Raw genomic sequence first — 72,089 nt, 5'->3', positions numbered from 1 at the left:
CTTAAGCCCTTATAACTATAATCGGTGCGGATATTTTCCAAAAAAAATTGAAACAAACCTGAGAGTATTTAACCAAGAAACACATTACAGAAACAATTATGTAAATAGTTTAATTTGGCTAGGATGTGAATCAAAAATAAAACTAGTAAGGAAACAAGCGATTTTTGGCGGTTTTTAAGGAACTGCATTTAGGCCGGAAGTGATTTTCGATTTTTTTTTTGTTTGTTTGATAGAGCTATCCAATACTTACAATTTGAAACCTTTCCAGGCCCTTTAGGCCTTCATCTTCCGGCACAACTTATGAAAATGCTTAATTTTATATTTTCGTAGTACGGGATCCCCTCCTAAGAGATGTTTTCAAGATTCATATTAATGTATGTATAACTACAATGAACACAACCTATATTCAAATTTCAATGACAAGTGGATTTTCACAGAATGTAAATTGCAGGATAGAATTTATTCTAAGTAACGTAAAGTGAAGGAGAGTTTTATAACGGCTTAGATCATAGTGTATAACTAGGTTTTCTCTCCTCAGTTGGTTTGAGAAAAATTAGGACCGGTGGTTTTCAACGTAGACTGCTTCTCTCTTGGACGAGGCCACTGTTTTCCCAGAGGGAACTGACAGCCTTCATAGATTATTCAAGAGACGTGTACAGCTCAATGCACTCAGTGTCTAAGATATCCGGCTGCTGTCAATATCTACGTACAGTCCGTGAACTACTGTATAGACGTCATACAACTGAGTATAACATTCTTCTTTCAGGATGACCCTATGTCTGTGCAATGCTAAATATGGAAAATTAATGTACCTTTTCCTCAAAAATTCTTCCGACTGCAATGGCATTTTTATGATACTTTGAGGAGACCCTGCTGTGTTTACTGAAATTGTTTAGACGTAGAATAGGTCTATCATTTTGTTCCTGAAATAATTAAGAGAGAATCTCGCAGGGCAGGATTATTGCACCTTTGTTTTCTAAGCTATATGAGTAAAAAACTGGAATGGCAGATAGGATACAGTATTTGAGGATGATGTTATACTGTACAGAGTATTAAATGAGTTGCAGTATTGTGAGTGACTGCAAGGTAGCGAGATGGACAGCGGATAATGGTATGATGGTAAATGGGATTTTTAAAAAAGTCAAGTTGTAAGTTTCACCAAGAGGAAGAGTCCTCTCCGTTTAATTACTGTGGTGATGGGGTGATAGTACCTTATGGGAAACACTGCAAGTACCCAGGTGTTAATATAAGGGATGATGATCACTCGGGTAATCATATTAGCGAGATTGTTTAGGGGTTGTAGTATGGATGTAAAGGAGAGGGCGTATGTCTCTGGGAAGACCCTGCCTGATCAGAGTATGGTTCCAGGGTAAGGAACCCACACAAGGACTACTTGATACCAGAACTGGAAAATATCCAATAGAAAGCACCACGATTTATTCTGGATGATTTCCGACAAAGGAGTAGTGTTATGAAACTGTTTCAAACTTTGGAATGGGAAGACTTTGCTCGATTAAGTGGCACGTTTTGATCTGTCAGTGGAGAGATGGTGTGGAATGACGTTAGTAGACGAATGAGCTTGAGCGGAGCTTTCAGAAGTAGGACAGATCATAATTAATTGAAGATAAAGCTGAGATTCAAGAGGACTGATTGAGACAAATATTCATTTATAGGATGGAGGAGGAAGGGAATTGAGTGAGTGAGTGAGTGAGTGAGTGAGTGAGTGAGTGAGTGAGTGATTGATTGATCACCCTGTAACAATAATTCATGTCTCCCAAAACAAGTATAGACTATACCTGACTTCCTGGAATAATTTCATACCTATAATATGTAGCAGAAATATAATAATCGGCGTGAAATGAGGAAGTTCCAACGAGTCTCTCAATACAGCTTTCAGGGTCAGGTGGCACAATATTGTGTGACACGTGCATCTACCATTTTGTGACGAAATCGGAGCTCGTAGCGCGCTAAAGAGCTAGTTTAAATCGGAGGCGCGATGTAATAGCATGGACTGCGAGGAGTCATTTGTTCTGTAGGCTGTATGAGGGATTTATTTATATATGCAATAATATTTGTGAGGAAACTTCATTAGATACGTGAAAACTTTACAACATTTTGAGTTTCTTGAAGTTTCCGAATTGCCACAATACAGTAGCTTAATTTAAAGAAGGTTCCAGCCTATTAAGAACAGAAACAAGAAAGAAATAATGAGAAATACAAACTGCTTTACGTCACACCGGCACAGATAGGTCTTAAGGCGACGATAGGATAGGAAAGAGCTAGAAGCCGGAAGGAAGCAGCAGTGGCCTTAATTAAGGTACAGCCCGAGCCAGCGTTCGCCTGGCGTGAAAATGGGAAACCACGAAAAACAATCTTCAGGGCAGCCGACAATGGAAAACAGGAATCCAGCAAACCCAAAAATATCCGAGTTAAGCGTAGCAAGTCTGGATAAAAGGTAAGAAATTATGAAACGAAAATAAAATGTTGGCAATACACATTTGTTAATTAGTTGAAACTCCTGATATTCTTATTCTGTATTGGTCATTGGAGACATGAGCTAAATAGTCTACATAAATGTGTTCAATTGAAGAAATAATTGAGTATTTCCTATAAAACTGATCGAAAGTTCTTATTCATTCTTTTCTCAAATCCCTGAAATTTCATTTTACCGGTTTAGTAGTGTGTGAGATAAAAGGACACACACTGGTGGAAAATGGATCTCCAACACCAAGAGGGAGTTGTGCTACTTAATCGAAATTCAGCAGGCGAGTTTGCACATCTGAAGGATGAGACCTATTCACATTTACGCGCTAGTCGGTAAAGAGTGGTGCTAGTAGAGCCACTATGACTTTGAAAAGAAAGTTTGCTATACGCGCCGTTCACTTCGTGAGTGTTATTCATCGTCCGGTGTTGACGTTATCAAACTGTGGAATTCATTGGAAATATGTATATATTTAACTTGTGGTAGTTCATTCTAAAAAATCATGCTTATGTATAGGGTTATTAGTCATCTATTTCACATTATCATCTCATTTCTTTGTATAATAGCAATACCAATTTCTAAACGAGCTGAGTCCCGAGTAAGGTATTTAAACATCACCCGTATTAATAGCCTGCAGTAAATTTCCAGTTGCCCGAGGTCAGGCGACCGGACACGCCATGCTAATTTGAGTTCTTTAGCAGGAAAAGGACATCGAAGTGAAGGCACGATGGGATAGGAAAGGCCTAGAAGTTAGAAGGAAGCGGCCGTGGCCTTAACGTACAGCCCTAGCATTTGCCTGGTGTGAAAATGGGAAACAACGGAAAACCATCTTCAGGGCTGCCAACTGTGGGATTCGAACCCAAGCGCACGACCACGCGCCTCTAAACGCACGGCTAACTTGCCCGGTGATATGATACATAAAATAAAATAAAACAAAATAGTTGATGCAGTGATAATGTAGGACATGAAGAAATATACATTATATAAATACAAGGGCAAATAGAGGCTAAGGAAGAACTACAATAGAGATGGGAAGGGAAAGGAAATTAGGACAAACTCAGAATTACAAAAGGAGACATGAACCCAGCACGCATGAAACCCACCGTTTCAATAAACCTGAGAAGCAGAATGGACCCCATCTAAATGTTGTTTTAATTTCGTTTTTAAAAAAATTTGCTTTACGTCGCACTGACACAGATACTGTAGGTCATATGGCTACGGTAGGAAAGGAAAGGCCTACGTGGGAGAAGAAAGCGCCCGCGACCTTTGTTAAGGTACAGTCCCAGCATTTGTCTGGTGTGAAAATAGGAAACCACGGAAAAACCATCTTCAGGGCTGCCGCCATTGAGGTTCGAACCCACTATCTCCCAGATGCAAGCTCAGAGCTGCGCGCACCTAACCGCGCGTCCATCTCGTCCGGTCGTCTAAGGTTATAATAATAATAATAATAATAATAATAATAATAATAATAATAATAATAATAATAATAATAATTGTACTGGGAGGTACACCTCATCTCCGCTCATTTTAAAGATGCGACTTAAGGAACTCTATCTCTCATTCTAAACTTTAAACAACTAATGCAGGGAGTTCGGACATTGACCATAAAATGTCGCCAGTGAATTATTGAGTAATGTGTTATTTTGAAGTTGCCTAAACTGACTGGACTTACTTGTTTTGTTTTGGTTTACGTGAAGGAGTTTAAACTTTTCTCCTTAGATGTAATTACAAAAAATCTGAGGTAATGCACTCTGGTGCAAGGTAAAAGAGGTAATGATATAAAGAAGTTTTGTGTTATTATGTTTTCTCAACTAAATTAATTTTCATTTATTTTGTTATTTCAAGGTTTGCAACACTTCTTTCTCATTCCGCCAGTTTTTGAATCTGGCCAATCAGGAATTTTCTGTAATTATTTTTTTTACCAATCACACATTTCTTTTACCTTTTGAATTTGCCACTAAAAATGAGAGGACGTGTCCAAACTTAGTCCAGACCCTCTCAAACAATCTCCTAGGGTATATAAGCTGCGGCCTTTCATGCTACCTTGTCTTTAGATCACCGAATTTCTGAGAGTGTGTGTGTTAAGACAGGAGGCGGAGCGACTCATTCTTCGCCAGGCAGTTCATCAGCCCAGGTAATGGCCACCAGTCATATCTTTCTGAAGCTACCTCCACGGTCTTACACGAGGGGAATGTTCTCATTTCTAACCATGTAACCTCCTGTTTTCTAAAATGTAAACCTTCTTTCGGCTAATGTAAAATTTCATAAAGACTTAAACTGTAAATCGGCGATAGAGAGTGCGTTACCATCTCGAGTTCCCCTTCATTTTAATTTGAGATGACTACGATTTTGTAACTTTTTCTATTTTCTGTAACGTTTTAAATTAGCCTCCATTCTAGTCACCTCAGTAGCTTGGAATTAGCCTCTGCATCATCGGGCCAAGAGCCCAATAAGAGTATTTTATTTTCTAGGAGCGCATGTGAACGCCTCCATTCACTTTATGTTCGGGCCAGTAATTTAACCTGTTCTTCTTTCCACGAAGGGCCAGTAGTTTGGGTAATAGATACCCCTGTGTACAAACTGTAAATGTTAGGTTGGGCCTAGAGAGGCCGGAAGGTGTTAGATTTTGTGTAATATTGTCTTGAGTAGGCTGTAGTGTGGGAGAGTATGTAAGCTCTTTTCTGAGATTGTGAATTTCCTGTGATAGTGAGGGGTGTCTCTGGAAGGCTATAGATTTGTAACCTTTGGAGCAAAGTGCTCTTGGATAGGGAGATTTCTGTCCTTGTCTAAATAATACCACATTTGCGAAATTGTAAATTCGTAAACTAGGGGCTTGAAGCCCAAAATTGTTAAATTCCCTATTCTGGGATTTTTTATTTTAATATCCAAATTTGTCATTGTACCTGTAACCTTGTTATTTCAAAAAAGCAAAGCAAAGCAAAGTCATCTCCGTACAGGCCATGAGGGCCCTTGGAGGAGTGGAAGGTAAAGGCTTCCACCATTGTTAACCTCGCACGTGATGGGGAAGAGTGGTTAGCTCTACGCCCGGCCGCCTTTGCCCCCAGGAATTAACCTGGTACTCATTTTTGGTGTAGGCTGAGTGAACCTCAGGCCATATGAACATCCGGAAGTGGAAATCTCGTTTCTTAAATTTTACGACTTCATGACGGGGATTCGAACCCACGTCCTTCCGGACGAAGCGAGCACGCCTTTACCGCCTCGGCCAGGCAGACTCAAACTTCTTATTTCACTATGTGAAAAGTTGTTAAGTTTGTTTTTGAAAATAAATATCACCTTATTTTTAAAGTTTAAGTTAATCTTTGATATAGTCTAGTAGATAGACCCATTCCACCCAACACCTTCTTTCACCTCTTTCTGCTTCACGGACATTCCGTAACGATAATAATAATAATAATAATAATAATAATAATAATAATAATAATAATAATAATAATAATAATAATAATAATTTCCAGTACTACTAAATAGTTTTGGTGTTCTCGGAGACAGCAAAGTAGCAAAAAATTTGTTCCGCAGTAAGTATTTTCCGAGCCGCTAATTGTACATACACGAGGCTAGCGCATTTGAGCACCTCCAAGAACCACCACACCGACCCTGATTCGAACTTGCCTCCTTTATCTCAGGAAGTCCATGTTCTATCGTCTGAGCTACTCAGCCGAGCGGAAGAAAATAGCTGGATGTGGATTTGCTCTTCTATTTATCTGTCGTGAAAATGGGAAACTATGGAAAACCATATTTTGGGCTGGCCGAAGTTTGAGTTTGAATCTATCATCTTTCGAACGCAAACCCACAGCTAGACGGTCCGTAACATATAGCCAATTCGCTCGGTAGGTGTGGAAAAGGAAACTTTTGGAGTCTGTGTTAGAGCTACGACCGCGTGGACGTTGAGTTGTTAATAAAAATAAGTCAAAATGCAGAAATTAGTTTTAGAGTTTTTCTTTTCGACTGAGCTCTTTGTCAAATCACACTATTTCTTCAGCGATTCATTTGTATCTCCATTAGAGTGTTCGGACGTATCTACCTCCATAAGGTAGACGGGAGCAGTAGACGTAGGCTAATTGGTTACGGCTAATGGCGCTCAGCCACCTCGACTTTCTTACATTGTGTGTAGGATCTCTTACGCTCAGCCTGGGATATTTTGGGTTTGTCGTAAGAGGGGATTAAAAGGGGGACCGGGGGCTTGAAATTTTGGCCCATGGATTTACAAACACTATTCCCCTAGTTGAGTCTGGCATTGCATCCACTTACTTGTGCCTGTCTCCTCGCCTCACCTTTCCTATCCGACCTAACTTGGTCAGTTCGTGGTCTTTCCTTTTCCCGACGGCGTTAGGTATGAGGTCTAGGGATTATTTTCGTCTTCACGGCCTTCTTGACGCTTTCTTTTCCGATGTCTTCGTTCTTCGAAGCGTCGGACCTCTTCCATTTTCCTTCTGATTAGTATTAATAGAGGATGGCTGCCCAGTTATACTTCCTCTTGGGCCTTGAACCAACCCTCAGATACAGGTAAAATGTCACCACCAACATCAATCTCTGCTCAGTAGACCCTCATTAATCCGGATCCCGTTAGTCCGGGCTTCGCTTAATCCGGACACCAGTTTCATAATAATAATAATAATAATAATAATAATAATAATAATACATAAATGCAATTACAGAGAGCTATGAACTCGTACTCGTTCTTTTTACTGAACAGAGTGTTTAAATATGTACCGTGGCTCATTTCATAAGTTATTTTGTTTAATTCGCACTTCATTAATTCGGACAAACTAAAGCCTCAATTAGTGGGGATTAATAGGGTTGTACTGTATTTCCTTTTCTTCACACTGCGTTGTCATTATTCTTTAGGGTGTTCGTATTATATTTCCTTGCTTCCTGTTCTTAAGCACTCATATTAATCATAGTTAGGAATGAATTTCAAGAGCGAACTTCCAAATATGCAATCTGAGAGTTCTTCCTGTCTTATGTGTAAGTTATTTTGCATATTCGTGCTTCTCACAGTGGCACGGTACGGGGACTTAGCCGGGTCAAGGGCAACATCTGTATTCCGAACGTGGTAATATGTCTCTGTATGGAAATTGCTAGTCTCGTGCTCGTATCCGGTGCTAGGAATATATGGTCGTCATCACGCGATTACTGTCCATTCGTCACAGAGCTGTGGTTGCTATTGAATAAGCCATTCGCATGGAGTTTAGGTACAGTCGCACAGTGGAATTTATTGGAGGTGATAGTAATAGAAATAGTAGGGTAAATGTTTTATGAGATGACGAAATAGATAAAAGAGTCAGTAATATGTAACATAATGAAAACAACTCTTGAAGACCAAATACCCTATTTTATTACAGCCGACCTAGAAGACCGTTATAACTCTTAGACATACACCGATTGTTGGTACAATATTGTGTTTTCTGTCCTTGTACCACGTACTGGACATTATATTTTAACGTTGAAGACATTACTTAGGAGGCACAGTAGGGGTCTCCATACAACGAAAAACGTTACCGAAAAAACAGCCTAAAATCGCTTGTATCTTTACTCCTTTTTTATTCAAATCCTAGCCAAATTAACTTGTTTACATAAATCTTTTTTTATTTTTGTATTTTGTTCCTTGGTTCAATACACTCAGCTTTTTTCAATTTTTTGAAAATTTTCCACACCGAATGTAATTAAAATGGATTAAATGGAACTCTGCATTCGCTCACATTAGCGCTCGTAATGGTGCTAAAGTGAAACAATGAATTAACTCACATTAACGCCCGTAGTGGTAGAAAAATGCAAACAGCTAATCTAATTGACCGGATAACGATGATTAAGAAAAGGATTGTAATTTTTAGGAATAAATAAAGAATATATTCCCATACTTTATTACATTTTATTTAGCTAAAATTCGTATCTCATATCCATCGGATGTTTTCTACGTTGAGTTGCTTGCCTGAAGGGCTAGAACTGTGGATTTTTAGAAATGCAGCTATTGTTGCAACAATAACGTATTTTCCGTCCTTGTAGCACGTACTTTACGTCCGGGTACGAGATGTAGGTATAGTCTGCCTGTATTTTAACCAGAGACCCTCGGTTCGATTCTTGGGAAGTCCAGGTATTTTAATTCTGGGCTGAGGACATCATGATATACGATGAAGAGAACCAACCAGTAACTAGTAACTATGAGGATGTCGTTACGCTGGCCACGTGCTACTCTAGTATCTGCTGGTTCCTAGTTGAGTAACTGATCTCGTCAACATGGCCTTAATGTGCTGTTACGCCTCGGATTTGTTCAGAATTGATCATAAATAAACATCATTGTATGTTTCTACTTCTCACTAAAATTCTGCAAAGGGAGGTACTGTTCTTTAGCCAAAATGTATCTCTCAAATTTATTGTAATATTTGCTGACTTTTTTTACCCCCACTCCAATATTATACCTGTTCTGAAGATTTATTTTGTGATGATTTGAGAGGGCGCAATTCACTGCTAATATCAAAGTGATTTAAAAGGGTATCGTTATGAGTAGAAGGATCCTTCGTAATATTCCAAAGGGAAGTGCGTCCTCATTACTATACCACCTAAAAGTCTTAACTCGTATCCGGATACCCCTCTATGTTAGTAAACAAGAGCATAGATCTCGCTACTACTACCAAGCTCGATAACTGCAGTCGCTTAAGTGCGGCCAGTATCCAGTATTTGGGAGATACTAGGTTCGAACCCCACTGTCAGCAGCCCTGAAAATGGTTTTCCGTGGTTTCCCATTTTCACACCAGGCAAATGCTGGGGCTGTACCTTAATTAAGGCCACGGCTGCTTCCTTCTCACTCCTAGCCCTTCCCTGTCCCATCGTCGCCATAAGACCTATCTGTGTCGGTGCGACATAAAGCAACTAGCAAAAAAAAAAAAAAAAGATCATCTCGCTACTACCCATGCTGCTGCTACAAGAAAGATGACTGTGGATTGGATGTTGCTCGGTGCTGCGAGATATGTACCTTCCGAACTGTTGTAAGAAAGGAGCTAAGCAGTTTATGACGTGGAATAGTTATTAGTTGCCACATCAGTGAACAATACTTCAGAACCAATTCCATCCTTCTGAAGTTCACGAAGTAACTGTCTGAGACATGCTTAAGAAGTAGAAACGGGAAAACACAACCACAAAAAAAACCACAGCCAATAGGCCAGGTCCGATAACCAACATGGACCAAGGTGAAGTGGGAAAATTGTACGGTATGACACCGTTTTATATTTTCACCTGTTAATTTCACAGAGCAACAATTAATTATACAGCTAACACCACGACGGTGGGCCGGGACATACGACAACTGGGGTTCAAGACTCAGGCACCACCCAAGAAGCACATATTTCATTGGTGAACGTTGAACGACGAGTGCGATGGTATAAAGAGCGATGTCACTCACCCATAGTCAATGGGAGACCAATGATGTGGAGTGATAAATATCGCTATACAGTGTGGTAGTCAGGGTTTGGGTGTGGTGAATGCCAGGTGAATGTTGCATACTAGTCTATACCGTCGCCAGTGTGAAATTTGATGGAGTGACGAAGTGGGCGTATTTTTCATTGAAGGGATTTTTCGTAATACTGTAGAGCAGGTTAGATCACAAACAATATATGAACGTTTTTACCAGCTGCATGTCGTGTACGGTAGAAGGCCAGTTAGGAGGTGATCACTGTGTGATTTAGAATGGCAATGCTCCCTGGGAAGAAGTAGGGTCTGTTCTTGAATTGTTTCATTAGCAATAAGATTTCGGATGTCGACTCACAAGCCCAGTGCCTTTGCTTCATTCCTATCGAACACCTCTGAGACGAACTAGAAAAGTGACTTCATTTCAGGCCACAACGACCCCAATCACAACTTACGCTTTGTAGAACGCTGGAGAAAAATGAAACGCCATTCCCCCACAAATGTTCCGATATCAGGTAAGCAGTCTCCCCCGCAGAGTTTGGGGCCAAGGTTAGGTCCTGTCCGTACTAATGTTCTGTACCAGGAAAAGTTGTGGGCAAAGGGCATGAGTAGGACCTCAGGGAGTGGAACTGGGTTTTTGGAGCCGATACAGAGAAGGATAGTCTCGCAGAGCGAATAATAGATGGTAAATAATTTTTTTTTAAAACAATTTATTAATTTCTCACCCTGCGGTATGATTGTTGACTCAAAATTTATATTGAAATTAAATGTTGAAAATAATCTTCTTGAAAAAAAATGGCATAAATATCATTGGTTTCAAAGTCTTTCATATGTGTGAATTTCCACCTAAAGTCTTTTTAAACCTAAGCACACTTTTATAATGGTAAATGGATATGAGAAATTATTAAAAGTTTTCAGTTCTCAGTTCGTCAATCTCGTTATACAGCACACTTGAAATCCTACAGTCTTTCTACGAGAAATGAAATTGAAATTAAATTTATCACTTTTGAGAAATTATGGAAATTGTTCACACGCGACACTGAAGTTTCACTGTTCAAAATAAATGAAAAAGTTTAGTCAGTTTGTTACTCACTTATGACAAGAACTGTTGTTACCAAATGTCGAAAGATGGACATCTGGAATGTTCCATGTAGAAGCAGGATCGGCGATGTTGACGTTCCCGATGAGGTGATGACAGCTGGAACTGTTGAGTTTCGCACACGAAAATTCATTTAGTGCGACTGGTTATCACTTACACTGTTGAACACTATTTATGGCGTATGAAGAATCACAGTCCTTTCTGTACTAAATACTATTTACAGTCGTTATTGAAACGTTCTTAATCACACAGTTCACACTTGAAGAAAAAAAGAAAGCAAGTCGATAAGCACAGTCTGTGAACACAGTCATTAAGTTAGATTTTCTGCTAATCCTGTTATATTAACTCAGAAAAGTTCTTACTTTTTCATTCAAAATATTGACGTGACGTGAATAAAGAAATATAATGCAATACTCGAGAAAAAAAAAATAAGTTCTGGTGATTCTTAAGTATTAGGCTCTGTAGAAGTTTAATGTTACTTGACGTTGCCTAAGTCCACACGTAATGAAATAGTTAATATTTGTACTCCAATAAGTTCACTCGTGTTACAGTCTTAAATGTCTTTTTAGGATTATATTGTAATCGCGACGCGACATACTAACTGCAGTGCGACGTCCTTTATCGGCGATAGAATTTCGCGTTCTGGAGATACGACGAAAGTACTTCTACCGTGACTGCGCGAACATACTGTACGCGGGCCGGTTTCTTCACTATCTCACTCACACAGTTGTCTGCTTGTCCTTGTACGGTACTGTACTGTACTGCACTGGTTTGCGGGCTATCTGGCCTTGACATATATAGATACCAGCGCAGGGAGGGGTGGCAGCTCTCTCTCGGCCATGTGACCGTAATTACGTAATTTCGTTGAGACTTTAAATTGTTATAACTCAACAACCGTTTGATGAATTAATTTGAAATTTACAGAGATTAACTTTTATGATGTTTGCTATAATTCAGCGTTTGTCCCGTTGAAATTGGTTAAGGTGTTAAAAAGCTGTTAAAAGAAAAATTCTTTCGAGAAATATCTCTAGGGGAGGTGAGCTTCGAGCGACAGGTGACGTCACTTGACTCCGCCTAGCGTACTCGTAGGGTCTGGCACATACTGGAACATTCTTTACATGGATGTTCGTACGTCGGTCGGATCTTTAATGCTGGAAATAACATTTCTTTCAATTAATATGGACCAGGACCTAGGCCTTCCTGGTACAGTTCACTACTGAGCGCTACATTCGAGGAGCCCTATGAGACCATTTTGAGTACCGTAGGTGTCCAGATACTTTTATATATTAACAGTTCAAATTTTATTATTATTATTATTATTATTATTATTATTATTATTATTATTATTATTATTATTATTATTATTATTATCCAAACAGAAATGAATAGCAGTTAAATTTGCGGGCGGGTAAAGACATTCGGGTAAAGAACTAAACACTATCAGAATTGGTGCCGATCTCATGGAAATTTTACCAAATGCATAGTATCTCTCATTTCCTAAACTTACGCAGACGAAAAAGATTCATATCCAACATTTTCAACGTGCAGTAATCTATATGTCATCTACGTGGGATTCAACATTCAAGTTTACATATTATGCCATTTCATCGTCGTACAAAAGCTGAAAGGTAGGACCTAAAACTGAACCTTGCAGTATTCTACAATATATATTTTCCTTGTAACCAATTTGATAACGTTAGTGTATCGCCCGCATGCATTAATCATCACAGAGAAACGGATAACGCACATATCTGGAGAGTGGGTAGAATGTTAGTTTGGTCAAAAGGTATTTACGTGTACAACTCTGTCGTTTCAGAAACACGATCGCTGAAATAGAAGCTTTTCTGTCAAGCCGCTAATAAATTTCTAAGTCTTATGGAATATATATCACAGAGGTGACTATGGTCATCAAGAAGTGCTATGAAAAAAATGAAATGTCGTATGGCTTTTAGTGCTGGGATATCCCAGAACGGGTTCGGCACGCCAGGTGCAGGTCTTTCTAGTTGACACCCGTAAGCGACCTGCGCGTCGTGATGAGGATGAAATGATGATGAAGACAACACATACACCCAGCCCCCGTGCCATTGTAATTAACCAATTAAGGTTAAAATCCCTGACCCGGCCGGGAATCAAACCCGGGACCCTCTGAACCGAAGGCCAGTACGCGGACCGTTCAGGCAACGAGTCGGACAAGAAGTGCTATTATAATTGTTCACTTACTTCCCGGTAAATATATCCAAAATCAGCCATTTCACACATCAAAGAGCTGAGTGTCGCATGTCAAGACTATCGTCTTAGAATTACGACCAACTTAGAAAAGGGAATCATTCAATGCTATTTTTGTCAGCTGCTGTTTTGATATCCGGCCAGTCTATGGACTGTAATTCTGGACTGAAGGCTGCAACGGGGTTCACTCATCCTCGTGATACCAAACCAGATGCTGTCTGATACGGAGATAGCGGACCCCGTCGTAGAAGCAAAACAATAAGGCAGAGGAGATCTTCACGCTAATCATGTGACATTTTAATAGCTGCAGGCCATCCAGTTGCGCAGCAGTACTCTATCTAGGCCGAGGGCTTAAACGGTCTATATATGCCACAAATTCGTTTGTATTTTAAAATTATTCCTAAAAGTACTGCATTAAAAATACTACGTTTACATATTTTCCGGTGAACAAGTGTTTCCTTGGATTATGACGTTAGATTATATTTCAGCAATTATTTGACCATTAGGTGTCAAAGGAATTCAATGACTGTTATCCTTACATTTCTGTTGAATAAGGAAACTCCAGGTGGTAGCCACAGGAAGGATCCCACTATTGGAACAATGACGTGAGTAGCGTAATTTTACACGTACGGCCACAAAGATGAGTGTAATATTTCAAACCAGTTACTATTCCTATATTGCAGATATTGAATTTAAACATATTTAAGCCTTTCACTTCACAACCGTAATTCGATTATCACCCTCACTTCGCACAATATTAAATTTAACTGCGCTTGTGTAATAGGAAGTGCATGTGGCTACCACTCGATCAATATTCCCTATGAGAATCCAATAATGGGTAGGTGACAGCATGATGAAATCCTAAATGGCGACGGTATTGGCAATTAGCCGCTATTCTGTGCATCAGCATAACCATAGTTATAGCGGCAGCGCACGTCACCTATGAAACTTCCCGTAGTGAGCAGGATGTCTTCATGAAAATAAGATATTTTGTTTTCTAACACGCTTAACTGTGTATCAACGAGAAATTGGCCGCGAGGTTTAGGTCTCGCAGCTATCAGCTTGCATTCGGGAGATAGTGTGTTCGAAACCCACTGTCGGCAGCCCTGAGGATGGTTTTCCATGGTTTCCAATTTTCACACTAAGCAAATGCTCGGGCTGTACCTTAATTAAAGCCACAGCGGCTTCCTTTCCACTCCTAGCCCTTTCCTATCCCTTCGTCGCCATAATAACTATTTGTGTGGGTGCGACGTAAAGCAGTTTGTAAAAAATCCTGTATATGTCTCTCTAACTCTACAGATGAACATAGATAATTTTAATGCATGAAATGTCTTGAGACTTAAGATATGTCTAAGAAATTATCAAAACTTTATTATTACGTCCCATTTTATTCCCGAGAATCCTCAGTCCACTATCATTAATGTTGTTGAACCTTGAAACCCTTTCCAATGCTTTGTTTAGTTCTGAAGTAGGTAAATGTATTGCCAAATAAGAACCGCTATACATTTTATCATCGAAAAAGTTGGCCATGCGATTTCGGTCACGTAGCTGTGAGCTTGGACTCGTAATATAGTGGCTTCCAACCCCACTCTTGGGATTCCGAAAGGTGGTTTTCCGTTGTTTTCCATTTTCACACCACGCAAATGCTAGGGCTGTACCTTACTTAAGTCCACGGTCACTTCCTCCCCGTTACTAACCCTGTCCTTTCTCATCATCACCATACGACCTGCCTGCGACGGTGCGACGTAAAACGCATAGCAAAACAAAAACATTTAATCTTCATTATGAGATATGTTTAGGCCTATATAATATTCGGAACATGAAGTCAATAGATAAGGTGCTACACAAGAAAGACTAAAATACGATAAATCTTACATCAGGACTTCCGAAATGGACGATGGTGGTGAATGTTCAGAAAAAGGAAAAGATAATCAACCCGTCAGGAAAAAAACGAAAACTCACGGCCTCTTTCCAGTCGTTTGGTCGGCGTGGATAGGAATTGTGCTGGCTGTCGCACTCCTCTGGGGTAATGATTAATGACTGACACACGAAATGATACTGGAGGGTGTTGCTAGAATGAAAGATGAAAGAGAAAACAGGAGTAACTGGAAAAAATCCTGTCCCGCCTCCGCTTAGTCCAGCACAAATCTCACATGGAGTGACCGGGATTTGAATCACGGAACCCAGCGGCGAGAGGCCGGTGCGCTGCCACCTGAGTCACGGCGGCTCTCGTTGGGAAAGCACTTTCGAAGTTCAACGAATTTGTTAATGACCCCTAACATATCGTCGTGGAGCTTGCGAAAACTGCTATGGCAGGGTTTCCCAAACCTTTTGTCTCTGAGGTCCCCTTAGCATATCGCATGCATGTCCAAAGACCCCTTATCCACAGACTATAGGCCTAATACTGCATTCAGTAAATTGAAAAAAAGAATTTTGTAATTACACTATGTTTAATTTTATACCCTTTAATAAATTAGTATACCGGGCGAGTTAGCCGTGCGGTTACAGGTGCGCAGCTATGAGCTCGCATCTATGAGATAGTGGGTTCGAACCCCACTGTCCATAGCCCTGAAGATGGTTTTCGGTGGTTTCCCATTTTCACACCAGGCAAATGCTGGGGCTATACCTTCATTAAGGCCACGGCCACTTCCTTCCCATTGCTAGGCCTATCTGTGCCGGGACGACGTAAAGCAAATAGCAAATAAAGAAGGAGTATGTCCGTATTAATTCTATATCCATAATTTTTTACAAATGTTATCAGATTAAAGGAAAAATGTCCTTTATTCTTAAAATGAACTTGTTTTTTAAAATGTAATTTTCAATGATGTCTGCAGAATAAAAGCATTAAACATTCAGTCGATTGGTTTGATGTGTAATGCAATCTAGTACTAAGTGAAGTCAAATGAGGGTTTTGATGATCATTTTAAAGGAAAAACGATAGCACACTAGTTAGTAATAATAATTTCGTGTAGCTATTTATAGCCGAGTGCAGCCCTTGTAAGGCAGACCCTCCGATTAGGGAGGGCGGCATCTGCCATGTGTAGGTAACTGCGTGTTTTTGTGGTGGAAGATAGTGTTATGTGTGGTGTGTGAATTTCAGGGATGTTGGGGACAGCACAAACACCCAGCCCCGAGCCATTGGAATTAACCAATGAAGGTTAAAATCCCCGACCCGACCGGGAATCGAACCCGAGACCCTCTGAACCGAAGGCTAGTACGCTGACAATTCAGCCAACGAGTCGGACACTAGTTAGTAAAAAGGAATAAACAAGACACGCTAGTCGATAAAGGTTCGTCATCCCTGGCCTAGACACTTTGTTAAGATATAGAGAACCGGGCGAGTTGGCCGTGCGCGTAGAGGCGCGCGGCTGTGAGCTTGCATCCGGGAGATAGTAGGTTCGAATCCCACTATCGGCAGCCCTGAAAATGGTTTTCCGTGGTTTCCCATTTTCACACCAGGCAAATGCTGGGGCTGTACCTTAATTAAGGCCACGGCCGCTTCCTTCCAACTCCTAGGCCTTTCCTATCCCATCGTCGCCATAAGAGCTATCTGTGTCGGCGCGACGTAAAGCCCCTAGCAAAAAAAAAAGATATAGAGAGATATGATGACGCGATTTCACACTGAGGATGAAACGAATGTAGGAATTTTGTGCTATTTTGAAGCCTGCTAATAACAGTGGGTTATGGTCGATATGCACAATCTCACGTAGTAGAAAAGGGGCATTATTAGAGTGTTGATTTTTTTTAATGCTAGAGGCAGGAATTTTCTGCCTCTTTTGAAATGAATGGAGAGACGGGTTGAACCATTCTGTTCATGGGCCAATCGTATAGATTTTAGTAATAGATATTGGGATTACCTGAGACCACCCATGGAGTCATTGTCTTATAGGTTATTTCATAAAAGATTCCAGAAGAAGCGTTCTCGTGAGACGAGAGCTAGAGCGTCATAATGAAAATCTCCAGAACCTCATTAAAGGGAGTTATGTCCCAAGCCAAGCCTCTTAATGAAGATTGGGGACGTTTCCCGGATCCCGGCAAGACTAACCTTCGGAGGGAAGAAAGAATTAAATTAATACCTTTGATTACGGAAGAGATGCATTGGATTTGATACAAGAATTGCAACCTGCATAATTTCTGCTTAATTTTGATGTGCATTAGGGCTGCAATCATAAATGCATTCGTTAAGTAGGGTACTTGACGTGCTTTGTGCGGGAAAACTTCGAGTCGCGGGCGCGCGTATCCTGCACGCGATCAAGCGGCGTGGCTACGTCAACCTGATTATAAATGCAAGGCAGCCTGGCACATCAGCCTCATTCTTTGACCGTAAGGCTGCTTGAACGAAGTCGTCATGCTACAAGTCGGCACCGCGAACAACGTTTTATCTTCGAGCTGCACATACAACTAGTACTACTGAATCTGCGAGGAAGTAAGTAATCAACTTGCATATTCAGCTAAATTCTTGATATTACCTGTGTTGATATGGTATGGTGAGATGAGGTACTGCCGATAATAGACTGATGAACTAGTAGCTTCATATTTCTGTGAGGTCAAGTTGTAACTGACGTAATGCTAGAATAAATGTAGGCTCAGGGTAGTTCTTACAGCACTGCATGTTGTTCGAGTGAAAGGATGGAATAACAGTGTTACTAAGAGTGGTGAAGAAACTATAGTGTACCAGGTTTAAAATTCAGAACAAGACTTGGTCAATGAAACGTGTGAGGCACAATATTGGTGGAAACAGGCATCGAGTCTGGACAGTCTGTAATAAGGAAATTTGTTTTCAGTTACCCCTGCATCAAGCCAGAACGAGCTTCTACAACATCATTGCGAGGAAGCCACAACGGGAGCTGAAGTCGGCACGACATCGGGAATCGATCCAGGAACGTTGGGCGTACCTGATCAGCGCGACGTCGAAGGGGACATCTTCCTACCATCTAAGGAGCTGTACGAAGGACTCACGCAATTGTTCACCAGTATCTGCTGCAAGCGTCGCAGTTTGTCATGATGTGGTAAATTCAGTGGTCCACAAGAAGGGCCGCTCCGTCATGTCATCAATCATATAAGGTCAGAGCTTTCCAATTCTGTTTCAAGCATGTCATTTAAATTTAGATAGGAATAGGGGGCCGTCAGCCAACAGGTTAGTTTATGGTAGGAAAATTCTGGGTAATAACGAGCTAGGCCTCAAGCTCGAACCCCGTACCTTAGGGTAGATGATAGTTGTAGATTCCTTGTTGGTGTGCTTATATTTCATTTCGATAGTATTATATTAGCGTACATGTTATCTTCATGGGTCAGGTCGAACTCCCTTGGTCATGGTAGGTTAGTCAAACAGGCAGGCACTATTTATTGTGTCGCGTTTAGGCATTTGTCTCTGCAGACGTAGGCTGTATAGTTGAGACCAGGATTTACCCCGTAATTCACCTAGCTTTACTGACAGGGCGAGCGAGTCCGAATGTTTGAGAGATGTGGGCATTATGCATGTAGCTGACTGTATGAATTGATATGAGAGAGCCCCAGCACAGTTTGAGAGTGTATTGGATGCATTTGAGATGCCTTATTATGGCCATGTGACTATAGCTCACTGATTTGTGCCTTTGTATTATCAAGGTTGAGCCCATGGGAGGCGGAAATAAATTTTTTTATATTGCTGGTGATATTGAGATGAGGACGGATAGCCCGTGTGTATTTAAAAGAGTGCTTTTAGCAGCCAGATTATGTGAGGTACTTTGAAAGGCGAAGTTTCTTAGCACGCTGTCAGTCAGCTGGGCTCATAAATTGTGTGGGCTGCCGCTTGTCGAGTGCTTGGCTGGTGAGGGTTATTGTGCCTGACGTCACAGTCTTGAAACTTGGTTATATGGCTGTCTGCAGCTTGTCGGGTGTGTAAGGGGGAGAAGACGACCTTGATGTTTTGAACGCAGGGAGAGATTTTTGTTCTATTTGTTCTACTTTAATTTTAACACTGGCCCGTTTGATATTGACCTCTTGGGACAGGTTGGTTGTGTTCCTTTTTATATTGTTTGTATATGAATATTCTACGCCTTACTCTTCATGGGACCAGGGTTCGAGACCGGGTCAGGACACTGTACATTATGTGTTTATATTTGTTTGCACCGGGGTTCGATGGTACGAGGCATAGTAAATTTTATGGATATTACTGATAGATATGTATTTCAGCAGATATCCATTTTTCTAGATTTCATTACTTACACAATTATAACATGCTTGTTACAGCAGAGCTGTTTCGTTGTCATCGGCTCAACATTATCTTTACGCCAATCATATTTGAAAACTCTTATATTTGTAAATAGTATTTTTATGTAATAAATCCCTGATTGTAAAACTTTGAATGCAGCGATGTTTTCTGTTAGATATCTTTTTACCTGATTCTTACCTGATTAGTCACATATCCTAGTGTTTTTTCTTAATATTGCCCTTTGTTCACCCATGTTATCCCTGAGAAGTGCGCGATTGTGCGGCCGAGCGTGGATATGTGTTCAGGTAAGACTATGTGCACAAGCTCACGTTTGTGAGAGTTCTTTCACTACTGTACTCTGGGTTCGAGACCGGCTTTCGTCTGGCCGGAACCATAGGGTCCTGTAGGGCACAGGGTACACTCTCGAACAGGAAAATTTTACATGCTCTCCCCCTGAGAAGCCTCTGTCAAACGTAACACCCAGAAGTTTGATTGGTTTTCTCAGCGCAACTCTTGCGTTAAGTATTTTGAGGTAGCAATCCTAAATAACACAATTTAAACATGCCAATTAAATTTTAATTTTAATTTGAAGGCCTATGCACGATGCACATTTAGTTCTGTTCATAGCAACTGTACATTATTTATCCACATAATGCTTGGCATAAAAAAAGCGAAACCAAACCCCATGGCACAACAGCCCCGTAGGGCCATGGCCTACCAAGCGACCGCTGCTCAGCCCGAAGGCCTGCAGATTTTGAGGTGTCGTGTGGCCACCACGACGGATCCTCTCGGCCGTTATTCTTGGCTTTCTAGACCGGGGCCGCCATCTCACCCTCAGATAGCTCCTAAATTGTAATCACGTAGGCTGAGTGGACTTCGAACCAGCCCTCAGATCCAGGTAAAAATCCCTCACCTGACCGGAAATCGAACCCGGGTCCTCCGGGTAAGAGGCGGGCACGCTACCCCTACACCGCGAGGCCGGCAATGCTCGGAATATAATCTAATTTGCGCGACAGCATATCAGGCCCCTCCCTCGTCGGTTCAGCAGGGTATAGCTATTATTCCAGTGACATGTTAAGAAACATTTTCTTTCACTTGTTCACTTGAGCACAATATCACATCTGTAGTCTATCACTGTCCCATGTCTAGTGTGGAGTATGTATCGTATGCACCAAAAGAAACGACAGTGAAATATTATATCATTGCATTGGTACAGTATGTGTTCAAAATGTACACTTTGACGTGCCATCATAACGTTTATGAAAATTATTGAACATGTTGACGAACAAAAGTTGCAAAGGTCAAGAATAAAATTACGTTATCTTCTCGTTTGATTCGCGAAGATCTGTGTTGAAAACTCATTCTTTCAACATGCCCCATATGCTGACATCTAGTTCCACGAGAAATTAAGCGTTCTCCAGAGCATCGTTGCGGAAGGATAAGTTACTCCCAGCAATGAGGGACGGCAACACCTGTTGGAAAAGTTGCCCCTGATTCTCGTTTACTTGGGCATCCTGTTGTCCCTTTTTGTCGACGTAAGACTGATCCCGTATGACGGTACTTGTCAATGATAGCTAAAATTGTTTAGTTATTTGGTGTCTCCTTATTAAACTCGGCCCATTTGACTCCCCACTTCGTATGACTGAAAATAATGTTCCACTACAAACACATCCTCCAGTGTTGAAAGAACCATAATTGCAGAAATCAACAACATTAAATTCACAATACAAACGATTACAGGCAATAAACAAATGATTCTTTTCTAGGGAGCGTAGACAGCAGATGAAAAATAATATCCCCGTCGTTTGGTTTGTCGTATTCCGTTCGTATGTATTTATTATTATTATTATTATTATTATTATTATTATTATTATTATTCAACCGTCTCATTTGGGTCAACTATGGACCTGTCATTTCAACTGTCTCCTTCTTTGGACTTAGATTTTTTCCAGTACTTCCACATTCGTACTTGGTGTTGTTCTCTTCTCTTCTTTGTCCATTCCTTTCCTGCTTTTAGCCTCCTCTTTTCCAAGAACCCATGGCATTGTTGATGTTCCTTCTTGAGTGGGACTTGCTCCAGCATGTCATTACTTGTGACCTATAGTTCTTCGAGATCTCTTTCGGAGAATGTAATACAGTTGTTCGGCGCGGTACATAATTGTCATTTAGTCAGATCTCGCACTGGTCGTGTGGGAAAAGGGTTAGCAAAGCTCGAGTAAGACACGAGATCTCAGTGTGTTTGATCGCGGCCAGACTTTCGCTGCCATCCGTATAGGCTATTTCATCTCCGAAATCAACCAGGCTATGGGCCTTCCATAGGCCTTTGTGACCACAGTGTACCATGAGTACGTAAATTCAAAACCATCATCATCAAGGTCAACTGCAGTGGTGTGCCACGTCTTAATGGCAGTTGACTGACTTAGAAGTTAAGGGATGATAGACAGGTCAAAGTACCACAGATTATTCGCGATTTCAATGCTCAATAACAACGCGAAGTGTGAACGTCCACACAATCCAGGACCACCACCTCGCAATGAGCTCCAGAAGCCACCGTCCCATTTGGGTACTTGTATTCACCGCACGTCACAAGGTATAAAGAATGACATTGGGACAGGAACACCCCCAGTGAATTCTCAAAGCACAGAGAAAGATCGCCTGGACCAACGAGTCGTCGTATTAGTTTGTACGCGTCAATGGAAGATTATGAGTGCGTTACCAAGCACTAGAGGCAATGGATCCTCTTGTCAGCATGGTACAGTTCAGGCAGGAGATGGTTGTATAACCGTGTGAGGACTGTTCACATGGGATGAAATAGGACCCCTGGTACACCTGATAACGTCCCTCGCCGACGAATGATAGTGTAACCTTCTCTCAGTTCTCTCTACTCAATCTCTCACTTCCATAACACAGCAGAGGACTAGTAGGTACAATAAGACATGTACCATCCAGTCGCTCCCGAACTGTGATTGGTTTGTTTGTTGAATGCTCCATGGACTTGAGGATGATTGCCTGGTCCCCAAGGTCACCGGACCTCAATCTTCTTGAGCACATCTAGGATGCTGTTGAGAGTGGTGTGGGCGCCGTTGACCCTGTTCCGAACAACCTCTGTGCATTACGGCAGGCTGTGCAAGAGTCATGGAACAATAAGATTCTCCACGTTTCCGGTATCGTGTGGAGTCCCTGTCACGCCGCGCTGCCATCGTCATCAGGGTGAAAATGGATGCGGTACGCAACTAGCTGGGTAACTCTAATTGAATTATTCATCAGTGTATTGTTAAAGATACATTCCCGAACAATCCGGCACACTATTTTTCCGCAGTTGGGGGCTTGCTCTCGCATGTGTGCGGCAGAGCCAAGTGCGTGGTAGTCCAGCGTTGCTCAGAGAACCCTTTGCATATGCCTAACAATCACCAGCTGTCATATTCTGAAGCAACAAGACAGTTTTCACAGTTTTGACACAGTGGTGGAGTTAAAATATTCGGTGCTTACTCGACAAATAGGCCACCGGACGATGTTATGGTTTCTCTGCCATTCTCAGAATGTGTCCTAAGAACATGTTCCTCCTTTTCCTTATGATGTCCGAGATTTTCTTTATCTTGTCATACAGCAGTTCATGGTTCGCTCATCTTATAAATTGAACGTCCTCTGTTCTTCGCGGTCCCAATATCTTCCTGAGAATCTTTCGTTCCACTATTTCTAATCTCTTAAGTACTCACGCTATTACCAAGTTAAGAGTTTCTGCTACGTATAAAGCTTCAGGGTGGATGACTGTCTGGTAATGTCTCAATTTTGCTTTAATCCAAATATTCGTCCTATTGTACACATTCGAAATCATAGTTGTATTATTAATATTACTCATTTATCCGTATTTGCCACTGACAAACAGCTCATTTGAACCAAGTAATTTCATAAATTGCTAATATAGCCATAAATTATGTCGTTTCCACTTCCTTCTTCGAGTGCTACAAATACAAAGCAAAGGACAATACAAAGAAAATTCAACGTTCCGCCTACGTGTTCCCTTATTCTACCATCTGTCACAGAAAATGTCGTTTCACTTTGTGCCAGTGTATGTTTTATTCAGCACCGTTCTACTGTATGTATATTGTGAGTGAAGTCGTTTTTAGTGCCTGATTCATTATCCTGTGCTGTGTTCCACATCAGTGCTCACGACTGCATTCAATGAATGTAATTCTCGTAACTGTTTAATGTCACAACGCCAAACCAATTATAGCTACAGAATGTGTGTGTTAAGACTGGCTTCAAATCTCATTACACGCACAAAAATCAACATGCACTGTAAAACTGTATATGAAAAACTGAATTATCACTAATGTGGTTATTAATAAATGTTTCAATTTTAATTTTTAAACAGAATTAGAATATGATATGTAGTTTTGAGAACAATCAAAGCTTTGAATTTATCTTACACCGAGGACTGAAAGAATGAATGTATTTCCATACCAGTGAACTCCGTAAGCTCATTGTATAGAAGTATTTGCAGCATTTTAATGTTTGAAAACTTTCTCAGCAGACTACGAAAAACGTAAAATTAAGCAATTTTCTCAATTGTGCCGAAAGTTGAAGGGCTAAAGGGCCCGAAAGATTTCAAATTGTGACCCTTTAATACTTTTAAAAATTTGAAAATCACTTCCGGTCTAAATGCAGTTCCGGAAAAACAGCCTGAAATCGCTTGTTTGTGTGTACTCGTTTTCTTTTTGAATAAAAATCCTAGCCAAATTACAGTAACTTATTTACATAATTATATCTGTAACGTATTCCTTGATTCAATATCCTCATTTTTAAAATTTTTTTGAGATATGCTCACACAGAATGTTATAAGGATTAAGTGAAACGTTGCATTGTCTCACATTAGCACTCGTAATGGTAGAAAAACGCTACTCTAATCGACCAGATAACGATGATTAAGGAAAGAATTGTACTTTTTAGGAATAAATAAAGAATATATTATCATACTTTATTATAATGTTATTTACCAAAATGTCCCTAGGATGTTTTCAACATTGAGTTGTTTGCCTAAAGGGCTAGAACTGCAGATTTTTTAGTAAATGAATGACATCTGTCCGCCTCTGTGGTGTAGTGGTTAGCGTGATTAGCTACCACCCCCGGAGGCCCGGGTTCGATTCCCGGCTCTGCCACGAAATTTGAAAAGTGGTACGAGGGCTGGAACGGGGTCCACTCAGCCTCGGGAGGTCAACTGAGTAGAGGTGGGTTCGATTCCCACCTCAGCCATCCTGGAAGTGGTTTTCCGTGGTTTCCCACTTCTCCTCCAGGCGAATGCCGGGATGGTACCTAACTTAAGGCCACGGCCGCTTCCTTCCCTCTTCCTTGTCTATCCCTTCCAATCTTCCCATCCCTCCACAAAGCCCCTGTTCAGCATAGCAGGTGAGGCTGCCTGGGCGAGGTACTGGTCATACTCCCCAGTTGTATCCCCCGACCAAGAGTCTGAAGCTCCAGGACACTGACCTTGAGGCGGTAGAGGTGGGATCCCTCGCTGTGTCCGAGGGAAAAGCCGACCCTGGAGGGTAAACAGATGATGATGATGATGATGATGATGATGAATGACATCTTCAGCCCAGTACAACTAAGGAAATCTACATTCAGCTCGTACTCCTCGGCTAAGGTCCATAACCCGGAATTTTGTGCGTCTCTGCTTAACATGTCTCTTTACAGAAGTCATATACCTCCTGAATATAATTATGAACAGACGGATATTCTCATTATTTGAAATATTTTAAAATATAATCCAGTAGAAAAATATTCCCAAGACAAGCTACATAAGAAGGAACTGGATACATTACCTCCGTATGGAACAGAACTGATATTTTGTCATTAATTTATTAGTCACGATCACCAATCAATGAATAAATTGTTAACACTGGCATGTATATATAGTTTTGATTAAAAAATCGGAATGGTGGATAAATCATGAATTCACTCATTCATTTTTATTGTTAATACTAATTGTTTCGGAAGTTTACACACTTTATCCTTTAGAGATTTTCAGTACCCCTTAATTTTGGTGAAGTATTCAGTTCATCGCTCTTCAGCCCACTTTGCGCCAGTTCTCTTTATTCCTCTTTCGCTAATATGCTTCAACACATGTACCCAATTCTAGAACTTACAATACTTCTTCCTCGAACCAGCGCCGCTGAGACACCGGCCAGTTCTCCATTGCAGTTGCCTATTGAGAGGTACAGTTTCACATAATGAGAATATTAAGAATTTTGCGGGATATTACGATGTTAGGTATTCGAGAGCGGTGGCCGTAAAATATAAATATGAGACATTTCTCTCTCACAGAAGGCGAGAGATCTTGTAATATAGAGTAGAGTCTGCATCTGACCTCAGGAGAAATTCGTCCTCAAAATTGTGACATTGATCCAGGATCTTTCGTGGGATTTCCATTTTTTTAACACGTTGGGCGCCACGTGCCGCCATACGGCGTCACGGTGGTCTACAAATTTGAGATGGCGTGACGCCATATGGCGGCACACCGTTCTTGAAATCAGAGTTGGCGTGACGCCATATGGCGGCACAGTTGAGTTTCAGGCGATGCGCCGTAGATAATCAGGTGAGATATCTATGCGCGTAAAATTGGTACTACGTGAAGGGCGAACTTCAGAGTCTATTCCAGCTATGTATTTTTACTGTATGCCACCATGTGGCGCCACAGTATTCTTCCGAAGCCACTGACTGGCCAGTGGTCTTTGTCACAGGTGAAAGCGCGCCAGGCTTTGTTTATTCCTCGTTTACGTACGTATTATCACTCAGTTTATATGGTTGTGCAAAAATATAAAAAAAATGGAAGATATTGGTAATAATTTTACGAGGGAACACATACATGTGTTACACTCGGATTCGGTTGAAATTTGGTAGGAATATTCGTGGGAGGCAGTAGAATGCCAAGGTGAAAAGTGCATGTACCCAGCGCAAGTTTAAACGCCAAAATTGAGCAAATAAATAATCATAAAATTAGAAGTACCACGGGAGTATCGGGGTGTGGCGGAGAAGTAGGGAGGAGCGAAGCATCGGACGTGAACCAACCGGGCTGCGTCGAGCTGCGCCAGCAGCCAGGTAGCGTACTGTTAGCGCGTTTCCCTTAACTTCCCGATCAGATGTGCAAAACGTAAATATGAAAACAGCACATGAAACAAGTGTACAAAGGATGATGTTTGAACAACGATGCCAATAAGGTTTGAAAAATTACAACGAGTAACAAGAACTCGGGCATGCCGAGACGCATATTTTCATTGTTTAGAGTTATCAGAAGACTGTTCACAACAATATGTAATGCAATATAAATACTTGTTTTGCATTTTACTAGGTTTTCATAAATATTGCGTTAATTTGAATTAGGAAATAAATATCCCGTATTGGAAATTCGTATTGAACATTCCATGTCAAAAAATTCTGTGACAAAATATGGCGTCACGCTATATTTTATCTTTCCTAAAAATTGATGTGACACCATATGGCGTCACGCATGACCATGGTATGGTGAGATAAAATTTACTTAGTACATCATATTAATACATCCCAAGATTATATAAACAGTCTACAACGCGTACAATTGCTTTGGCACCAGCGGAATGCAATTCAAAAACATGCCTGGCACCAGTGGAATAGTGTGCTACAATCGGCTCGGCACTCAACGTGTTTTAATTATTGTGGTTCTCTAAACATTACTGTACAGTACGTCTTTGATGCTCCTTGCCTAGTGTCGCGCCAAGGATAGCGGACTAGGTCGAAATATCATTTGACTCAAGCCGCACCAGAGCGATCTGTGGTATCCAATGAAAGCCTGAGAATTCTGAATGGGAGTTTCTTGTCAAGTCCGCGTGCAGTGACGCGCTGGGTTGCGATGTTTTGTCGTATCGTTATGATAATATTTCACAGGTTCGATATACGTTATTTGAGTACTAAGCAACTCGCAACTCGTAACATAACGCTCAATTTATCAAACCTAAAATAAATATTCCGCGAGCACTAAATTGAAAAAAAATAAACACTGCAAGCCAGAAAAGAAAGGCTGACAACTCCGATCCTTTTCATCCTGTCAAATTCTAGGCAGCCTTTTGAGATGCTGGTTGTTAACCTATAGAGGAGCACAACACTATTTGAATCCTCTCTCTCTCTCACCATAGTGACGGGTTAAGCACCCTGTGGCAAACAGGGCTTCAGGACAGACAGCTGTGGTGTAGTTGTGATGATTGGTCTGATATGAGATTGACTTGGAACGAAGGTTTGCAGAGTTGAAAGTTCCGTTCCATGCGTTCGGCCCGATATTTCATGGATTCTTTCTGTGAATCCCTAAAGGGAATGTTCTCACCAAGATACTTAAAATGAATTTAACTGTGATATTTCCATACCTTTTATGGAGAAATACGGTGGTGGTATGATAGCGAGATATCATTATTTCATCTTATACAAAGGAAATCCAGAGACCTATGTCTTCAGCTACTTCTCGTAATATTTCAACGTATGATCCGGGGATGTTCAGATCATCTGTTATTAAGAGTAAATCACGTGCAAAATCAAGGCTGTCATTGTTAACTGCTTTGGATCCAGTGCCAAGATTTATTTTTTATTATTTTTACTCATAATAATAATAATAATAATAATAATAGAAATTAAAACGGACGTCATTCGGGGAGGAAGGGTTATTTTTATGGCCACATAACACGTTTGACCTCGCAGAGACTGACCAAAGGGACCTCTTTCTACTTTGCGAACAAGAAAACCAACGGACCCTGGTACACCGAAGTTTAAACAGTCCTTCTTTTGCTATTGGTTTTACGTCGGACCGACACAGATAGGTCTTATGGCGACGATGGGATAGGAAAGGCCTAGACTTGCAAAAGTCTAACAACCCACTCTAGAGATTAAGTACTTAGCTGATTGTGGAAGCCACAGTCAGTAAGACATCTCACTGGCGTTTAAATATGCCACTTGAATCCCGCGGTTACTTAAAAATGAATAAAAAAATAGCAAGTAGAATTATTCCATTTAAAATATTAGTATTTTTGTTCACAGTCTTTATCCTAGCACTGTTCAAAGACAAAGTGAGACGACCTCTCAAAAAAGCGCAAGCCCGGCGTTCATTAATAACAAATTTAATTAAAATGAGTTTCAAGGAACTCGTTAAATAATGGTCTCTGGAAGATGAATGTATTGCTGGAGGTGTCATAATCCGTCATTTTGGATGGAGATGCGATGCTTCCATGTCAAATATTTCTCTTATCAATGATCCTGAAAATTTGCACGAGTGTGCATTACATTTTCTAAGCTGTGTAACGTTATCTGTACTTTCTTCTTCTTCTTTCGAATGGGCCACCAGAGGACCACGTGCCAATTTCAATTCCTTCTTCTTTGTTCTTTCCTTTTCTTCCAGTACGCTTTCATCTGTTCACTATGTTTCTTCTTTCTGTCTTCAGACCACTTTGAACCAGTCGTTTTTACTTTCCTACCTTGGAATCCTTCTATTTTCAATACTTTTAACCGAAAGCCTTCTCTATTATTTATTTCTTCTGTTGTTATATTGTTTTTTTCTAAATCCTTTCTTACTTCGTTGACCCAGCTTGTCGTTGATTTCTTACTCCACAAATATCTGAAAATCTTACTGGTTAATCTACTATCTTGCATTCGATATAAATGTCCAAAAAACATAAGTCTCCTTTTCCTCATTACATCTGATATATTTTCTATTTTTTGATATATTTCAGCATTACTTCGTAATTTCCAACCTTCTGCTGTGTTTTGTGGGCCTAATATTTTCCTCATGATTCGCCTTTCTAGTATTTCTAGCTTATCTAAATTATAGTTTAATGCCAGACACTCGCTTGCATATAGGCATTCTGGCTTCACTACTGTGTTGTAATGCCTTATTTTTGCATTTTTGGATAGGCATCTTTTATTGTAGATATCTTTGGTGACACCATAAGCTCTCTCCATTTTATGTACCCTCTCCTCTACTGCAGATTTTTCTAAACCATTTTCTTGGATTATTTCCCCTAGATATTTGAATTTTTTTACCCTCTCTATTTGGCCAATATCTGTTTTCAGAAATTTTGGTGCATCCCAAATATTTGTTAAAAATTTTGTTTTTTCTGCAGAAATTCTTAAGCCAGTTCTGCTGGCGATTCTTTCCAAGACATTTACTTGGGTTACAGCAGATGTCACATTTTCAGAAAGTATTGCAAAGTCATCTGCAAATGCAAGACAATTTATTTCAATCCTTTTGTTTCCTCTTCCTAACTTTATCGGTGAAATGTTGAGTTCAATAAGTTTTTCGTTCCAAATTCTCACTATTTTCTCTAGGACACAATTAAAAAGAATTGGGGATAGTCCGTCGCCTTGTCGTACACCAGTTTTTATTTTTATTTTTATTATTATTATTATTATTATTATTATTATTATTATTATTCGTTTCAGCCTGGTGTGCAACACGTTACTTCAACAGTTTGCATCCCTAAGCTTTAATTCTTCCCAAGTATTCCCGCATTCGCTTTCTGTACGCCTCCTTTCCTTCATCAGTCCATTTCTTGTCTGTTTTTAACTTTTGCTTTTCTTGGAATTTATGGTATGTCTGAAGTTCTTTCTGGAGTGAAGCACGTTCTTGGATGTCTTCATGTGTGATCCCTATTTAAGAATTTTCATCCGGAAGGTAGTGGTTTTGAAACCACTGTTGAAATAACGTGGTGCACACCAGGGTGAAAAGAATAATAATAATACAGTACAGTACAGATAACGTTACACAGGTTAGAAAATGTAATGCACACTCGTGGAATCTTTCAGGATCATTGATAAGAAAAATATTTGACATGCAAGCATCGCACCTCCATCCAAAATACGGATTATGATACCTCCAGCAATACTTTCATCTTCCAGAGACCATTATTTAACTAGTCCCTTGAAACTCATTTTAATTAAATTTGTTATTAATGAATGCCGGACTTGCGCTTTTTTGAGAGGTCGTCTCGCTTTGTGTTTGAAGATTGCTAGGATAAAGACTGTGAAACAAAAATACTGATATTTTAAATGGAATTATTCTACTTGCTAAATTTTAATTCATTTTTAAGTTACCACGGGATTCAAGTGGCATATTTAAACGCCAGTGAGATGTCGTACTGACTGTGGCTTCCACAATCATCTAAGTACCTAATCTCTAGAGTGGGTTGTTAGACTTTCGTAAGTTATGTTTATGGTCCGTATTGATCGTTATCAGACTTCAGTGGAGAGAAAACACTTCTTAAATACTTCCACGTTATCAGTACGACGTATATTTAAAATGAGTTATATATACATAAATAATACAATGATTAATAAACAGGACATGCTTCGCCCCTATTTTGGGCATCTTCAGCTTCTTAGAAAATATTAAACAACTAAAATTCTTTTCTTAGGTTATGTTCATAAAAGTTCTTGAAACAAAGATGTCCTTAAATGTCTAGAAAACCTTATAAAAAGATATGAAGACAACATCACCTGAAAGGCTTCGTAGATAAGTATGAGAATTACACAAGTATAAATAACAAAAATTGATTAAAACAACCATAGAAGTCTCTCTAGGACTTGTTGAAGAACATATTATTAGAATACATATAAACACTGTGAGAAACTTATATATTCCGTTATTATAGGGGCAACACTTACAAGTTATGTCGTTGCTTGTACCTAAATTGCTTACAATAAATTGACGAATAAACATAAGATACTGAGTGTTAGAATATATAGTTGTATGGAGAATGGGAATCCTTATAGTTAGATTGGGACGACGTGGTCTTGACTGTGTAAAAATAACTCTTGTGCGAGGTCCCCTATGTTTATTTGCTCTGCAGAATTTGTTGACATTTTTGTATTTACGGATAATTCTCCAGCCATTACGGCTCTCATTTTCAGAGTTAGCGATGCAATTACCCCAAATGAATGGTTCGCAGTAGCGTTTTATTTACATACCTCGATAGAATTTTCTTGAAAAGATGAAAATTACATTGTAGCGAAATTTCCTAAGCAATAGTCATCAGCGTAAATGGTGAGATTCACTAGGTGTGTCGAGAATCTTTCAGGCCTCTGTGGTATTGCTCAGCATTTGATTTGAAAAACGAACAAGAGGAAATATTTCAAGAGTTTAAACATTATATGCATATCTTACACCAGAGAGGATTTGTTGGTTTACGACTTGGAATAAGAGAGTTAAGTTATTAATGAGAATTTGAACTTGCCCTTCCTTGGACAAAAGCTCAATATATGGTTGAACTAAAGAGAAAGACATATGCTACCGACTTAAGTCGGAATGTTATTGGTTCTACGTCCTAACTACTCTTATGGTTTTCGGAGACGCCGAGGTGCCAGACGTTTGTCTCACAGGAATTCTTTTCCGTGCTGGTAAATCTACCGACACGAGACTGGCATATTTGAGCACCTTCAAATACCACCGGACTGATCCAGCAGCGAATCTGCCAAATTCAAATCAGAAGGCCAGCACTCTACCGTCTGAACTACTCATCTTCAATTCTCCTCCATATACAGAAATGTATCTACACTGAACTTCAATTTTATTAAGCGCATAAATTAATAGAACAACGAAAGTCTGGAAGTCTGGAAATGCACAATATGAGTTTCCAGCCTTCATCATGTTATGCTGTATGGTCGTTTTCAGCCAAGTTTGAGCCCCCCACCCCTCTCCCTCAAAAAAAATAAGAATTCACCATTGTGAAACTTGTTTTCTTTTACAGTTTGTTTTACGTCGTACCAGCACAGATAAGTCTTACGGCGACGATGGGATAGCAAAAGGCCTAGGAGTGGGAAGAAAGCGACCGTCGCCTTAATTACTGTACAGCCCCAGCATTTGCCTGGTGTGAAAATGGGAAACCACGGGGAAAAAATTTCACGGCTACTGACAGTGGGATTTGAACCAGGTGAATATTACAACCAAGGATCTACTGGAATTCGAATTTTGACCGTCCGTCTCGAAATCCCACAGCACTGTTCTAATCACGCCCCTAACATGGTCTAATATTACCCTTCTTAAAATGAATAACAGAACTGATTGTAAATACAGATGTATTCAGTGGCGAGAACACTGAACTCTGGAAATTATAAAAATGAATATGACGTAAATTAAAGTAAGATCTAGCGCACAATTCTTTTAATTTCCGAAGACAATTGAGTGTCCATATTCCGGCATGTCAAACAATTATTTAAAAAGAGAACTTCTGTCAAACCCGTTCACAATTAGAACAGACAATTGAAATACACCACTAGAATATTATTATTTAAGTACAAGTACCTTTCTCAAGATGTGCTAGAAGATTTCTTATGAAGCTAATGTTAATACATTTGTTGTCCCTACGAAAATGCAAGAGATGGGATGCTGACGTGAAATATGATGGCAGTTCCCGATTTTATTCACATATAATTCTGAGAATTTTCTGATTAAACTGATGTATTACTCGCTCAAAAACAAATATCATTCATTTAATTTCGAAACGTCTGGTTTCTCCTCTTTTGATATGCATACAGTATATTCAAACTCTGTATCTCCAAATTCTTCAACATAAAAGGCCACAGTGTACACTAACTTGTGGAACATTGTTTCTTACGTTAGTAGCATTGCTATAATACGTTTGGCTGCCTGTTGGTCCGTAGGTCTGATTGGATTTTAAATTCAGGATATCGTTCCGTGAATTCTTTTTGCTATTTGCTTTACGTCACACGGATAAGTCTTGTGGCGACGATGGGACAGGAAAGACCTAGGAATGGGAAGGAAGCGGCCGTGGCCTTAACTAAGGTACAGTCCTAGCATTTTCCTGGTGTGAGAATGGGAAACCACGGAAAACCATCTTCAGGGCTGCCGACAGTGGGATTCGAATCCACTATCTCCCGAATGCGAGCTCACAGCTGCGCGCCCCTAACCACACGGTCAACTCACCCGGCCCATGATTTTTCATACTATACCGCATTTTGATGTGAATTTCTAATATTTGACATTTTCGGTATACAGTAATATATCCCTGTATCTCGCGAACTACAGTACTACTCATATTCTTCCTGGATTTCCCCAATGTATTACGGACAGTACTTTATATAAGTTTGGCCTAGTTTTACGGCCAGAGGCCGTCCCTTACGCCAATCCCATATGAGAGGATGTATTCACAATTAGTTTCTGTGGTCGATTGAAGTGTGGTTTATTGTATGTATATGTAGAGATGAGTATTAAGGCGAACACAAACACATCGTCCGCGAGCCAGATTAAGTACACATTGTGCCAGAAATTTCTTGACCTAGCCAGGAATTAAACCTGGATATCAGTATGCTGACAATTCATACAAGGAATTGGACCTTGGAGTACTAAATATTATTTTAAAATGTGTTATAAAATAAGTAAAGGAAGCCATTGAACCAAAATCATAACAAGAACTCGCTGACAGAGTAATAATATTATTGGTCTTCAGACAAATTAAATACCTTTACGGTTTACCGAGTTGAAAAAACGTCGGAATTTTGTCCCGCATGAATTCACTCACGGGATGGTACATCTACCGACACGAGGCTGGCGTGCTTTTAGGACTTACAATAACCCCCGTACTGAGCTGGAATCGAACCCAAAAAATGTCCCTCAGAAAGCAAGAGCTCTACTCTCTTAGTCACTCACTCTGGCTCACTTACTTCTTTCCTTGGACAAACTAACACAATATTTTAATTGTGAATCACTACTTAAAGTGAAACAAGAAATGTAAACTTAAAAACATATACTAAACAAAGCTCTAAGAATTTCAAAATTCTAGGTATTAAAAATACAGGAACAAGACACTTCTTAGTCCTGTTCTCCTTTTTTATTTGATTTAGTGTTCAACAGGCATTTCTGACCACTTACGGAACATTTCCATTTCTTATTTCTAATGTTATAAATAATTTACAATAAAAATTACAATATGAATCTAATACTATTTTTATGACCTATGAACAGTGGTAAGTGTGTGTTTCAACTTATTATTTTAATTTATCCTAAAGTATACATTGCTGATCTAAATTAATCTAAGGACTAAACTATTCATGGTACACAAGTATAATACTCTATTTCATTTATGTCTCCTGTCTGTGTGAATTCCCTTCTGACTGACTTTAAGCAGACACTCTCCTCGTGAAATATGTCCACATTTGGCATTTTATTACTTGACTGACATATTCTGATTAACGGTGAATTCATATGGTGATTTGTGTTTGACTTTGTAATAAAGAAAGTTAAATTTTTTCTATTACATCCAAACGGTGCATACAGGTTTATTTGGTGCATTAACTGTCAATCAAAGCAGTCAGCATTGTGGTCTTCGGTTCAGATCACCATTTTCGATTCCCAGCCAGACCGGTGATTTTAAATGTCTGTGGTTAATTCCTATGGTTCGGTGACTAAATTTTTGTGATTATCTTAATACACACACTGCATATTACATCTGACTACCTAAAACCACAAGAACAAGTAATAAAGTTGAGCACACCTTAATTCTTCAAGCTGAAATCTTAAAGTACATCCAGCCGTAAAACTGGGCCATATTTACATATGGTACACATATATCTCTCACGTTCGCACAACGGTGTCAGAAATGTGACAGAAGAAAAATTGGCGGTATTTTAATGGAAACATAAGGCAAAAAAATTAGATTTACCCAATACATATATATACAATATGAAATGCTCTTGGGCAGTGTAGGTGTTTTATTCGTACGATATACTCTACGTCGACACAGATAGGTCTTATGGTGACGATAGCATAGGAAAGGGCTAGGAATAGAAAGGAATCAGCCATGGCATTAATTAAGGTACAACCACAGCATTTGCCTTGTGTGAAATTGGGAAATCATGGAAAACCATTTTCAGGGCTGCCGAAAGTGGGGTTAGAACCGACTATCTCCCAAATGAAAGCTCACAGTCACGTGACCCTAACCGCACAGCCAACTCTCTCGGTCAAGGACTCATAGAAAACACTATTGCATTCTTGTGGGTTTCCGACTGTGTTGGACAGCAGAAATAAAATGGGACTTAAACAGCAGATTGACTAAGAATGGTACCACTATATACACAAGGGAGACACCTCGTCAAATACATTGGCTGAAAAACCTCTAGTATCGAAAGGCACCAATAGTGTAAAATAAAGTGGTTTCCCAACAGACAGACAAATAAAAACAGAGAAATATCTTTGAAAGCTGGGAAGAAAACAAGATAAAATTCAGGAGCAATAACAAATTTTAGGCTAAAGAGAACAGACGATTGTTTTGCTTTGTATTCAGAATCACCGTTTATCTGTAGAACGAGTACCCATTACACCAGGTTTCTGACTCCATACTGGATGACTAACATCTACTCCACTACTCAGAGCTTGAAAATAATCACTAAGGTTCAGAAACTTCATCAAGCTCTACTGAGCTGCCATAGAAATAACTACAAATAAGGTTTTCCCAGTTCCCTTATTCGTAATTTCATACTTTCCATTCGAGCCAGAGGGAGTTTTGATACAGCAGGACTACTGGGTGAGCGCTCCCGTAAAACTAACAGAATGTACAGTTCACGCAAGCGTTATTCAACCTGCACGGTAGAGTACAAAACCAATTTACATGATAATACATTGAAACATGGGATTGTAACTCCATGTCGACGGGCACGTTAACAAGCTTTCTGCGCACTGTTACACCTGCTGATGAGCAAATGTATGTCCCCTTTCATTTGTGAGGATGGGAAAGAATCCAGTTGGACGTAAATTGTGTCCTTAGGTGAAATACTATTACGATTGCGTTACAAGTACATTTTCTGCAAATGTACGTTTTCGTGTAATGGGCTAATACTTTACTTTTCAATTATGATATGAATGAGAGGAATTCAAGAGGTATAATGTTATTTAATTACAGGTACTATACTTTACCACTGTTTTGGCGATAATTTAATTATCTTGTCAGAAAAAGTAATGAAATATGTGTAATTCATCATGATGAATTTCATCACTCCGTGAAGGACTACAAAATAGAATAAATACCTTCTTGATAAATAAAATTATCAACCGAACAGCTAACATTATATGAAAAATGATCTGTAGTTAAGAAACTCAAATACCTTTATATTCTTCTTTTCTTATATATTGAATCATTTCATATTACAGATTTAAGGTCCAAGAACATAGCTGATAAATTTTATAGTGCAAACAGTCAATGCAGAATTTAAAAGCAAAGAATATTGTGCAGGTGGATAAGCACTTTCGAAATTTTAATACAGTAAATTTACAGATTGATCATTTAGGAGCTTTTTGGGAAATGTTTATTATTATATGAATGAGTACCGTATCATAATTTGCGTATGAAAATATGATACTGTGAAACACTTTGCGTTTTGCGTAAAACTACCATTGCTTAAAGTCAGTCTTGACATTGTTCCACTAGTATTTTTTAAGCATGATGAGATCACTAGCTGATGTTCACTTGAGGATGATTAAGACTAAGCAGAGCTAGACAACCACTCCAGAACCAGCTTACCCTATGCGGAATCGAACTACCGCCTTCTAACTCCATCAAACTGCTCGGTATTCGTATTACGGACAATCTAAAATGGAATAAGCAGGTGGAGGAAGTGAGGTGTAAGGCATGTAGAGCAGCAAGTTTTGTCCGTAGATGTCTCTCGGGAGGAAGAAGTAAAGCCCTACAAACGGCTTATATTTCCCTGGTGTGGCCCAATGTGTTTTACAATCTGTTTTATGTTGCACGACTCAGATAGCTTTTATGGCGACGATGGGATAGGAGAGGCCTAGGAGTGGGAAGGTAGTGGCGTGACCTTAATTAAGATACATTTGTCTGGTCTCAAAATGGAAAACCACGGAAAACGATTTTCAGGGCTGCCGACTGTGGGTTTCGAACCCACTGTCTCCCGGATGGAATCTCACAGCTGCGCGTGTTTAACTGCACGGCCAACTCGCCCGGCTTTGTGCGACCTATACTACTCTATGGGTTTCCTTCTTGGCACCCAACGACAACAGAAAATATGAGGAAACTAGAAAGTGTCCAGTGACAAGCAGAACGTATGATTAACAAGCACATCCCTCTAAACATACCCAGGTCATTGCCCCCAGTGAACAAGTTATGTAAACAAACAGACGTAGCCTTCCTGAAAAAATCCCTGACAGACAACACATACCTCTCCCCTTTCCAGGGCCTGCAGCTTAATTACCGTTCGGTTGAGAGAGGCCAGAACAACCTCATATTTAAATGGATTTTACGCACGATCTGCTCATCTCTGGAATCGTCTATGCATCTGAAGTAAAACTGCTTTATCTTCCTCTACGCAGTAAAGAAAATGTATACAATTTGTATAAATTAGAATTTCAGTAATGATGTGTGCAAGTACAATTGAATGTGGGCGAATGTGCATGCCTGAGCGTGTGAAAGTGGTTGTGAATGAGTGTGTATACAGGGGTACGAGTGAGGGCATAAATGACTGGGTCTTATCTCTCTAATATGTATAGCTTATTATTATTATTATTATTATTATTATTATTATTATTATTATTATGCTTATATTCCCGCACCTGTGTGTTTGCGGGTGCGAACTGTGTCGCACATGTGGATTTGGCCCTGTTTTGGCCAGATGACCTTCCTGACGCCAACCTTATATGGAAGGATGTTATCTCCATGGCGTGCTTCTGTGGTGGTTGGTAGTGTAGTGTGTTGTCTAAATATGAAAAGGAAAGTGTGGGAACAAACACAAACACCCAGTCCCCGAGCCAGAAGATAAAATCCCCGACCCAGCCGGGAATCAAACCCGGAACCCTCTGAACCGAAGGCCTCAACGTTGACATTTCAGCCAATGAGTCGGACTCTAATATGTACAGCATACATTTAGATAATTTTTATTCTAAGTGTACCGGGACTGAAGTGTAAATATGTAAATTTAAAATTGTCTACACATATGTAAGCATACATGTGGGGATGGAAGCACTTTCGTGTATGTAGGCTTGCCCTTTCTCCATCTACCCCCACCCCCTAAGATTATAAATGTACATTTAGGGAAAAGTATAATAATTATTATTATTATAATAAATAAATCCACATCTGAAGACGTCCTGTATTCTTAAGAAAAAGAAACCACTGTGATCCAAAAAAAAAAAAAAAAAATTAGTAAGAAGGAGGAAATCGCTGTAGGAAATTAATATCACCGTATTACCATCGAGGCAGGTCAGAAGTTCCTTGAGGTTGTTAAATCAGCTTGAAAACTCTGGTCTTATTAGACGCGACGCTTCTCATTTTGAACGTTTAGTTTGTTTTATTTAAACCAAAATTCATACATGAAGAAAGCCACGTTATGTGAAGGTTAAGATAGTTATTTACTTTGGAGTGTTTTGAAGTGTTACGGAGAAGTTAAAATTCTATAGTGGAAAAGTAAAATAACCGTGAGATTGAACTGTGAATCCTTATTATGGAGGTAGCGTTTTAGTGTCGAGTGCTATATTATCTGTGTGTGAGACAGTATGTTAAAAATTCCACTGCCCATACGGCGATGTCGGGCCGGGCTGAGTGGTTCAGACGGTTCATGTGCTGGCCTTCTGACTATAACCTGGCAGGTTCGACTCTGGCACAGTCTGGTGGTATTTGAAGGTGCTCAAATACGTTAGCCTCATATCTGTAGATTTATTGGCACGTAGAAGAACTCGTGTGGGACTAAATTCCGACTCTTCGGTTTCTCTGAAAACTGCAAAAACAGTTAGTGGGACTTAAAAATCTGTATTATTACTTATTTCGATGATGCTGCATCGACCACGCGCGTTGACCATGAAGTGGTGCACAACGGTGTGGGAAGCCGACTTCAGAGTATGTCTTCGGGTCGCCTCCGCTGATGGTAAGGGGCATCTTTACGGTACAGTGATCCGGCAGTGACTTCATGTCACCCTCATCGGACAGCACTCTGGTATAGTTCTCCAGCGAAATAACGCTCGTATGTGCGTGGCAGATGGGTGTATGGTCTACCAGCCTCTTGATGAGGTACTCCCGTACGTCACAAAATAATATATGTACGATCCGCTCCTACGTAAATTCATACGCAGTGCCGAACAATTCGAAGTTGAGGGCTAGTTACAACACTTGTGGACGACTTGCTGATGAGAGGATACAACAAATGTACGAATATTTTTACAAACCAACTTGATGCATGTATCTGGACCCTTATTTCTAGAGACTGCACTAGTAGTAAATAAACTCGTGTTCTCATCGCGAGGAGCTGCAAATCTTTTCAGCTACACTCCGATTGGAGTGACATTTGATGTGACATTTTAACAACATACTAGTCCTCCTGCCTTTCTTAAATTTCTGGAAGTACTGTAAATCGATTCCGGGCCACCGAGGCCGGTAGCTAATACGCTAAACTTTAGGCAGAGACTTCACTAAAACTAACAGACTGAAAACTCTTACCAGATCCCCAATATTCTTTTATTAAACGTACTTAAAAATGATTTTCTAAATGCCTATTGGAATTCCTTCTATAAATATAGAAGCATAGATATCAATTTCATCCTCAAACACGATATCTGTTTGAACATAGACTGCATGAGTCGTACTTATTAATACTAATGACGAGGCAAGACGACCAGATGTTGACAATCAGCACTTCATATACTTTAAATCATGACTGTTTCGAATAACAGGAAATAATATTTCGGGCTTAGAAGGATCTTCACCGAATTGAAAAGTACACGCTAAGTACCTACATCAATTTTTAAAAAATGTTCAAAATATGGTGAATTTCAAAGTACGAATAGTTCAAATCTAATGCCGGAATCTAGGATTAGGAAGTCGGTAAATACACTGACTGACAGAGCAAATGCAACACCAAGAAGGAGTGGTCAGAACTTTATGCCAATTGCAGGGTAGACTGACGTCACTGAGGTATGCTCATGATGTGAAATGCGCCGCTGTGCTGCGCACGTAGCGAACGATAAATGGGACACGCGTTGGCGAATGGCCCACTTCGTACCGTGATTTCTCAGCCGACAGTCATTGTAGAACGTGTTGTCGTGTGCCACAGGACAAGTGTATAGCTAAGAATGCCAGGCCGCCGTCAACGGAGGCATTTCCAGCAGACAGACGACTTTACGAGGGGTATGGTGATCGGGCTGAGAAGGGCAGGTTGGTCGCTTCATCAAATCGCAGCCGATACCCATAGGGATGTGTCCACGGTGCAGCGCCTGTGGCGAAGATGGTTGGCGCAGGGACATGTGGCACGTGCGAGGGGTCCAGGCACAGCCCGAGTGACGTCAGCACGCGAGGATCGGCGCATCCGCCGCCAAGCGGTGGCAGCCCCGCACGCCACGTCAACCGCCATTCTTCAGCATGTGCAAGACACCCTGGCTGTTCCAATATCGACCAGAACAATTTCCCGTCGATTGGTTGCAGGAGGCCTGCACTCCCGGCGTCCGCTCAGAAGACTACCATTGACTCCACAGCATAGACGTGCACGCCTGGCATGGTGCCGGGCTAGAGCGACTTGGATGAGGGAATGGCGGAACGTCGTGTTCTCCGATGAGTCACGCTTCTCTTCTGTCAGTGATAGTCACCGCAGACGAGTGTGGCGACGGCGTGGAGAAAGGTCAAATCCGGCAGTAACTGTGGAGCGCCTTACCGCTAGACAACGCGGCATCATGGTTTGGGGCGCTATTGCGTATGATTCCACGTCACCTCTAGTGCGTATTCAAGGCACGTTAAATGCCCACCGCTACGTGCAGCATGTGCTGCGGCCGGTGGCACTCCCGTACCTTCAGGGGCTGCCCAATGCTCTGTTTCAGCAGGATAATGCCCGCCCACACACTGCTCGCATCTCCCAACAGGCTCTACGAGGTGTACAGATGCTTCCGTGGCCAGCGTACTCTCCGGATCTCTCACCAATCGAACACGTGTGGGATCTCATTGGACGGCGTTTGCAAACTCTGCCCCAGCCTCGTACGGACGACCAGCTGTGGCAAATGGTTGACAGAGAATGGAGAACCATCCCTCAGGACAGCATCCACACTCTTATTGACTCTGTACCTCGACGTGTTTCTGCGTGCATCGCCGCTCGCGGTGGTCGTACATCCTACTGAGTCGATGCCGTGCGCATTGTGTAACCTGCATATCGGTTTGAAATAAACATCAATTATTCGTCCGTGCCGTCTCTGTTTTTTCCCCAACTTTCATCCCTTTCGAACCACTCCTCCTTGGTGTTGCATTTGCTCTGTCAGTCAGTGTATTTTGCGGAGAGATGGGCAGCCTTTCCTTGGTGTCTTGAAATGAAAATACAATACGCACCTAGGGCAACAAATAAATACAATTTTCAAATAGAAAACAGGCATAAAGAATAACACTATTTTCATTAACCATAAGTATTAGCACAATAATATGTAGTCCTCCTTAGTGGTGTAGAGATTAGCGTGATTATCTGCCAGCCCTGGAGGCCCGGGTTCGATTCCCGGCTTTGCCACGAACATTGAAAAGTGGTACGAGGGCTGGAAAGGGGTTCACTTAGCCTCGGGATATAAAGTGAGTAGACGGGTGTTCGACTCCCTCTTCAGCCATCCTCGAAATGGTTTTCCGTGGTTTCTCAATTCTTCTTCAGACAAATGCCCCACAATAATGCCCCTGTTCAGCATAGCAGGTGAGTCGACCTGGGCGAGGTGCTAGTTCCCCTTCCCAGCTTTATACCCCCGACCCAACGTCTGACGCTCCAGGACACTGCCCTTGAGGCGGTGAGGTGGAAGCCCTCGCTGAGTCCGAGGAGGGTGTAAGAAAGAAAGAAAGAAAGAAAGAAAGGAAGAAAGAAAGAAAGAAAGAAAGAAAGAAAGAAAGAAAGAGAGAGAGAACAATAATGTGTATACGTTATCAATAAATACCCTAAAAATTCCCTCGAACTCATAACAATCTACCTCTGAAAGCATCATCCGAGGGCCATCTATAATTAACTGAACAATCGCAGTGTATACAACAGTCTTAGGAAACGCCACTTGGAAATTCAGAAAGAAATTGAGTATTTTTGTCTTAAATATCTGACTGCATTATTAGCGGCAATAATAATAATTTCGTACGGATCTTCTTATCCTGGTGTGACCCTTGTAAGGCAGAACCTCTGACGAGGTAGGCAGCGTCTGCCGTGTTTGTGAAGCTGCATGTTTGTGTGGTGAAGGATAGTTGTGTGTGTTATGAGTGCGTTTCAGGAAAGTTGGGAAGGTAAAAATACCCAGTCCCAGAGGAACGGGAATTAACCATTTAAGATTAAAATCCCTCAGCACGATCGGAAATCGAACCCAGGGCCCCGAGGTCCTAAGGCCAAGACGCTGACCACCCAGCCATGTAGCTAGATGTTCGTTACAATGATTTCAGTGTAGGAATAGGAAACTGATAAACGACTACACACGAATAGACCTATAATGAGTGGAATAGGGACAGTATCTAGAGCCTTGAAGGTTGACACCCAAGGCTGCGGTTACAGAATAACCAATGGCTACACGCGCGAACTATGCGCTAGCTAGCGCTACATTTTATAAACATTGATCACTGTTTAAGCGTTTGAGATTCTCTTTGTATCTCACGCGATCCGGTGTTATCTAGCGCGAATAAAGCGAGTGAAACGGTCCACTGTCTCTTTCCTCGCGTCATTTGAAGCTTGTCAGCAGCGTGGTAATCATGGATCACGAACAACTAATAAGCGAGATAATTTTATTTATTTCCATTACACTCAGATTTTTACATTTTAAAATAATTTTGTATAATATGAAAGAAAATATAGAAAATAATATATTAATATATAATATTCCAAGAAAGTTGTAATTCATCAATTCCCTTACCTCATTGTTACTGCAAGTTTCTCTTCTCATGAAATGGAATGTTTTACAGTGCCTTGTAATAAGGCCTTTTATATTATCTAACATGCAGTCAAATGTAACTGACCTCCTTCGATAATATTCGATACTTTTTGTTCACCATCTTTAAGCATTCTGCGCAAATGATTGAATTCACTTAGCGTGCGTCAGTTTTCATAAACTGGATGAACTGAGTACTTTCGTTTCTGTACAATAAATATCTAGATTTCAGAAAAATATTTTATTGTAAGAATAACTCTTCATCTGCAGTGAACTCCATCGCTTGTAAAGAACATTGTGACTGGCATCCAGTCAACTATAGAGAACAAGCGTGAAATCATCTACTAGCTAATAGCAAGTTAAAGCGCTACTAGAAGCGAGATGTTCCGTAACCGCAGCCTTAAGCTTTCTACTGAGGCTCTTCAAGTACAGCGAGGCAAGTAAGAATTAAAGAACAACAGACAAGAAGCCAGTATATAAATGACTGGATAATGCCAAATGAGCATTTTCCTCCTGGTCACAAAGCAGACTGGGTGACTTGGAAATCACTCAACAGACTGAGTTCAGGAGTCACAAGGAGGAGGTCATACCTGCAGAAGTGGGACGTCAGTGCAGATTCCAATTCGTGTGAATGTGGAGAAAAGTATACCAGCGAACACACATTGCAACGTGGTGCATGACCGACCCCGCTGTACAGTGGAAGACCTGCTCAAGGCAAGACCAAATGCTCTTGCAGTGCCCAGCGTTTGGTCTTCTACAGTCTAATCCGGTGACTATCCAATATCGCGTATGCGTTTTTCGAAGTTTCATAAATACACTGTGATTCAGCATCCCCTTCCAATATCGTTTGCTGCAGGCCAAATAACATGCACATTGTTATAGGGGTGCTATTCCCCTGCAGGCGTACTGTATGGTACTAATGTTCAGTGGGCACATTTTGCACACGATTCTGAACCCTAGAGAAATGTTATATCATTCATTCGCAAAACACCACGCCTTGAAATCATGTAACAACCTCCTTTTACCATGTACAGTAATATTATGTTAATGCGTCGTACCTCGTGACCGGGTGTAACAGAGAGGGGAATCAATACATTAAATTGGTAGGCCCTAACAGTGCAGTAATTAATGTCTTAAACACCGATCCGCATGGTGTATGGACTCTGCCCTCCTCGGACTACCAGCATGTTTCCTACAGTGTGGTCAGGCGCTGGCCTAGCAATCGACGGAATGTGTCAGCGGCGGTTCGAATCCTGCATCGTTCAAATATTTTTGCATCGGTATGATGTTTGAGTACGTAAAGACAGGCCCACGTTTCCTACATTCAAACAGTAGAATAACGACGTTATCTTGTGCCCTGCGCAAACTTCGCTGGTTAGGGCCTGAATATACTGCAATCTCTGCTATCATTCGTCATATTTTCCACAGAGGAATACGTTGACATTCTCCTCATTTATGGAGAAGCAAGACAAAACGCGTGGGAAGCACTACGTCTCTACCAGGAACGGTATCCCGACAGGCGACACCCGGCTGCTAAGACATTCTCCCGTGTTGAAAGAAGTCTAAGGACAACAGGCGTGAGTTCCAACCAGCCACCAGTCCGCGATAGGCCCGTTACTTCGAGTGAAACAGAAGAAGCCATTCTGGAGGCAGCTCGTAATCATCCACACATCAGTACAAGGACGATTGCACGACAGGTGAACACCAGCCAGCCACCCATCTGGCAAATATTGCATGGACATAAATTTCACCCACATCATCCTGAGCTACACCAAGAGCTCAATGGGCGGGATTTCGAAGCTCAAATTGAGTTCTGTCGGTGGCTATTAGGTAGGCTGGACAATGATACAGCGTTCGCATCGCATATCTTGTCCTCGGACGAATCGCGCTTCCACAATAATGGGAACGTCAATCGCCACAACATGCACTATTTGAGTCCGAACAATTCTCATTGAGTGCGACAGACGGCCCATCAAGTTAATCTTGGGGGATCGCCTGATTGGACCTCATTTCTTTGAGGTTCAATGACTGGGCCCACGCTACCTGCACTTTCTGCGTCAGGATCTTCCACTGCTGCTGGAGGCTGTGCCCTTGCACAATCGTTTGACTGTGTGGTTGCAACAGGATGGAACTCCATGACATTCGACTTTGCCCGTTCGTAACCTTCTGAACGAGGAACTGCCAGGGAAATGAATGGGACGAGGAGGGCCTGTTTCTTGGCACGCCAGATCACCGCATTTAACGTCGTTAGACTTCTTACTGTGGGGACATTTGAAGAACTTCGTTTACACTCAAACGCTAGAAAACCCCGACCAGATCCGGCAACTCATCACGGACGCCAACCGAGCAATTGCACCTGGAATGCTTCAACGCGTAGGAACATCTATTGGACAACGGGCCCGAATGTGCATAAACCGAAACGGTCATCACCTCGAGCAATTGCTGCGATAAAGCATTGTCAGGGCAGTTGTGTTCCTATTAATTCCGGTCTGTATGGGTCCGGCCTACTAACTAATCGGCCCTTTTTAGGGCTACAAACATATTCATTCATACGATTTGCATGAAAGCGGGTACTGAATTTACATTACGTGCGGTACGTATTAAATAAATATTTGATATATTTGTATTCTTCGGCCTGGACTCGAACCTCCTACCTGACATGTAAGTCCGTTCCGCCACGCCTTTGCCAACTGCACTAAAGTTCCGTACGGCAAACTGGGCAGCTTATAGTAAGTGTTAGGTTTACTGAGGTCACACTATCAATTTAGTGTTTCACCGGCGTGTCAGGTTCATATGATCTAGAAGGCACACGCATGTCTTCCAGTGCTTAATGCGAGTATAACATTACGGCGTCCTATCATGGTGAGGCGGTAAATCCAAAGATATCTGGTCGTGTTGTCTGAGCATACCGGCAGGGCAGATGTTTTCAGGACGGAATGAATATTGTGGGTTGCATAAAACTACATCGGAATGGGCGGCTGAATCACGCTGTATGTATTATTCTTTGTTTAACGTAATATTTCTCGCTTTTGACACGATAAATAAAATAACTTCAAGGAAGATTTTATAGACCTGTCACATTAGATAACGACTCAAGAATAACAATTTAAAACTTCGATACATTTACTAGAGAAAAGGAAACAGTTCGATCTCTAAAGGCTCAGAGCAGGCTATACAGATGCTCGATCACGTGAAAGGAAGGCGAAATGCTTAGGAGTACCTATGTTGAAATGACCCTACAAAGTGCAAGAAAGAAGTGTTGACCAGTGCGCAGATGTATAGGTGAAGTCACCGGTTATTTAAAGATCTGGAGAATGAAGAATAAGTTGTCGACTGGGTAAATTCGTGGCTGAATATGGACAGGGCAAAGTGCCACAAAGAGATGAGAAATGAATATATGAATTGTATCGAATAAAAAAATTAAGAGCACGGATGTGATAAATGATTATTTAAATTACCAGTAGAAATTCATAAATATCGCCTAATGACAGCACGAGTGAGCTGTTGTGTCGCGGAAAGGTTTCAGTACCATGTAAATAACGATTTCAGTATGAAGTGTATTTAAAAGGCCTCTAATTAGGGCTTCTGCAGGAGCCAGTAGTTCTCTCAAATTGCATGTGTAAAGCCGTCATGGAGTATTTGTTGAACTAAATGTGGAAAGAGCAGAGGCTTGGCTGTTAATGAACCGGCTGTTAAGAGTGTGATACGAAGGCGCCATACGTATGTTTACTGAGGACGTCTGATTATCAGCGGACTGTGGGTGTCTCATTTGCATCTTGAGACACATCATTGTAACGCAGTGGTAATGTATTCAAATTTTGTTACATCACAGCGTTAATCCCCAGAGGAGCAGTATGTCTTTGCGTCATAATTGAAGACATGTGCAAAAAGACGATTTAATACCCAAAAAGTGAATATTTCGAAATTAATGCACCATCTTTTAGTTTAGATGGGAACTGGCTATTGCGGGTAGACGAGTAAACCCTACTGTATTACCTAGTTTATATTTTAGTCCGATCGACACGGAAGTGAAGTATTTTACTAATATGAAAGACAACTTTAAAAATATTACCATAATTAAGTGAACATTTACGAAAATGTGGTACTTAAGATATTAATCTCTTATCAAAATTTTCTAGGTACGGCAATTTACGGTTTATCAGCCAGAATAATGATTATACAGGTTATGGAAGTTTGAGATATAGGGCCTCTGTGGTTCAGGCGACAACGCGTCGGCCTCTCACCCGCTGGATTCAGTGGTTCAAATCCCGATCACTCCATGTGAGATTTGTGCCGGACAAAGCGCAGGCGGGACAGGTTTTTATCCGGGTACTCCGGTTTTCCCTGTCATCATTCATTCCAGCAACACTCTCCAATATAATTTCATTTCATCTGTCGGTCATTAAATCATTGCCCCCAGAAGAGTGTGACAGGCTTCGGCAGCCGGCATAATTCCTGTCCTCACCGCTAGATGGAGTATAATTAATTCCATCCCTGATCATGTCGAAAGACTGGAAACAGGTTGTGGATTTTTATAGAAGTTTAAGATATAAACTGTAGTTTTATTTCTCGAGTGAGAACAATCCTTATATTTTTAACTATTTTAATAAGATGATGTATTCCACAACAAAATTGTATTTCTGTTTCGTATTTTAACAACATCTTTAAAATAAATATTGAATATTACGAGTACTCATTTGTGAAAAATTCTTAGACAATCAGATTGAAACCTTTGCCGAGGAATCTTATATATTCTAGAACAAGTTACTTTTAAATAATTTACCATGAAAGAAGATACAATATTGCATTACTGAATCGCCATCCTTATCCACACCTCTAAGTGTTTTTTGAATTTTATATCATATTATTATATTTGAGTACTGTAATTATAATTTTCATGTTAATTATTACTGTCATGTGGGTATACTGAGTTCTTTGGGTCTACCTCAATTGGGAGGCACTTTTCTAAACAAAAATGAAAAAAACAGTATCTGATTAAAAATTAAGATTAGAGAAATTAAATGCCTTATAAAATCGTTACTAAATGAGCATTTTTTTTTCTAGGGGCTTTACGTCGCACCGACACAGATAGGTCTTTTGGCGACGATGGGATAGGAAAGCCCTAGGAGTTGGAAGGAAGCGGCCGTAGCCTTAATTAAGGTACAGCCCCAGCATTTGCCTGGGGTGAAAATGGGGAAACCACGGAAAACCATCTTCACGGCTGCCGATAGTGGGATTCGAACCTACTATCTCCCGGATGCAAGCTCACAGCCGCGCGCCTCTACGCGCACGGCCAACTCGCCCGGTGCATATTTATTATGTTCGCTTTTTATACCATTATACATTCTCCAACGATTATGACTAGAAAGTATTTTCCTTAAATCTGTGTATTAAAAATGTTTACTAAAAAAACAGCTTTGGCATATCCGTCTGTCTGTTCTACCAGACCGATCTGCTTCATTTTTGTTTTATTCTTCTCGGAATTACTTGCCTGTGAATCATGGGACATTTATAGGTCTCTAAATTCAGCCAACTTTGAGTAATCTTAAAATCCATTAAATTATCACCCCAATAATTGAAAGCGAAAGCGTGCCCTAACCCGCAATACATTCTGTAATTTTCAGGTTGCTAATCGACTAACACTTTCATTGTCCGGCCCCGCGGTGTAGGGGGCATTGCATCCGTCTGTTACCCCGCGGCACCGGCTTCGATTCCCTGGCCTGGGGACTGGGTGTTTGTGACGTCCTTAACCTTCCTTTCCTCACACTCAACACCTTACACTTCCGCCATTCCATAATACACGCAGATTCCTCACATATGGTTCATATAGAATATGGAATATATAAGATCTCCATAGGTCGAAAACCGAACAAATAGCATTTCTTAAAAAAAACACTTTCATTAATACTAGAGGACCCGTGCTGTTCCCCAACATTTGCTATAAATAGGTCAGAGAACTCGTCTTGATAAGACTGTTTTAGCGATACAGTTTCGCCTCCCTTTTCAATGGTGTTATTAACATTTAATAACAAGCGCAAATCGTAGTCAGAATTCATCCATTCTGACGTTACCATGCCTTATGTTTGGTAAAAATCTATCCACATATTCAGACTTTTATCCCGCAGCTCTTCATGTAAAGCTTGGTATCGTGTCGTAGACGGCAATGTTATTTTAATCGCCGTTATTCCATATTGGACGGTTGTCTTGTAAGCTCACAGGTTAGTCTCGAAGCCAGGCAGAGAACATTTTTAAGATAAATGGTATTCACTCTAGTGTAGTTAGGTTATCCTCCGATAGGAGTTCCCAGATAATATCTAAGGCGTATGACATGTTGGGGTCCATATGTAAGCAGACCTTTATCTCTTATCAGCCTGTAAGTTACTAGAAACGCTCTTCTATCCGTTAAGTATATTCAGAAGCTGGAAAAGGTTAGAGAATCAAATATTATCTAGCAGGGAATAGTATTCTCTGTGATTAGTGGAAGTGTACATTCTCTGGCTTGACAGATAGTAATCAAACCTGACTGCATGCTATAACATTACCAAGGATGAAAGTTATATAAATAAGAATATTAATGGAAGGGTTAGTCGCTTGACAACCTGCTAAGTACAAAATGTATTGCAGGTTAGGGTAAGCCTTTCCCTGCAATTATTGGAATGATCATTAAATGAGTTGATTTCATGATTATTCAAAGTTTGCTGAACGTAGAGACCTATCAATGTTTCATGATTCATCGGCACGTAATTCCGGAGATAATAAAACAAAAATGAAGCAATTCGGTCCCGTAGAACGGACGGACGGATTTGCTGAAGCGTTTTTTAGCAAACTCTTAATATATAGATTACTGCCAATATTATTTTCATCCTTAGTAATGACATTACGGTCCGCTTCTGTGGTGTAGTGGTTAGTGTGATTAGCTGCCACCCCCGGAGGCCCGGGTTCGATTCCCGGCTCTACCAAGAAATTTAAAAGTGGTATGAGGGCTGCGACGGGGTCTACTCAGCCTCGGGAGGTCAGCTGAGTAGAGATGGGTTCGATTCCCACCTCAGCCATCCTGGAAGTAATTTTCCGTGGTTTCCCACTTCTCCTCCAAGCAAATGCTGGGATGGTACCTAACTTAAGGCCACGGCCGCTTCCATCCCTCTTCCTTGCCTATCCCTTCCAATCTTCCCATCCCCCCTCAAGACCCTTGTTCAGCATAGCAGGTGAGTTCGCCTGGGCGAGGTACTGGTCATCCTCCCCAGTTGTATCCCCCAGCCCAGAGTCTGAAGCTCCAGAACACTGCCCTTGAGGCGGAAGAGGTGAGATCCCTCGCTGAGTCCGAGGGAAAAACCGATCCTGGAGGGTAAACAGATTAAGAAGAAGAAATAATGACATTGCATGTAGCCATGTTTGATTATTATCTGTCAATCTAGGGAGTGTACTCTTCCCCTGATCACAGAAGATCTAGATTATCTTTGATTCTATAACCTTTGCCAGCTTTCAAATGTATTCAACAGATCTCAGAGGTTACTTACATGCTGCTAAGAGAAAAAGTCTACGTACAAACAGACCCCATCATAACATACGCCTTAGACTTTATCTGGGAACACCTATCGAAGGATAACCTAGCCTGACAATAAACGCTCCTTCTTGACCAACCTACAAGACAACTGTTCTATATAGAAGAACTGCGATTAAAAATAACATTGCCTTCTACGACACAACGCTAAGCTTTACATCATGAAATGCAGGATAAAGAAACGAATATGTGGATAGATTTTTACCAAACAGACGGCATGATGGCGTCAGAATGGATAAATTCTGACCACGAATTGCGGCATACTATAACGCGCTTCTTATTAAAAGTTCATAAAACCGTTCAAAAGGGCAGGCAAAACAATATGACTACGACAGGCTTATTAAGACGGCCTATTTATAACGAAGGCTGCGGAACAGCACGTGTACTCTAGTCTGTACATTAAAAGAACAGTTTGGCACATCCGTCCGTCCGTTCTACTCGACCGATTTGCTTCATTTTTGTTTTATTATCTCCGGAATTACCTGCCGGTGCATCACGGGACACTGATATGTCTCTAAGTTCGGGAAACATTGAGAAATCATAAAAATCAAATCAATTAATGATCACTGCAATAATTGCAGGCGAGCACACACCCTAACCCGTAATACATTCTGTACTTAGTAGGTTGCTAAGCGACTAACACGTTCATTAATATTCTGATATGTGTTATTATTAGAGCCCGGAATTTTATGTACTAATAGGTTAGAATGCAAACTTACTGAAGCGAGGATCAAGTATAGCTTACCTTCACAACTCTTATGCTATGGGATTTGCATAGACATTAGGGGTACGGCCCATCAGAACCCCTGTAACTTATGTTACTCTTTCCACACTATTAGAGAGCGGGTGGCCGGAATTTCCTACTAACCAAATTAGTTTGCAATCTAACCTATTGCCGCATGAAAATCCGGGATTTAGTTATTTTATTTTTGCTAGGGGCTTTACGTCGCACCGACACAGATAGGTCTAATGGCGACGATGGATTTAGTTATTATCATCCTTAATAAAGGCATTCCATGAAGCCTGCCTGTTGACCGTGGTCAGTCGGTTCGAGTCCCGTTGTTCGAAATAATTTCATCATCACTATGTTGACCGGCAGTGAAGGGGAGGTAGTGGTATACAATTTCTAATAATTTGATTGTGTACCAAAAGCCTGGATTAAATTCCTAACATCCTAGTAGTGCTCATATGGAGTGAGGGCATATTATGATGTTGACGGTGATTCGTCCGTCGGATGCAGACGTTAAGCCTCGAGCAGACCTTATTGCAATATTTGACAGGAGTAGTCTATGTGCCGGCAGCGGGTTTCACCCTCTCCCTTCCAACTATCATATATCACGTCATTCATTTCATTTCAGTAACTCCTCTGGTGAGGTTGACGTCACAAAGGGCATCCGGTGATAAAATTCCGCCTCGACAGATTCATCTCACCTCATACCCGACCCCGTAAATGGGACAAGGGCTGAACAAACAAGTAATGCCATTCCATGCAGCCATGTTTGATTACTACCGGTCAAACTAGAGAGTATACACTTCCTATGGTCACTGAAGAATACTGCAACATACTCTTAGATTCTCTAACCTTTCCCAGCTTCCGAATATATTCAACAGATGGCAGAGCATTCCAAATAACTTACATGCTGCCCAGAGAAAAATATCTACGAATATACAGACCCCATCATAGCATAGCCTTAGACATTATCTGGGAACACCTGTCGAAGGATAACCTAGCTACATTAGAAATAGTGAAGGCCATGTATCTGCAAAATATCTGAGAAAGAACTGCGATTATATATACCATTGCCTTACACGACATAATACCAAGCTTTACATCAAGAATGTCAGGGCAAAAAAGCCAATATATCGATAGATTTTTACCAAACAGGCGGCGTAATGACGTAAGTATGGACGAATTCTGACTATGAACTGCGGCTTACCATAAAGCGCTTAAAAATTAAATGCTTGTAAAACCATTGAAAATTGCAGTGTGAATAATGTGACTACGACAGGCATATCAAGACGAGTTATCTTACTTATTTATAAGGAATGCTGCCGAGTAGCACGAGTCCTCTAGTACATTTTAAAACACGTCAAACTTACAAAATCATTTTAAAGGTCTTATCGAGACGCTCGAGACCTTTAAAAGTGCCCGTATATGAAGAAACATGATACCATAGTGCGTCCAAAGGTTTGAATTATCTACTAGTTCTTATCCCTAGCATTTGTCTTGTGCGAATGTGGGAAACCACAGAAAACAATCCTCAGGGCTGTCGACAGTGGGGTTCGAACTCACTATCCTCCGGACTCAAGCACACAACTGTGCGCCCCGAACCGCACGGCCAATTCACCCGGTGGTAAATATGCTTGGTTATTGTGAATTTGTATATATTAAGGCTGTCTGGTACTCCTTTGAAAATTTCTGAAGGCACATCCCATAACTACTCTGGTAAAGGCGACTGCTTCTGAAAATTAGAATTACTTTGAAAGCTGTGAACATGATAATATAATATGTGGTAGCCAAAAGAGACTTGGTGCAAGTCTTTCAGGTTGATGCCATGTAGGTGACCTGCGAGTTTGTGAGGATGGACCCTACTTATGATGAATTTTAATAATGAAGACGGCACGCATATCCAACCCACCGAGCTATTGGAATTAACCATTGAATGTTAAAATTCCCGACCCAGCCGGGAATTGATCCGGGAACCCCTGGACCAAAGGCCATCACGCTAAACATTTAGCCATGGAAAGGCCTGTTAATGTCTCAAAAATGTACTTCTAAGTGAATACACTACAGTCATGGATGTTCTGAATATCTGTGACATAGAATTTTCGGGATGTATTACTATTGAGCTCATCAACTTATGACTAAATAATGAATAACTGATTTGAAAGTTCATCATCAGCTAATGACCTCAGGGACATCCTTCTGGGTGGGTTAATGCACACAACAGCAATGAAGCTTAATTTTTTTAGCTGTTCAGTGCCTTTCAAAAAAATAGTTGATCAACAAAAGAGAGTTGAAAATATTTTGTAACAACTGTAAAACAAAAGGAAATTTAAAAAGCACCTTAATGAACTAATGAATTTTTGTAATTCAAAATAAAATTAGGAAATATAGCAGGATTGAAGAACTATCTGACTATAAATCCTGATTTTAGTTGCGAGATCGCCAATATTGCATGAAATCTGAACCACGGGGATGTGATTTTTATTACAAAAATTGCACTTGTCCCGAAATTGAATAAATTCTTACTTTAGAATAATGACATTCACTTTTAGTTTACTATAGCACTGTTTATTGAAATGATGGTGTAGTATAGTTGCTAAAACCTTCCCACCTACGCACAACTGGATACCGAAGAGAGTTTGCTTGTGTACACAGAGTAATGCTGGTTGCATGCTTTGCCCCTATGCCTGTGATGTGGTTTGCGGGGTAACATACTCACCATTCCCTTGTATTGGCAGTATTGTTCAGGCCTGTGGTTAGAAAGTATACCTCCAATGGACATAAATGTAATTCCAGTAGTTGAAGGAAGCAACACACCACAGCTGCAAATTTATTTAGAGCTCCTTCCTGTCCATTTCTGTCCATTGTAAACCATTCTATTCATTCGTAATGAAGAAATTCTTCCTCTTCCTATTTTATGCAGTATCGCAAAGTGCTGATAAGGTTATTGTTTAACCACTTGAAATCGGACAACTGAACTGAATCCACCGTTGAATCCATGGTTGAAGAAGGAAATTAGTTCTGTTTTAGAATTGAATTGCAATTTACAGTATTTAAGCGGAACCGAGTAACTCGGATGGTAGAGCATTGCCTTCCTTAGCTCAAGCTGGCGGATTCGATCCCTCCCCAGTCCGGTAGTATAAGGTGCTCAGTTAGCCTCGTATTTGCAGAAATACCGGCGGGACAAAATTCCAGCAGTTCGCGTCTCCGAAATCAATAAAAGTAGTTAGTGGGACGTAAAATCATTATTATTATTATTATTACCACGAAGTGATTTAGCCGTGCGATTAGGGTAGCGAAGCTGTGAGCTTGCATTTGGGAGATGGTGCGTTCGAACCCCACTGTCGGCAGCCCTGAATAAGATTTTCCGTGGTTTCCCATTTTCACACCAGTACCTTAATTAATGCGACGGCCACTTCCTTCCCACTCCTGGTCTTTTCCTGTCCCATCGTCGCCATAAGACCTGTGTCGGTGTGGCGTCAAGGAGATAACCCTGTGGGTGGGGGCGGTAGAATAACACCCACGGTATCCCCTGCCTGTCGTAAGATGCGACTAAAAGGGGCCCCAGGGGCTCTGAACATTGGAGCGTGGGTTGGCGACCATGGGGTCTTTAGATGAGTTCTGGCATTGCTTGCACTTACTTGTGCCAGGCTCCTCACTTTATCTATCCTATCCGACATCCGTTACTCAGTTCTTGTTCTTTTCCCACTCCGATGGTATTAGGTTCCCGAGGCCTAGAGTCTTTCATTTTCACGCCCTTCGTGGCCCCTGCCTTTCTTTGGCCGATACCTTCATTTTTCGAAGTGTCGGATCCTTTCCATTTTTTCTCTCTGATTAGTGTTGTATAGAAGATAGTTGCCTAGTTGTACTTCCTCTTAAAACAATAACAACCACCATCACCACCACCACCACCACCACCACCACGTCAAGCAGATAGTAAAAATATATTATTTATATTATTATAATTATCATTAATTAATTGTAGAAATTATACTACAGAAACATCGGTCATCGGACACTTTGCTCTCAAGTCACATGGGAACTATTACCCTGATCTCAGAAAATATAGGTGTAACAGGAGACACGTACAAATCACGGCTCCTTACTCGGATTCCCTTTGGGCCAAAATAATTTCTGTACTACATATGTATAGCGCCACAGACTTCTTTTTGAACCCGGACAGAAGTTTTATGAACAGTGTTGTCCTAAGTAAATACAAACTTGAACTTCTTACGTTCTCCGAATTCAAATCTCACCAGCTAGAGCATCAAATTACTGCCTTAGACGTACTCCACTCCATGTTTAATTTCTTGATGAGAACGTAGCTGTAGAGCCGTAGGAAGGAAAATAAACAAAGGGAAAAGAATGTAGAATAAGAACACCCGTATACATATCCGTATTCAACTGTTAAACACGCCTGTCCGACAAAATTCCCAAGGAAGGAAAGAAAACTTTTCTTTAGAGATACGAGAGAAGGCCATTAAAACAAAATAAGAGGAGGGATTCAAACAAGTGAACCGTAACTACTAAAGACAAGACCATACCATTTTTTTTCGATGTGCACATTGAGACGAGGAAGTATTGAATTGATTCTGTTACTCTAGGGAATTCGAGTGCTGAGGCCTTGAATCTCACGTCTCGATACGAAGTTCAGGGAATTTGTTGCAGTGTCTCGTGGGGGAACCTTTTATTTTCAAGTAAGAACTACTGTGAATATTTGACTTGTCCGTCTTCATAAGATACACTGATAGTCGGGGTGGACTGCTATCTCTTAGTTCTGAATGAGTTTAAATGACACGTGGTACGTCATGGTTACTTACTTCATATAGAAATAAATGCCCATACAAAAGCCATAGCTATATTCATTCTTTTATCATTTTCCAAGAAGGCATCAGTTTACAATTTTTGAGTGACCTCATTGATCCTGAATTCTGTATTCAATACTAAGAACAAGAACTATACGCGTGTTAGAAGTGGTGACTTAAGAACCTGACCTAGTCTTTTACGATGTTTACTATGACGTCAATGTAGGACGATGGATAAACAACCTTTTCATGAGACTTTACATGTACATAGTTATACTTCTCCTGCCTGTTACAGACCACTGTAGTGCTCACTGAGGTACGGGATGAATGGTTCGTTGATGGTGTTTTCAGCATCGAGCTCGCTGGCTTTTCAACGTACATATCCAAATGGACAATTGGTCCGATTATGAATGTATTAGATATATTGCATGTAATATTGATTTATTTTTGCTATTTTCATTTTTTCAGTATTGTGCTGCACGGCTGAGATTTTTTTTTCGTTAAGTAGCCTGTCCACTCTCTGTCGCTAGGGTGTACAATTTTGTAATTCGCACTTCCAAGCTTGTGATTGTTACTAATGTAACATTCACACAAAATGGGTGCGGTCAAGATGATGCCTCCGCATATGCCCCTAAATAGGAGTGAGGGAAGCACTCAAATGTAATAACGTTGAGAAGTAAATGGTGAGCAAGTCCATTAGCAACCTCTATTTCCATCCTTCCATGTTAACGCTGAGTGCTTTCAAAATACATTATTAAACAAAACGTGGATTACATTCCTAATGTGAGACAAACAAACAAATATATCTGACGAGATGAGCAAGATCAGATTATATATTCATGCTTTCGCGAAATATAAGTTCACGCTTCTTCTTCTTCTTCTTCTTCTTCTTCTTCTTCTTCTTCTTCTTCTTCTTCTTCTTGCTATGCCCAGTCTCACAGACGGTGATCACCGCAGCTAATACTTCTGCAACACGATGTAGTTGTTCATAGCTCTGTATACCAGTCCAGTCCTTCACGCATCTAAGATAAGACGTTCATCTTCTCCCTCTTACCGTTTGGCCTTTAATTCTACTATTTAAAATAAGTTACAAATCCGTGTATTTCTCGCCACGGAGTGTATGACCCAAGTAGGCTACCTTTCTGCTTTTATTTTTACAGAAAACTGTAGTTCTCTTTTACTGTGTGTCCGTTGTAAAACCTGCTTACATGTTGAATCCAGGAGACTTAACTTCTTAAGTGTGTGCTGTTTCAGGATCCATGTCTCGACACCATAGAGCAGGGTGGATCACACGTAGCATTTTACCATGAGCTGTCGGAGTTTCAAATTTAAAGCATAATTGCATGACAAAGATTTCATTCTGTCAAATCCGGTTCGGGATATTTTTACACGTGTCTAGATTTCCAAACAGGGATCTAGGGCTTCAGTAATCCAGCAACCAAGCAACTTAAACTTTTGAATATATAACTATGCGGATATCAGGCCGTGTAATAATGATATGTTGACGCGTTTTGAACCTCCAACCAGGATCGTCTTGAGACCGATAAAGACTTTATTGGTAACTGTCACTCATAGTAACTAGACTCAAGGTGGAGGGACTCTGTCAGAAATGTTGTTCCATTCCAGAGCCTGCACACTCAAGAAGAAATACATTTACAAGTTAAATATGGAAGTCAGCATGGTCTACTCAGTATATAGTCGTCACCTTTGTTAAAATTATTCGGGTGTTCAGCAATTACTATCGCCTCACGAATGATTTCAGATATAAAATGCTTCACTTTACAAATAGCATAATGATCATCAAATAATTTTTATGCAGCTCCTGGAATGAACTACGTTTCTAACAGGATCATTCTATCTTGATTCTGGTTACGAAGGAGCAACAGTTGCCAATAAAATCGTCGTTATTTCTCTGAAAAAGTACCTGGTTCGAAACGTGTCGGCATATTATAAGATTTACACGATCTAACATACCCAAAATTGTATATTATAATGCCACTTAGTGGTCGTGAAAGTCATTTCATAAGAGTAATTAAACTTGCTTACTAGTTTTATTGAAAGCTGTGTAAGTTTCAACCCTCGCAGGATCAACCCAATCAGCGACTAGGGGTCGGGGGCTATGTCAGAAAATATCCACTACACATAAACATAAGTGAAGGAATTATTTTTCTTTTGAACCTGCTATTATGCTTTGTAATGCACTCTGAAGCACGAACGATGACCGTGATCGATAACTGCAGTCGCCTAATTGCGGCCAGTATCCAGTATTCGGAAGATAGTGGGTTTTAATCCCGCTGTCGGCAGCCCTGAAGATGGTTTTCCGTTGTTTCCCATTTTCACACAAAACAAATGCTGGGGCTCTACCTTAATAAATGGTCACGGCCGCTTCCTTCTCACTCCTAGGCCTTTCCTATCCCATAGTCTCCATAAGACCTATCTGTTTCGGTGCGATGTAAAGCAGCGTGTTAAAAGAAAGACATGAACGATGAGAATGGATGTACTCAACAATGAATGACTTCCGCATACAAAAACTTGCCCTGTAAAAGCATGTCACTAATTTTTGTATGGAAAACTACAGATAAAAGATATGCATGCATACTAACGCTCCACTGTTGGTAAACCAACCGCTCTCAGATTTCCCAAATTTGCAACAAACAACACCGGATATTGTACATACATTGATTCAAGTCAATATTTGAAATAACTACATACCATCATAGAAATGTGGATTCCTCTGTGTACCAAGGAGTGGCTTTTTTACGTCTATTACGACTTTGGGAGGAATATTTGTATTTACATGGCACCCCAGGGCATGTTTCTAATCAAATAACAAATTACACTCATTCAAATTCACAAAACAGAGAGTGCAGATCTCTAGTTACAGAAACATGAAAATGACAAGAATATTAGGAAAAGGTGGACAATTTAACCCCTGGTGGTTAAAGTATTCTAGGTTTAAAGTAGTTGTCTTTTTATTTATCTTGCTGAAAATTCACGTTTACTAGCGATATCAGCTTTGAGAGTTGAACTGTAAAAATGTAAATTTGTATCTTCGTCCGCATTATCTATTATATAAGCAATGTAACTAGTATCTTTCTACGTTTTATTTTTAGCCAGAGCTTCAATTATCAGCGGCGAATTTCTCTGACTTTACCAAAATGATGTGAAGTGCATCCAAAGCACTTAAATTGCTGAAACATTGGAAGAATAATAGAAATTGAAATTAAGTTCCATAAAGCGATGGTATATTCCATCATTACCGAATGGCAATGAAACTCGGATATTGCAAGTCCAAAGATTATGGATTTATATCACCTACAGATATGCTGTATTTAAGGTCACTAAAATGTTGCGCGAGGCTTGATTTACTTCCCAGTGAAGATATGAGGGAAGATATTTAAGTCACTTAAATGACAACTTTAATTTGTGGTAAAGTGCTGACTTTCTGAGTCCAAGTTGATAGGTACAATACCTTCTCGTACTAATGACATATGAAGGTGCTCAAATAATAATAATAATAATAATAATAATAATAATAATAATAATAATAATAATTCTAATAATAATAATAATAATAATAATAATAATAATTGTACCGGGCGGTACACCTCCACGCCGCTAATTTAAAATGTGCGCCTGTTGAAACTCCTCTGCTGGAGGAGGGCTGAACTTTATCTACGCTGTTAATTCTTTACCTTCTCAGAAGATGTCACCATGTGGAAAATTTTGAGTTTTTGAACTGTGTCATTTTTGATGTGTTTTTGTTTCGCCTGAAGTAAGAAGTGTAAACTTTCTCTCCTAGAGGACACTACTGAAGATCAACAATAGTGCACCCTAGTGCGGAGTCAAAGAACTATTTTGTTGGAGAAATTTTTATTTCAAATGTTTGTTTCTTGTTAAATTTCTTTCTGTTATTGTTTAAGGTGGCTGTATACCCCTCTTTTTCCCCTTGTTTTAGATTTATCCAATCCCGAATTTCTTTTAGTAATTTCCGACCAATCCGATGTATTTCCCCCCAACTTGGATATGTTTCTGTAACCTAGCCAATAAAATAATTGTGGGCGGGTGTTTTCATTCCCCTAACGCCTAGAACCTTCCACGAGAGGATATAAACTGCTGATTTTTGGGTCTCTGCGCCACTTCTGTTCCATCTTTCAGTGTGTTAAGTACATAGCAGGGGGCGGGAAGCGCCTCTTTCTTCGGCAGCGGTCAACAACAAGGTAATGGCCGATTAATAACTTCTTTCTTTGCTAGCTCAGCAGTTTAACTTTCGGGGCGGGTTCTAAGCGTTCAACCATGTAACCTTTTCCTAAAATGTAACTACTCTTTTCATATATTCTCTTTTAAAACGACATATCGGGATAGAGAGTGCTTAACCCTCTCGAGCTCCCACTCACATCGTCTTGAGGTGAACTTATTTTTCTCAACCAATTCTTCCGTAATGTAATGTAAATTGCTATTAAGTCACCTCTGTAGTATGGGATTAGCCCTTGTATTAACGGCCTAGTGCCAAGTAGGTCTTAAGCAAAGTGTATTAGGAGTGCAAGTTCGCCTCCTCTCAAATTGTATTTTAGAGGTCATGTATTAACCTTCTTGTCATTTAACAGACCTCAGTAGGTTGGGTATTTTACCCCTGTGTATATGTCCTTTGAGGACAGCTTAAAGGTGGAGTTCGGAGTGGCCTATGATAGGCTTGTATTTTAGGGGGAAGTTGCCCTTTCTTGAAAATTGTGTTTCTGCCTCAAGGAGGCTTTTGGGTGTAATTGGAAGCAAATGTTTCTGGCATGTTTGGGGGTTTTCGGCCCCTTTGTTGTATGGTGTTCATTGTAAGGTTGGGCTCATTGCTCAAGAATTATGTTTCTGACTTTTGAAGCCCCAAATGGGGTACCTATGTAAATGTATTTTTCAATCGTGTTTCGGCTACTAAGTACCTGTTCTATTTGTTGTTACCTAATTTTGAAAAGAAAATATAACCTTGTTAAATTTTAAAATTAATTTCACTTTAGTAGCTTGAGACCTATTCACCACCCAGCACCTTCTTTCATGCATAACTACCACAAAAACACGGTAACAATAATAATAACTATTCTTTTACGGTATTCGGTGTCTCACAGGATTTCTTTTACGTGCCATTAAATCTACCGACACGAGGCTGATGTATTCGAGCACCTTCAAATACCACCGGAGTGAGCAAGGATCGAACCTGCCAAGTTGGGCCACTCAGCCCGGCAGATTTACAGGACACATTCGACGCCTAGCTAATGTGAATCGTAAAGAGGCTAAAGTAAAATCTCTTTAATTAGATGATAATGACTTTAGGAATCAATAAATAACAATAATAGCAAGGCTATTTGTTTAACATTCTTCCCAACTACTCATGCTCTTAGAAGATCGCAGTGAGTCCGGTATTTTTGCTATTCCTTTACAATGGCATGTGAAACTGTTCTAAGGATTTAAATCACAATTGTGGATATTTGTTTATTTCGATAGTGATTCTACAGACTGATATTGTATTACGCTTACAAGTAACACTAGGCCATTTCTCCTAGCTATGCATTACTCGAAAATTTGGCACTTAGTTCATCGACCTTCGCTCCTTAAATTGTATCACAATTTGTGTATAATAATAATAATAATAATAATAATAATAATAATAATAATAATGGTAGAAGGCAAGAACAATGTTGGATTAGATGCCCAGGCAAAAACATATATTAGACGTCAATTAACTGTGGCAATTCAACATAAAAGCGAAAGGGATTAAACATGAGCTCGTTTTCGGAATTGGAACACGAATTTCTTTCCTCTAGAATCACCAGCGGATGAAAGTGCATTGTAAGACTAACACTTCAGTGTATCTCAGGAATCCAATGTTGTTAATTGCAACATTCCTAACCTAACATGCAAGGAAATATTCGCACTCGACGAAACTTTTTCAGGTGCTTTATTTTATAATACTGTAGGATTGCGTAAATACTACATGAAAATATACGTTCCTACAGTACGGAACGGTAAAGTTCACTTTCCTTTACATGTTAGCATAGGACAGTTAACGCAACAAAGATCGTTCTGTTGGACTGCATATAGTCGCTGCCGGGAAAACCTCCTATGTGAAATATTTCAGCTTAGAACTTTGGCCGGAAATGTTCTATCATCTAAGGTGCAATATTGTGTGAGTATTGTCAAGGCATTCTCGCTCTTCATAATGTATGTACTGCGGGTCAGTATATCTCCATAGGAGGTTTTTTTCCCGGCAACGACGATATCCATGTAAGGCTGGGAGGCGTGACCAGTCTCAAGGAAATAATGTACAGGAAGAACATTGTGGGATACGAGGTACTGCTCGTGCACCATCGATATTTCTAACCGTTGCCTCTATAAAACAGCTGTTATATCCGTGCCCTAACGCGGTAATCCATAGTACAAGAAGGCGACCTCGAATACGAGTTCAACGGATTATTTTTTTGCAAGAAGAAACATGTTTAGTCTATGTCTCGATGTTTATCCAAACAACACTCTCAATGAGAGTCATAAATATACAGATTGAGCCACATGAAACTACTGTGTCTGATTCCTCTGAGGTAAGTGCTTGCGACGTATGCCTTCTGACATCACATGTGTTTGACCCCAAATATTGTGGATTAACTAGGATTCATACTTTTTCTTATGTCTAAGATGTTGTGCAACTAGTATATTAATACGCAAACAAACGCAGAATATTAATTTAAATCAGTGTGTTTGGTTATGAAAGCATTTCAAATCCTGTTTAGCTTCTTACAACATATTTATATTACATGTAGTTGCTTACCATTCTACGGATTCTTCTTACATTTGGTTATTACATTTGTTATTATCTTAAATTATATAAATTGTAAAAACAGTAGCAAGAATTACTCCTCTGTTACCAGAAAAATTTAAAAGACATTAAGACAGGGTCAGCCAACTGCGAGTACGTGTGATGTCAGGTAACACGTCACACACTCTGCTCGGGCAGCGAAACGAAGTACTTAGTACTGTAACTGAGAAGTGAAGGCTAGAGGGACGAGGGGAAATGCAACTTCATTCGTAGAGGGAGGCCCTAGGGCTGCAGGTAGTACAAAGCGGTATGTGTAGTACATATTTCTCTCCACATAATTTATTGTAACGTAACTTTGTTATGAATTAATATAAGAGTTATAAAGCAACTTTATTTATACATATACAAACTAAACTAACTTTTTCCGGTGAATCTTCGGAACTGATATTTAACACAAAATTGCTGTGTTTTACAATATCACCCACTGTAAAAAATAGTGCTTTACAACAAAAATAGTACAGAGAGTAATCTGTAAACTCGAAACATACGTTTTATCTCATGATACCGACACTCAGTTGCCACTCGTGGGTTTCTTTGATTTCTGTAGTCTTGTTTCGTTTATTAGTTTTGCAATATTTGGAGTTAATGTATGAGGAAACACTAAGTTTAAGAGCACTCTTCAAATCGTGATCTGACAACTGGCTTCAATATTTTGGTTTTATTGATTTAAAATAGGAAAGATTCGTTCACAGGCATACGTGGAACCTAATATACTCAACATTCCCACTGCAAACCTATGCAATCGGGGAAACCCTTCTTTTTAATATTATGAGCCCAACTACTCCAGAATTGCGTCCTACCATAGAAGGTTGCTATTGAAACTAGTTTGTTCCATGGAAAAGAAGCATTTTCAACAACACTTACAATGCAGTTGAGAATGTCGATGCCTTTCGTGGTATTCTTCATAGGCACTAAATCCAGTATTTCCTCCCAAATTGTTAAGTTTTTGTCAACCCCTCGAATGAAAACGGCTAGCTGGGCTGTGTCAGAAATATCTGTGCCCTTGTCAATTGCTAAGGAGTATGCCCGGAAGCTTTTTGTCAGTTCTGATAATTGTAGGTGGACATCATCAGATAGGTCTTTAATTTTTGTCGACACTGTGTGCACGGACAAGCTGGTAGCTTCGAACTCTTGAATGATATTTAGACAAAACTCCTCACCTGCTAGAATTAAACATTCCTTTACGAACTCACCACCACTGAACGGTTTAAGTTTCTTTGTAATTAAATATGAAATTTTATAACTCATTCGAACTGCTGACTCACTGATCGAATGCTCGACATGGTTATTTATTTTACCTTTTAGTTCTGTAATTACACGTACCCTTTCCTCGCCTTGATACTGATCATAATCTGCAGCGTGATACAAACTTTTAACCACGCCATTTTCAGTTGTAGATAACGTTGATCTAGACTTACAGTTAGAGTTATTAGATTTACAGTGTGATAGAGAACTAAGAGATAAATTTTTAAATAAGAAGGATTTGTGTGGCTTGTTGAGAAAAGTATCTATAAAAGCCGTAGCCACCAGCATGTATGGCACTTCACGTGTTTACTACAAAGCGAGGCTGTCTCTTCGTCTCCAGTCTACGACAACGGCTCCCCACCTTCTGCGCTCTTACGTCACATGGTCTCTCCGACGTCACATGGTCTCTCTTACATCACACGCCAGCCAGTTGGCCGAGCCTGCATTAAGACATTACAAGAAAGTATAACATAGTTGATTAATCTGGTGTAAACTTTTCACAAGTTATGATGTTCTGATTTAAATAGTCTTATCAATTTTCTATTTTTATATAGCACTGGATAAATAAACAATTTGTAAAACTAAAATTTCTTACAACTTTTGAGGCAATTATTTTTTAAACAGCATGGTAAGCATCATATTAATTTTTTGTCTAAAAGCATGAATTTACCGCCAAGGATCATTACTATAATGTAAGCATTTGCAACCAACATAATAAAATGTTATAGTTGTGATGTTCAACGATTGTTGTTATTCACATCATTTATGGAATGTTTAAAAAAATTACTTCCCTGTAAAATGTGGTCAGTATGTCTTTACGTTATCTTGCTGCAAGCCCCTCAATGCAAAGCAATCAGAAAAAAAAGGTAAAGTAGAACGTTATGTTTAACACCAATTTTAATCGAAATTTTTGAATTATAGAAGAAATCGTTTATTTACAAAATGAAGCTGCTTCTTGTATATAAGAACCGAACCCCACGGCACTTAACGCCCTTCGAAGTGCTTTGGCCTGCCCAGCAACCGCTGCTCAGCCTGAAGGCCTGCAGATTACGAGGGGCCGTGTGATCAGCACGACGCATCCTCTCGGCCGTTATTCTGGGCTTTCGAGATCGGGGCCGCCATCTTAATCACGTAGGCTGAGTTGACCTCGAACCAGCCCTCAGGTTGAGAGAAAAATACCTGACCTGGCCGGGAATCGAAACCAGGGCCTCCGGGCGAGAGGCAGGCACGCTACCCGTACACCACGAGGCCAGCTCATTTATATAAGAGGTGTCCGTTTTTTACATAGTTCATTTTAAAACTTGGCTCTAAACTCCTATTATTGTTGGGATAATTATTGCTCTTTCGGTGTTTAAGATTATAAGCATTTTTGATTCTCTATAGTGATCGAACTCAAAGATAAGTCTCGACAAAATGTCTATGTGGTTAATGAGCTCAATGAGTACTGTCCTTTTACTTAAATGTATTTATTAATCAATAAGTGGCTACATGTTTAACGTAGTGCTATTCGGTTCAAAGGGCTCCGCGTTCGATTCCCGGTTGGGTCGAATTATTAATTCGGATGGTTCGGGGAATGAGCGTTTGTACTGTCCCAAACATCCCTGCAACTCACACGCAACACTATCCTCCACTACAATAACACGTAGTCTCCAACACAAGGTAGATGCCGCCCACCCTTGTCAGAGGGTCCGTCTTATAAGGGCTCCACCAGGCTATAAATAGCCACAGGAAATTCAATTAAACCAACAAGTAAGTAATTTCTTACAATTTGTCTATTTCTTACAATTCGTTTCACGTCACACCGAAGCAGATAGGTCTTATGGCGACAATGGGAGAGGAACGGCCAATGAGTGGGAAGGAAGTGTCCATGGCCTTCATAAGGGTACAACTCCAGAATATGCCTGGTGTGAAAATAGGAAACCACGGAAAACCATCTTCAGAGCTGCCGGCAGCCGGGTTCGAACCCACTATCTCCCGGATGTAAGCTCATAGCTGCGCGCCTCTAACCGCACGGCCAACTCGCCCAATAATAATTCTTGTTAATGATGTGTCACCTCCCTCGAAATATTAACACTTAACGATTGAGAATTTAGTTAACCGTATAATGTTTTTAGGTTCTTTATAATATTTTGTTAGAAAATGAATCCTCCACTACAATAACACATACATGTAACCAAATTCATTTTAAAAATTAAGTCCATGAAGTATATTCTGTTCTTGTCTTAAATATTAATAATAACGGTGAATGGCCTCCGGAAAGATCTGTTGCAGATCATTTTAACTGACGTCTATAGGCGACATGCATGTCTGTGAGGATAAGGCCCTACATATGATGAATTCTAATGTTGAACTTACATTTATTCCCAAAGTAAATGTCATCAACACTTTAATTACGCGAAATTTGACTATTTCAACTGCATTCCGCTCTTCAAGCTGCACAACTGGGATGTTTTAAAACAGCCTACCGTAAATTTCTACCGAGTACATACAGTGGACATTAGTGAGTATAAGAGTGTATGATGTGTGAATGAAACCAAGAGTTACATATTACATTTAAGTATCTTAGGCTATCACATTTACGTTTTTACCATTATCATTGAAGTCTGTTCACTGTTCCCAGAAACTGATAACATAGCAACACGTTCTTAGTGAACTGAAATGGTAACGAAATAGTTAACATTCAGTTAATTACATTTAGCCTGATATTAGAGTAACATTTACTTTAAGCTACTCATTAAATTCATAAATTACTTATTAATTTGATATTTTTCCGTTATAGCATACTCCCGATTAATCCTATATTATTTTCATCAATAGCAATCAATTAATTCTAATATTGTTACTCATTCGATTTACTCGTCTTATCTCATTAAATATAATTGATTCCCATAATAAATTAATTAATACCATATTCCCAGTTGCTGATCATCCGTTATTAGAATAGAATATTATTATATTAATTTGTGCATTATTATTATTATCTGTATGTATGTATCTATATGTATGTATGATTCACAAATCTGAAGCTCTTAAACAGAGGGAGTTAAAAGGTGCGGATTGTACCAAAATCTTTCAAAAGAAAAAGTCTTGACTTTCTAAAAAATTCAACGGAAAAATATGTATAATAGTAATAATAATAATAATAATAATAATAATAATAATAATAATAATTTCATCGTGCAGTCATCAGGACTGCATGCATTGATTCACGTTTGAATACCTCAGAGTCACCTGGAATACCTTCGAACACCTTGAAGATTGTAGCATCGATTATCCTTTTCAGGAATGTGAATCCTTCTTCCCTTTGCAACGGAACAGGACTATCAGTCAAGAAAGCAACGCCGAATACTATTGAAGGCACCATGACCGGCCATGCCGCGGGCTATGTATTATTCATTCCTGAGATTCAAATCATTTCTTCGGATGTACCGTTTCAATTTAGATGTCGCAGTTCACCGTTTCTTTGAGTATCGTTATATGCATCAACAAGGCACATGTACAATCACTTAAAATTATAGGACTCAATCGTCGGAAACGGTGCTTCTCCCATAGTCAACTGCACGTGAGTTTTTCAAGAGTTGGAAAAGCGAACACACAGTACATCCTAGCTCCGAATGGAAGGGCACATAATATAGTTTATCCGGAAGCTCTACAGGAAAAAATTAGTTGGTTTTCATGCAATATGGTCTTTCATATTGTTTTATTATTTGTACCATCCACCATATCGGTATCTTTAGCATTGAAAGAACATTATAATTAATAATAATGTAATTCGTGCAATTTATGTAAAAAATGTGTGTGTTAAGAAATAAAGGTGTAAGTATCCTTTGCTTTCAAATGAATGGTTTAAAAGCATTTTAACGACTGAATTAATAAAAGAGGGTGGAGCTGCGGGTACATGCTAGTTATTATTATTATTATATAAAATTGCATCCACTAAATGAAACAGCGTCTTTAAATGATAATCTGTTACTTAATAACCAGTTGTGTAGTTATGCTAAAGCACCGGATATCATCAGATCTCAAAAGTTAAGAAACATTCGGCATAGCAACTCCTTGGATGGATATTCAACGTGCTGTTGACTAGAGGAGAAGCGAAAATACTATGCACATGAACGAAAAATAGACAGGGGAGGAAGAGCTCTCAATAAAATCGGTAAGTGTTATACTGCAAATGCAGTGTCAGCTCTACATATTTCTAGAAACCGATAATGGATCAACACTCCATGAAACAATCACAAAAATATGTCTCATACGAGTACGATAGTGTAACGCAAGGTACATTATTTCCCAAAGTGTAACATAATGTCGAAGCGCCTGTGAAAACCGCTCTGAATAGATGTTGTTGGAGATATACTGACCCGCAGCACGTATTGAGAAAGAATTCTTTGAGGCTCCCACACAATATTGAACCTTAGATGACTGATGCTTACAGAGAAAGTTCTACGCTGAAATATTAACACAGCGGTTTTCGCAGGCACAAAGATACGTTAATAGATTGTTCATTTAGGTTCGATATATGACTTGTACTGAAAACATTTTGTGGTGAATATAACTATACTCGCAATATTCACGTTAACATATATTATTCCACACATGCTAGTATATACAGTTTAGTGTATAGTCCTGTAAATATACTTAAAACCTACATTCTAAAATGTAAATAATAATAATAATAATAATAATAATAATAATAATAATAATAATAATAATAATGCCTTGGTAACCATTTGGAGGCATTTTTATATAAACCATTTAGGCTGCTTCTGTGTCAATTTCAACGTCCGTATTACTCTACCAAATGTATCGGATCTCTGTAGGGTGATGTATAACTGAGTTTTAATTAATTTTATCAGGTAAACATCAAATGTGCCACAAGATATATCGTCGTTGCCGGGACAAAACCTCCTATGGGATAATTTTTTTGGAGATATACTGACCCGCAGCACACACATTATTAAGAGCGAGAATGCCTTGACAACATTCACACAATATTGCACCTTAGATGACACAACGTTACCGGCCAAAGTTGTAAGCTAAAATATTTCACATAGGAGGTTTTGTCCCGGCAACTACGATATTTTACATTCAGACTACGTACGTCATAGATTGCCGAATGGATTTCTTTCCACCCTTTAAAAGTCCGACTTTCTCGGCCAGGTTTGAAACTGCGATTTCGGAATCCGGAGTCTGACACTACCTCTGACCCACAAAATCAGACAGAATGAAAATAATAGTCATCAACAGAAACGGATTGTTACAACGCCAAGGTGTAGCATTCAGTGGATTACGACGACCATGATGATGTAATAATGTAAATGCATTTCCTCGTCTCGAGATGATACAGCTGTTTCCACGCCACACCTTCAACTGAGGTGAGTTACGTGTACATTTATATGATGATGCTTGTTTAAAGGGGCCTCACATCTAGTTCATCGGCCTCTAATGGCACGAAATGTAAGGACAAAAAATCCATAACCTCCACTGACCAGAATTCAAAACGTGAAGACGAAAAATGAATGGATGGATATGAAATTAAAACAATCAGTGCATCCGGCCCGCAATGCCCCACATTCCCAGAAACTTGTGTTAAAGAATAGTATCACTGACCAAGCTACTGCTTCTAAAGCACAATACTGAATCGATGAAGCTTGTAGCCTAAAAGCGTCCGAAGTCCAGGTCATCGGCCCCTCATAATAGTACTTATCGCTAGGAAAATAGAACCATGGTATTTGTCATGTTGCGGTACTAATCAAAAGTGGCGTGGATTCGCGGTATTCCACACATTATGGTACCACCCACAGGTAATGTAATGTGCACATTTAACACAGACCTATGGTGTTTCGCACATTGTGTTGCTATTTACAGACAACGCAACCTATACAGGAAGCGCAAACCTATGGCGTTTTTCACATAAGTTGACTAACCATAGGGATTCGCACTATCCCATGGTGTTCCTCACACAGTGGGTACTATCATAGGCAAGGCAGAAACATGGTGTCGCTCACCCATGGTGTCGCTCATATAGTGGTACGAATCACAGGTGCTGTAAAATGCATTCTGAGCACAAACTGTCGCTACTAATCACAAACCTATTGTGTACCTAACATATTGGTACTACGCGCAAGTAAAAGCGACCCATGGTGTTCCCTGCGTGGTGGTACTAATTACAAGTAGTATCAAGGTTCTAATTTGATCATCTCTTGGTCGCCCCTTCTAGTCGCCTCTTACCACAGGCAGGAGATACAGGGGATGTATTCTTCATCTGTGTCCCCCACCCACAGGGGTTTGTGTACATTTTGAACCCCACACCTGCCTTTCTAGCATCGGGCGAGTTGGCCGTGCGGTTAGGGGCATGCAGCTGTGAGCTTGCATCGGGATGATAGTGGGTTTGAGCCCCACGTTGGCAGCCCTGAAGACCGTTTTCCTTGCTTTTCCATTTTCACACCAGGCAAATGCTGGAGCTGTTATTCAATTAAGGCCATGGCCGCTTCCTTCCCACTCCTTCCCATTTCCTATCCCATCGTCGCCATACGACCTAATTGTGTCGGTGCGACGTCAAGCAAATTATATTAAAAAAGTAAAGCCTTTCTAGCAATCTTATATTGCTGGCAGTACCAGGAATGAACATGGTCCTCCGAGAGCGGTTTCACTATGGAGGTGGAGATGATGATGATGATGATGAGCGCGTGGAATTTGTAATGAAGAATGTTGAGTGATTCTGCAAGACTCTTTATCTCTAAGTATAGAGAAGGTGAAAACGTCCTATTTGGGAAGAGTGCTTTGTTTATCAAAGTAAACTTTGTACACTTTATTTCAACTTGTATACCACCAGTCCAGGGTACTATTTTTCACAGATGAGTTGCTGTTGAGACTTATTCCAGCAAATCCAACATACAAAGAACTTCTACATGAGCTTCAGTACAATAGGGATAATAAATGGGAAGTTTTCTTCACCTATGCAATGTAGTAATTAACCCAAAATGGATACAAGAAATATATGAGATGAAACACGTTTTAACATGGCTTGCGGTGCGTGGGTTGCACCATCCTTTGTGTCAAAGGGTGAATTTTCATGATCCAAGTACGAACGAACTGTAGATACAAAAGGTGCGATAAACTTCGTGAAAGTTACCATATATTTGCATGTAACCTACGAGTTGAATCCATAAAGCAATTCAGTGTTGACTCTTCGTGAGAATCTGTTTATGCACATTTCTATGAAATAAATCATTTATGATCTATAAGATGATATAAGCACCTTCATTTATCTCGGAATACGTGATTGCAATGGAATAATAAAAATATTCATGTTATCAGTTCCATAACATTAGACTATGATTATTTATAAATTTATAATTTTTCGAACGCTTCAGTATCTGAAAGTGCCCAATAAGTAGGCGACAGATTAGTAATTAATTCAGATGTAATATGATGATCTATTGCCCAATAAACTACATTTAAACAGCAGTAATAGCTAAATACATGACACGTGGAAGGTCTTTAATTAAATATGCAATCACAAAGAATAATTAAACGTTTAAGTGTGACAGTGTCGTGCTATGAATGGTGCAATTAATATGTCGTATTCA

This window comes from Anabrus simplex, chromosome 1 (assembly GCF_040414725.1).
Source record: "Anabrus simplex isolate iqAnaSimp1 chromosome 1, ASM4041472v1, whole genome shotgun sequence".
Taxonomy (NCBI): domain Eukaryota; kingdom Metazoa; phylum Arthropoda; class Insecta; order Orthoptera; family Tettigoniidae; genus Anabrus; species Anabrus simplex.
This window is presented reverse-complemented; position numbering follows the sequence as displayed.